Source organism: Prenolepis imparis, unplaced genomic scaffold (genome assembly GCF_030444845.1).
Source record: "Prenolepis imparis isolate NDT839.2.m4 unplaced genomic scaffold, iyPreImpa1.0 SCAF_6, whole genome shotgun sequence".
NCBI classification, from domain to species: Eukaryota; Metazoa; Arthropoda; class Insecta; order Hymenoptera; family Formicidae; genus Prenolepis; species Prenolepis imparis.
Window position 1 is genome coordinate 4,947,188 of NW_028141164.1, and position 72,089 is coordinate 5,019,276.

General features: G+C 36.5%; 5 protein-coding genes and 2 long non-coding RNA genes across 14 annotated transcripts in view; 6 read left to right on the forward strand and 1 right to left on the reverse strand.

Annotated features, from left to right (window-relative positions):
- Nucleotides 1–3,225: 3,225 nt before the first annotated feature.
- On the forward strand, nucleotides 3,226–3,962 carry LOC145937405 (uncharacterized). Its single transcript, XM_083040425.1, has one exon. It carries the CDS (start codon nucleotides 3,261–3,263, stop codon nucleotides 3,960–3,962), a length of 702 nt encoding a protein of 233 aa, XP_082896551.1. The 5' UTR covers nucleotides 3,226–3,260.
- Nucleotides 3,963–4,189: 227 nt separating this feature from the next.
- On the forward strand, nucleotides 4,190–7,141 carry LOC145936978 (uncharacterized). Its single transcript, XM_083039691.1, has one exon. It carries the CDS (start codon nucleotides 4,258–4,260, stop codon nucleotides 7,045–7,047), a length of 2,790 nt encoding a protein of 929 aa, XP_082895817.1. The 5' UTR covers nucleotides 4,190–4,257; the 3' UTR covers nucleotides 7,048–7,141.
- A 790-nt stretch (nucleotides 7,142–7,931) lies between these two features.
- LOC145936980 (uridine diphosphate glucose pyrophosphatase NUDT14) lies at nucleotides 7,932–9,111 on the forward strand. The gene is made up of 3 exons (XM_083039695.1): nucleotides 7,932–8,457; nucleotides 8,653–8,726; nucleotides 8,879–9,111. The coding sequence occupies exons 1-3, from the start codon at nucleotides 8,015–8,017 to the stop codon at nucleotides 9,031–9,033; spliced, it is 672 nt and encodes a 223-aa protein (XP_082895821.1). The 5' UTR covers nucleotides 7,932–8,014; the 3' UTR covers nucleotides 9,034–9,111.
- Atg6 (Beclin-1-like Atg6) lies at nucleotides 8,616–11,546 on the reverse strand. Of its 3 annotated transcripts, XM_083039693.1 has the most exons (6): nucleotides 11,306–11,546; nucleotides 10,643–10,803; nucleotides 10,157–10,569; nucleotides 9,514–10,002; nucleotides 9,305–9,383; nucleotides 8,616–9,067 (listed from the first exon to the last, which is right to left on the reverse strand). In XM_083039693.1, the coding sequence occupies exons 1-6, from the start codon at nucleotides 11,415–11,417 to the stop codon at nucleotides 9,044–9,046; spliced, it is 1,278 nt and encodes a 425-aa protein (XP_082895819.1). In that variant the 5' UTR covers nucleotides 11,418–11,546; the 3' UTR covers nucleotides 8,616–9,043. The 3 variants fall into 3 exon arrangements, with proteins under 3 accessions (XP_082895819.1, XP_082895818.1, XP_082895820.1); XM_083039692.1 differs by having other exon boundaries at nucleotides 8,616–9,383; XM_083039694.1 differs by having other exon boundaries at nucleotides 8,616–9,383; nucleotides 11,302–11,545.
- A 1,466-nt stretch (nucleotides 11,547–13,012) lies between these two features.
- LOC145937658 (uncharacterized) lies at nucleotides 13,013–38,649 on the forward strand. The gene is made up of 6 exons (XR_014425598.1): nucleotides 13,013–13,128; nucleotides 17,110–17,299; nucleotides 18,900–19,016; nucleotides 23,184–23,306; nucleotides 24,110–24,165; nucleotides 38,490–38,649. It is a non-coding gene; the product is annotated as an uncharacterized LOC145937658 (long non-coding RNA).
- Nucleotides 38,650–39,582: 933 nt separating this feature from the next.
- On the forward strand, nucleotides 39,583–42,993 carry LOC145936976 (uncharacterized). The gene is made up of 4 exons (XR_014425458.1): nucleotides 39,583–39,692; nucleotides 42,102–42,188; nucleotides 42,566–42,677; nucleotides 42,781–42,993. It is a non-coding gene; the product is annotated as an uncharacterized LOC145936976 (long non-coding RNA).
- Nucleotides 42,994–70,623: 27,630 nt separating this feature from the next.
- Hth (Meis homeobox homothorax) overlaps nucleotides 70,624–72,089 on the forward strand; it is a 380,805-nt gene continuing 379,339 nt past the window's right edge. For 5 of the 6 annotated variants that reach the window (XM_083040066.1, XM_083040070.1, XM_083040065.1 and 2 more), the window contains exon 1: nucleotides 70,624–72,089. This exon is cut by the window's right edge and continues 428 nt beyond it. The gene's annotated coding sequence lies outside the window, so the exon portion shown is untranslated. The other variant, XM_083040069.1, reaches the window with a different exon arrangement.

Sequence of the window (72,089 nt, forward strand, 5' to 3'; positions counted from 1 at the left end):
ATTTAAATATTCAATAACTGCATTATGCAGTTCGTATTTTAACGAAGAGCGAACGTATATGAAAATGTCTATAATTATTTGATTACTATATATAAAAATTGCAAAAGTAATTCTCTGGGAAAAAGTTCACCCGTCTTGATATATAAGTATCATTATAAAGGGATTCATATTCGAGAAGCAAGGGCGTCGCGATGCAAAAAACTGCAGCGTTAGGTGAATTCGAAACGAGAAACCGTTCTTAGCAGGAAATTATTCAAATTGCCGATGAACCCCGAGACTCCGGTAAAGTATGCTCTACTCTCCGCGTGTATTGTAACGAGTATGTACAAGAGTAGAATCGAGAGAGAAAGAGAGAGAGCGAGGAGCTGCCTATCTACCTACGTACAGGGAGTCGAATAATTGGTGTATAACGTCGTGGGATCGTCTTGTGCACGATGAAGGTTTCTCCATGACGTTTATAAGCAGTGCGTCCACTTAGGAGCGGCAGAAAATAGGTATCGTAATGTATTTAGGTCATAATATACGAGAGAGAGAGAGAGAGAATATCTACATGACGGTGTCTCATCCTGTCGCAAAGTGCATTCCATGCATCTTCTTAAATGCATCCTGCAGTGACGTGCGCAGATAACGGTCATTGATGGAACCGGAAATGAGAGATACCCGCTCCGCGCGGACGCGCTATCGTGAAAAGATTGTAGATTATAGTGATTAATCCTTTTAAGCGGACACGCGACACTTAATTTGATTACGGACTATTCTTCACGTACTGTTGCTATTGTTTAAGCCCGCACTCGTGAGTTTCTCGCGTAAATACATTACAAATTACGATAGCGCGGCGGAGAGTGCTATGAGATTAGTCTGAATACGCGTAATTATTGCGCATTGTTGAATTCTTTGAAAATTTGTTGTTTACACAGTGTGTGCTCATTTGAGATAACACCAGTGCGCAGTAGTTAATTGACATTTGCCATCGCAGGAAACAACGTAATATTCATTCGGCGGTTGAATACGGCAAACGACATCGTACGAGAAAAAGGAGGACTCGAGTACCTACTTTGAGAATAATTTACAAACAGTGCGAGCGCTTAATGAAAAACGATAAGTTTCTTCCCGGCATAAAGAAACCGTGGCGAATTAACGTCCACTCGTTCGATCATTATTTCCGGTCATTCGAATACCCTTGCGATTATTACACCCGAGGCAGTTCAGATTCCCAGGCGCGCTCTCGTAAAGAAACGACCGCGAGCGAGTCTAGAAGGAAAGCGATCCTGACGGTCGAGTCGCACGATTAAAAGACGCTTCTTTGTCGAGGGGAAAAAGGCAGCTGCAGGAAGCGAGAAGATCGTCACTGTTACGAGGCACGAGAGACGAAAGCAACGAGTGACACGTTGAAGACCTCTCTAAGACCGAGAGGGTATTGTGGACCTCCGGTCCTCTCGCGGACGGCAGATCGCGAGGAAAAAGGAAAAGGCGGCGCGGCGAGAGAAAAGGGAGAAAGAGAGAGCGTGTACGTCCATTCGTTTTAATCGCTAATCACCAATTATCCGAAGAAGCGTTCCGCGCCCAAAATCTCCACAAGCATTTTAACGAGCGGCCGTGTCGCCCGGGTCCGGAATTTTACTTCGAGGTCTCGGCAGCCTTCTACCGTGCACGGGCATCCTATGGATATGTGTTCAGGATATATCTCTCATCCTTTTCCGTTGTTCATCCTGTTCGTCCTCATTCATACGCCTATCTCGCTTCGGAATGATCGTGTGAGTGTGAGTGTGAGTGTGAGTGTGCGTGCGTGCGCGCCCGTACCAATTAGTGCATACTTGGGCTCACGGTACTTCAGAGCTCTTCGGGGTGCAGCTCCCGTCGAAATGTACGGGAATAAATGTCCCGTCGAGAAATCTCGTCGATTTGGAGGATTATTCATCGCCTTACGCGAAGATTGATTCTCGAACGAATTAATACACAGAGAGAATTTTCTCTTAGATCTTACCCTGAAAATCATGGTAATCGTAGGGCAATATGGTGTGGAAAGAATTTTATGAAAATTTCTCTGATTAATATTTATCACAATAAAATATAAAACATGTTTGATTAATTTTACTAAACTATACAGTAAAATTAATCAAACATATTTTATATTTTATTATGATAAATATTAATCAGAGAAATTCTCAAAAAATTCTTTCCATAACAAATTGTCCAACGATTACCATGATTTTCAGGGTAAATTCTAAAAGAAAATTCTCTCCGTGTAGTTTAAAAAGAAAAGGCCTTATTTAACGTAAAAAAAAGAGAGAGAGAGAAAGAGATCAAATTATCGCATATTTTTAATTAAATCTTGCAAAATATATAGACTCGACGAGAAATTCGGAGGCTATTTTTTTAGAAAAAAATTCGATTCCTCTAGATAAATAAATAAATTTTTCGCACCATATAAGAAGAGAGTCTGTCTTTTATTCTATTTTCTATAAGCTCAAATCAACAAATCGTCGATTCAAAGCGCTGGGAGCAAGAGAATCGCGCGTTTCGCAGGTACATGCGTGGGCGTTCGTTCGTCAAATTACTCCTTTTAATGAGGAACACACAGAAAGTATGAATTTGCGAGGGTGTCGTGTCTACCTCGCAGGTTTTCGTAACGGTTCTAGCGGCGTCCCTCGGGTTTAAGTATATACCACTGTGGGAGCTAAGTAATAACTGCCAATGGAATTAGAAACGCCGAAGAGTCGCGCAGATAGTGGATGGGATGTACGTGACTGTAAGTTGATAATCTTTTTCTCTCCCGATGACGGTGCATACGCGCATATGCGGAAGTGGAAGAAACTGCGCGCGAGATGGTATTTAAAATCTATCTAGGGAACGCGCGTCAAGGGGGAACATTTTGTATACAGTGTCGATTGAATTAATCTTCCTTCGATCGTTATCTCACACGTTTCTCTCGGCAAAGTCCAATTTGTTCCGCGCATAAAATTGAACGAAACGACTGGTCGGCGTTGGCGAGGCGAATAAAACCCGTACGACTCGAATTAATTGGCGATTACCGCGTTGACGTAAACCGCGATTCAACTGTTATCTTCCATCTGTCAACCAGCCACTATTATTTTCGAACCTCCAAATTTTTGACATAAAAATTCTACATGTAAAATATTTTTCGGACCTCCAAAATTCTCGTTACAAAATTCTTTCAAGTACTTTGAACTACGAAAATATCAATGACTCGGTCGAATCTATCTTAATGACTCAATTCTCCGCGGGAAGTGCCTCACGTCATGTCTTGCTTCGGCAGCTCCAACGAACAGATCCACCTAATCGAGATACTGATCGATAAATTGACATTGACGCCCGTTAAAATCAAAGACATCGGCGAACATCCCATCGTGATTAAGATCGTATTCTTAGATCTTCCCGTGTTCGAGTTTACGCGCGACTCGGATGCGTCGAAGCGCGATCAGGAGACGGTGCGTTTCCTGATTGGCAAAGGCTGTCTGTTCATCAAGCGACCGCGGGATCTTGTTAACGACCTTCGTTCGACGAAAGTGAGAATAGGGGTGTTTCGCGCGGGCGACACTTATCCTACGGCGGAGACCGATTTAATTTTGTCAGGCTGCCTCTGTGACCAAATCGCCATGGTCGGCAACGATCCCGACAATCAGCCGAAGCCATTTATAGTGAAGGGCGGTTTTCATCTTCTCGATCCAGGCGAGAATCCGTCCGGCACGCTGTACATGGAGCTCGTTATCGCGTGTCTCGGACGCGTCTCTAAGACGAATTACGAGTTACTTCCGAAATCTCTCGTTCCCGACCAACGGGTCAAGGAACGGGAGATCTATATGAAACGATTCGTACCGCCCGAGTTTCTCGAGAAGAAAATCCCCGAGGCAGAGATTACGAAACCCGTGAAACCACGGAAAAAAAAGATTAAAAAGGAGAAAAAAGTTAAAAAAGCTAAAAAGAAAAAAGGCAGAAAATAATCTCTATGAATTTCAACAAAATGTTCGATTTCTGATGTGCGATTCTCTGCATTTGTCGAGTAATTATTTTAAATTCGTCGCTATGGCAACCGTCTGACAATTGGAAACGTCATTTCATCGATTCGAGGTTTAACGTGCACGCGGGGAGAGATTTCCGGCCCGAAACGTTCGCAAAATTAATGGCGCGATTCATACAGATACATCATTAACATCGATTCAGAGTCGTATTCCAAATTTATCGTGTCGCCGACAGCGCGCGAGTGTCTAATTAATTCTCGTGCTCGATTCGTACAAAATGGCCTTGAAGAAGAGAAAAACGCCAAAGTTGGAAAGGGAACAATTATATATGCTCGAAATTCTCATTGATTGTTTAAATCTAAGCCCTGAGAAGATTATTAATAATAACGAAAAGCGCGATTTGATGATACGTGTCAACTTTATCGATTTCACGTCCGTCGATATCGTCGCCGAGGAAGGCAAAGGAAGCAGGAACAAAGAAAAACGATTATCTGACGAGTACGTCAACTACGAGGGTAAGACGTGTCTGTTCGTTCGAACGCCGAACAATTTAATACGATCTATAAAATCGACTCCTCTGAGCGTCGAAGTGTATCGAATTCTTCGCGGAGAGGACCGTAACTCGCGAGATGACACTGGCCAGGTTCTTGTCTGCGTGGCAACGGCATTTCTACCGGGATATTTTTGCGATCGCGTAATCGCGGCCAAGAACAAGATTGACGGATTATTGAATCCGTACACGTTGATGCAGGTTTACACCTTGGCCGACGAGCAAGGACATTCTTGCGGATCTATCTCGATGTACTTGAGACTGTCGTGCTTCGGAAGCTCCATTATCAATCATCTTACGCTTCGCGAGAAGTCGTTCGTGTTTCGGGGATTTCCTCTCGGTTGGAAGTTCCGTTGCGCGGGACTCTCCGATCAAAGTATAAACGACGAGAAGAATAGGATGCAACGCGACGATAACACGTTCTTATTATTGAGCAAGATTCTCGATCCCGCGTATTCGGAATTACACGACGAAAAAGATTTATTTACAGATGCGCGTTTCGCGTTGACGAGACCAGCATCGCCGCCTCGCGTATCAATGGACGAACCGGAATTCGAGAAGCTGACGAGCGCCGAGAAACTGAACGACCGCAAGTATCGTGGTTTGATTTACGAAATATATCCGGACGAGCCTACTTGTTCGTGTCTACCGACAAATCAATCGACGCATCCTATGATATGTCGTTCCGGATGCGTTCGCTCTTGTTGTATGGCTTTGAGAAATCCTGATATTCTTAAAAACGTTCCGTCGCTCGTTACGCTTAACGACTGCGACGACAATTTACATTTGGAATCAGACGCGGAACAGAATGTAAATTGTTACGATAATACGAGAATGAGAGGTGGCAAAAACACAGATGATAATTTAAATAACAAAATGTTATGGAGCGAGGAGTGCACAGAGTGGTACAGCAATATCAATTTTAAAAATCGCATGAAGGGCGGAAGCGACTACGGTGCGTCGGCGTACGCAGCTTCCGAAACAAGCGTTATATATGAAAAGAGTAAGGAAGCATGCGACTCACCGGGCAGATCACGTCCAAGAACAGCGGATGGAGCGATGGTGGCAGCGCGTTGCGTTTGTCCGAGGAAGGAGATGTCGTCTTGGAGACCGAGAAGCTCGCAATGTACGAAGAAACCTTGCGTGGGCGCAGATTGCATGATACGCGCCTTTAAGGAGGCGCAAGACTTCGTGGACTCCATTGGCAAGGTACCGGGTCTGATGGGCCTCGGCTTGATGGATCCGTCCGAGAGTCCCTATTTCGGAAGAGACATTGATAAAGATTATTCAGTTCAAGAAACGCCAAGCGAGAAAAAACGAGGGTACCCCCTCGTCCCGACATTGCCGCATTTACAGTGTACCGCCCCTTGCAACACGCAAATCAGTAAACCCGTCGTTGCGTCTATATCTTCCACTCCCGCAACGCTAGCGGTCCCGGGACGCACCGGTGTCGTCCGCGAAGCGATACCATTGTTACCGGACGCGACCCTAGTCCCGATCACCGTCAAGCCGAAGAAGAAGGAGAACAAGAAGGAGGAGAAGTCGGAGAAGCAGAAAGAGAAAGAGCTAGACGTTACGACGACCGCGACGTCGGACGTCGACGTCGGTCCCTGCGGCGAACCAAAATGCAAATCTCGCCGAAAGAAAGTCCGCAACGACCGGGCGACACCACGCGACGAAACCATCGAAGAGTTGCAGAAGTCCGCGACACCGTCGAGCACGATTATCACGAAGGGCGTTAGTAAATACATCGCGAGACGACGAGATCCGAGAGGTAAACCTCTACCTGGTCCAGCTGGAGATCGCGACGTCGCGAGAAGACGTCCAATTAAAATTAGCAAACGCGTGATGCGCTTCATCTACTCGATCGGCGACGTTTATCCCGGAACTAATTACGGCCACCGGAATTGCATCGATCCGCGATTACGAGTGCCGGCCAACATGGGCTGGCTATGGAACACGAGCACGACGGTGGGGTTGAAACCGCGAATCGGCTGGAAACCGGGCGCGATCAGCCGTTACTTGAACGAAATGCTAAAAGAGGCTAAGAAGGGTGCTCCCCAGATGGAGGATAGTCGAGCGAGATTGGTACCCTCGCGCACCGGCTTACGACGCGGCAAGTTATACAAGACTTTGAGCTACGTGTCGCAGAAGGAAGCCAAGGACGAAGTAGAACCGCCGCCCACCTTGCATATCCACCGAAAGGACGGTACGTATTATGTGACTATGTACCCGATCAGGCAGGAGACCGCGGAGCCGCACCTCGAGGAGCCGATGAAGCCGCTGCAGTTCAAGATTGCACGCAACAAGGACGACGCCTCCGTCGCGTCGAGTTCCACGGCGTCGGACATGGAGATTGAATTCTCTCCACCGGCAGCGGTCAACAGATATCGCAGAAAACCCGACGTGATCCACGTGGACACCCAGGTCAGGCAGCAGGAGATCCTGAACGCCTTCAAGTCGACGGTCGACGTGCCTAAGAAGAAGGAAAAGAAGGGTAAAAAAGGAAAGAAGTAACGCGATCCCGTCGTTTTTTCCCTCCCTGCCTCCTCCTTCACCTGTCCCAACCTCGTTATCCTAACACTGGATCGCGAAAGGAAAGCGGCTTTATCAGAGGTTAGTATCTCGCCGAAAAATTTAAGTACAGTGCAAGCCACAAGTGTGGCAGGTTAAAACGTTACATCGAGCCTAATTTTATATACAACGCGTTAAAACTCGATTATACGTACCCCGTACTTTTCGCAGGCCCAATCAACTAATTGCGAAAATAATTTGCCGGGGAAAGATGAAGCGATTACGTCCCTCGTAAATTTGATACCGCGATGTATTAGAGTTGATATTAATAACACAAAATGGCGGAAAGCGAGACATATCGCATTACATACCTGATACGCATGTATATTTCACTCTAGTCTCACACACACACACACACACACATTTTCACAAATCATATTATACGAAGTAAATCTCTCGAAAAGAGTCCATTGTTACTGATTTATTGGCCAAAACATGTTATTCGCAATAACTTTAGGTAATTCTATGCCAATATGCGTGTGTGCGACGCATAAAATTCAGTTAAACGTTTCCAGAAAAATATGGGTTATAGTATACGTTACATAAATATGAAATATATTTTTTTCGTTTTAACTCACCAACTTACCAATGAAATCCATCGCATTGATTGAAGAACACGTCGAAGAGGAACGATGAGCTCCGCGCAGTTTATCGAAACTCGAGTTAATTAAGCCGGGTATCACAAAAATTAACACCAACACAAGCACAAGACGCCGCCGGAATGTGCAATAATCCCCGCTCCACTGATCCGCCAACTTGTCGTTAAATTCGAATTTTTCCTACTTGTGGCGACATCTGCCGTCCGCAATTCACGTCACGTTTCCAATTCGCCTTCCTTATCGACTGGAGTTAATGAATCGGTCTATTCGGTGCTCGGTGTTTATTTCGGTGATATTTTGACAATAAAGGGATGAATGTCACGGCACAGGATGAAAGGAATCGGACTGTGCGTAGACGGATGCTCGATCTGCGTGACGTTCGGGTGGGAAAAGTACCGCACGACTCGCCGTGGTTGAGAAACGTCCGTCTGCAATTCACGCAAGACGGCCAGCGTAAGGACTGGGACGTGATAAAGATCCACGACAGCGTATGCGTAATTATCTTCAATGTCAGTCGAAAAAAGCTCGTGTTTGTCAGGCAATTTCGGCCAGCCGTATATTACGCATTTCTACCGGAGAAGCCAGACGTGATCGATGTCGAACGTTATCCCGCGAAGCTCGGGATGACCTTGGAGCTCTGTGCTGGTATCGTGGACAAGGACATGCCTCTCGTCGAGATCGCCAGGGACGAGTTGAGGGAAGAGTGCGGCTACGAAGCACCCACTACGGCATTTAAGGAAATCACTACTTATTTGTAAGCTATTGCTATAAGTTTAATTACTGCCCTTTATTTTCGTATAAATGAGAAATGTAGTAAATTTTTGATGAAGCAATTTTTGTATCAAATGAATATTTTTTTTCTTATATAATTACAAAATGTCTTAATAAATTAAAGAAATTGTACTCACAGAGTGCACAAATTAAATAAATTTATTCTTATTTTTTATAGATCCAGTGCTTCTGCTAGTGCTAAGCAAACTCTTTTCTATGTAGAAGTCACAGACGATATGCATATACATCCTGGTAAGTTCCTGGTAAATTGTAAATATTCTTTGTTAAATTGATCTTTTATCACACAGTAATTTTAAAAAGAATATTATTTTTTTCAACGATAAACCATATTTCAAATGTACAAGCAAGAATTTTTCAATTTGATTAAATTTTTCATATTAAAGGTGGTGGTGCCGAGTCTGAAGGTGAACTTATAGAAGTAGTAGAATTGAGCATTCCAGAATTAAAGGATTACATGAGATCCAAGGAAATACAGAGTCCCTCCAGTTTTCTCTTTGGTGTGTCGTGGTTTCTATTTAATAAATCTGAATATTGTTGATAGATTAAAATTAAAGATTATTCCACTCTGTTATCTAGAATAAAATAAAGAACTACAAATTAGTCACAAATAAAAAAAGATTGATTGTTTAAATTATTTCTCTAAATTAATTTTAAGTTAAAATCAGTATCGTCCAACCGCGTTTATTTACAAGTAGAGCATTTATACACAAGCAAGTACGGGATAATTGCATAATTAAAGTTAAGCAAAATTTTACAAGGACTGATATTCAATTAATATTCAGTTCGTCTTTTGTAAATTGAGAGCTAACCCATGCAAGACCCCATTTTAAATTTGTTAGTAGGAACTTTAAGGCCTTAGTCCATTGTTCTTCCGAATTGAATTGTATTCTGAAAAAGAAAAAAAAAAAAAAAGAGAATTAAGAAATATATTAAATAGAACATATCTTATGTATTGCAATTTTCTCAAGTATAGATTAAATCGCGTAATATATAATTGTTTGTAGATCCTCAAACATACTTAATGGAATACGAGTTGCCTGTCGCAGAGTCTTCAATTTTGCCACGATCCATTCTGTATGGCAGACAAAATCCACTGTCTCCTTTTTCCACTTGTTCTTTAAATTGTTGCAAACAATCCAGAAACGCCACCATAGCTGCATCAAATTTTGTGTCCCATAAAAATTTGAATCCTCCGCTTCCATATAGTGGAAGCTCTTTGTTTTGATCCAATGCTTCGATGTAACTGTGATTGCCAAACGGGACTAAACGAAAGCGTTTGAAAGTTAAATTCATTTTGCGCGCTAGAGCCACTAGCAAAAGAGTTGTTTGTCCCCATGCAGCGTTTATTTCGCTCCAATCCACTGGCGCGCTCGGCAATCGTCCTAATCGAAACGAATTTATGGTTCCAAAATGGCCTGAATGCCAGATGTGAAATGTGGCGTTGAAAACATTTGTTTTCTTCAACCTTTCCAGTTGCAAAGATGCGTATGCCAGTTGATTATTCAGGCTGTGGAAATATTTCAAGTATAATACAAATATTAATAAACTTATAATAAATATAATACAACAATAAATATATAATAATTATATAATAAATATAAAATATAATAAAATTATTAGTTATATATGAGAAAAAGACAAATGTTTAAGGTTTTATTTACCTGTGTAATTCATCTTCAGCTAACAAGTAATCTCTTTTGTGTTTTGTATATTCTTTCCAATATCTATCCTCCTCATTTTGTAATCTTTCTCTTTCTCTTTCTTGTTCTGCTATGGCATTTTTAGTGGCTATCTCCTCTTTCCTCAATGCCTCTAATTCTCTTATCATTCTCTCTTCCTCAGCCTTTACATCTTGCAACTCTTTTGTGAGATTCTCCATCTCTACATCTTCATGACCTTGATATTGTTGTTCAATTTCTAGTTTTTTCAGGTACTGATTATAATCTGACCATTCTCCTTCTGTCATTCGTAATTGCTGATCCATTAATAATAAAAGGCTATCTGTACACTCATCGCAAAGTGGATGATCTGCTGAACTGCTACTGCTGAGAATGTCAAACAATGTAGCTCGCACCTAAAAAATATTGATCAAACATGTATAAAGTATTAACATATTCATTTACAGTATCTTTTAAATATCTTTGTACCTTTAAATGATGACTTAAGCTTTCTGTTTCACCCGAATCACCAACTAACATAAATCCATTTGTACCATTTCCTGATTCAGATAATCTGAACGGTGGAACCAAGTGTTCTATACTATCACTCTGGGGTTCTAATTCTCCGACAACTTGCTGTTGTATAGGAACTGCAATAAAATAATAATTATGTAACTTTTGCTGCTTGTTTATATTAAATCATTTTATATCTATCGTCATAATATTCATGTATAATTGAAAGATATATAGATTAACTAAAATAATATTTTTATATATAATAACATAGTCTAATTCGCATCATAAATCATTAAGAGCTGACATTGCTCGTTATTATGCTAGCTCGTGTTAAGTGACACTGCGTTGCAACATAATAATTTAGATATATTATCTTTGTAAAAGCCATATTGTTGACATATAGATGCTCAACATTAGATGTATCCACTTAATAGAGTTTGTGCTTGCTACGGAATTAATTAGATAAGTTAAAATTATTCACAATGCTTGTAAAAACGCGAATTAACGCGCGATACGTTAATTGTAAGCGACTAGTGCATATATGGAGAAACATTGTCAAAGCGAGCAACGAACAGGGCAATCGACTCGACGAAGATGTACGTGGAGAATTTACAATAGAAAATAGAAATTACCTACGTGCGAGTTCGGCGAGAGTGTGTTCCCCGAGATGATGGAAACTTGAGTCTAGTTTCAGCGGCTGTAGACATCGTTGACATGCGAAACTCACGTTTGTCTTCATGTCTACCATTGTCGTCCGTTTCCCGAGGAGAGCTATTCACTGTACAACCTGTCCGTACGCGTCGTTATTTACCTATACGGACGTATATATAACGCATTGTGTGATGCTTGGGGTCAGCTGATTGTTGCTTCGCCAAGCGTCCGTCAGAAGCGCTCACCATTTTGCGTTTATGCAAAATGTATTTGTTTTTTATTTTTTGTAATCACCGTAAATAAATATCTTTTGTGTAATCCTACGCGGGAATTATTACATATAAAAAATTTTTTTACAACACAAAAATTCGTCTTATTCATTATCTACTGTTGGTACAATATTGATAATTAATCGATAGTTGCATAACTTATATAATTAAAAAAAATCTTTTGTTTAAATATTATTATTATAGATAAAGTGAGCTAAAATTGATGAGAAAGAGCATTTTTATGAGAATTGCGTAATTTGAAAATGGCGGGAACTCTCGTCCCCTCTCGCGGCTAGTTCGGTGCACCTAATTTCGATATTTCGAGAATCGCAATTGTCCTTTATGATAGATGATACTTCATTACACTTCAAGTGAAGCGTCACGGCGGCTCGCAAGAGACCCACTCGTAATCACTTTGCCCGTTTAGCGATTATTGTTGTCTTAAAGTGGATTATGGGCGGCAAAACTAATCGTGAGTATTTTATGAAGTGCCGAAGCTTCATAATTGCATTAGCACGATCATCCTTATCACCCCATTATCGCGATTCGGCATCGGGGCCCCAGTAACGACGAAATTGATCGAGATCCTCCCCGCCATGTTGCAAGCCATTCCGCTGGTTTTCCTATCGAAGGACAAAGGAGGTGGACGATCGATGCACGATCATCCCCAGGTATGTATTGCACATATCGTCTCTCCAAGGTCTAAATATATGCTCCTGTCATGTCAAGTATCAAGTAAATACAGAAAATACAACTGGAACAGGTAACTCCGGTACTTGTAGGATCAGAGTATATCTCTCTTTAATGTCGTTGTACATGTACAATATTTCGTCTCGCAATCACTCACGAAATGCACCGCCAAGTTGCATTCAGACCGTATTTCTTGGGATTTTTACTGTCTAAAAATATATTTCTCTAATCTTGCCGTTTAAAAATGTACGAGGAATTATTGCAAGTGTGTTATAAAGTGACGGAAAGCACTACTCCTTTTTCAGTGTGCGGTATCAGTGAAATCGATCGAAATTTTTCTCGCCATATTGTAATCCGATACGCCACGTCTTTCTCGCCAAACGACAAGGGAGGTGCACGATCGATGCACGATCATCTCTAGGTATACATATCGTCTCTCCAAGATCTGAACATATGCTCATGTCATGTCAAGTACAGAAAATACAATTTAAACAGGTAATTACTATACTTTAAGCATCGTAGTATATCGCTCATTAATAAATGCCATTTTACAATATTTCGCATCGCAATCAATCATGAAATACGCCGAGACCGATCGTCAAATTGGATTCAAACCGTATTTCTCGGGGAATTTTTACTGTCTAAAAATATATTTCTCTAATCTTGCTATTTAAAAATGTACGAGGAATTACTGCAACTGTCTTATAAAGTGACGAAAGCTGTACCTCTTTTTCAGTATGCGATATCGGTGAAATTGATCGAAATCCTCCCCACCATGTCGTAATTCGATACGCCACGCTTTTCTCGCCAAACGACAAGGGAGATGCACAATCGATGCACGATCTTTAGGTATGCATATCGTCTCTCCAAGGTCTAAATACAATATGCCTATCTCATGTCACAAATATTTTATCTCATAGAAATTAATTCTTTACAACAGAAGCTTGTCATTCGTTATCTATTATCAATAGAATATATATAATATAATTATGTAAAACTTATTATTAATAATTATTATATAATAATTATATAGTTGCATAACTTATATAAAATTAGATTATTGTGTAGTTAAAAAAAATCTTTTGTCTAAATATTATTATTATAGATAAAGCGAGACAGTACACAGAGAGAATTTTATCTTGTTAGAATTTACCCTGAAAATCATAGTAATTGTGAAACAATATGGTATGGAAAGAATTTTATGAGAATTTCTTTGATGACTATTTATCACAATAAAAAATAATAATACCTATCACAATAAAATATAAAGTGTTTGATTAATTTTACTATGTTTAGTAAAATTAATCAAACACTTTATATTTTATTGTGATAGGTATTATTATTTTTTATTGTGATAAATATTAACCAGAGAAATTCTCATAAAATTCTTTCCATAGCATATTGTACCATGATTACCATGATTTTCAGGGTAAATTCTAAGAGAAAATTCTCTCTGTGTACTATCTCGCTTTAACTATAACAATAATATTTAAACAAAAGATTTTTTTTAAGGATAATCTAATTTATATAATAAGTTATGCAACTATATAATTATTATTTTATAATTATTATTATTAGAATAATTATTATTATATTATATTATAATATATTAAAATAAATTATTCTATTATAATAATAAATAATTATTGTAATGATAATAATTATATAGAGTTGCATAACTTAATATATAAAGTAGATTATTGCATAGTTAAAAAAATCTATTGTTTAAATATTATTGTTATAAATAAAACGAGGATAATACAGAGAGAATATTCTCTTAGAATTTATTTTGAAAATTATGGTAATCGTGGGATATGGTATGGAAAGAATTTTATGAGAATTTCTCATATTAATATTTATCACGATAAAAAATAATATCTATCACAATAAAATATAAAATATATTTGATTAATTTTACTATACAGTTTAGTAACATTAATCAAATATATATTTTATATTTTATTGTGATAAATATTATAAATTTTTATCGTGATATAAGTATATTAAGTCAGAGAAATTCTCATAAAATTCTCTCCATACCATCTTGTTCCATGATTACCATGATTTTCAGGGTAAATTCTAAGCAAAAATTCTTTCTGTGTACTATCTCGCTTTATCTATAACAATAATATTTAAACAAAAGATTTTTTTAAAGGATAATCTAATTTATATAATAAGTTATGCAACTATATAATTATTATATTATATTATAATATATTAAAATAAATTATTATATTATAATAATAAATAATTATTGTAATAATAATAATTATATAGAGTTGCATAACTTATCATATAAAGTAGATTAACGTGTAGTTAAAAAAATTTATTGTTTAAATATTATTATAAATAAAGCGAGGATAGTATACAGAGAGAATATTCTCTTAGAATTTATTTTGAAAATCGTGGTAATCGTGGGATATGGTATGGAAAAAATTTTATGAAAATTTCTCTGATTAATATTTATCACAAAAAAAATAATATCTATCACAATAAAATATAAAATATGTTTGATTAATTTTACTATACAGTTTAGTAACATTAATCAAATATATTTTATATTTTATTGTGATAAATATTATTATTTTTTATCGTGATACATATGTCAGAGAAATTTTCATAAAATTTTCTCCATACCATCTTGTTCCATGATTACCATGGTTTTCAGGGCAAATTCTAAGAGAAAATTCTCTCTGTGTACTATTTCACTTTAATTATAATAATAATATTTAAATAAAAGATTTTTTTTAACTACGATAATCTAATTTATATGATAAGTTATGCAACTATATAATTATTATTTTATAATTATTATTATATTTTAATAATTAATAATTATTGTAATAATAATAATTATATATTTGCATAACTTATCATATAAATTAGATTGTGTAGTTAAAAAAAAATCTTTGTTTAAATATTATTATTATTATAGATAAACCGTGATAGTACATAGAGAGAATTTTTTCTTAGAAATTACCTTGAAAATCGTAGTGATCGTGGGGCAATATGGTATGAAAAATATTTTATGAGAATTTCTGATTAATATTTATTACAATAAAAAATAATATCTATCACAATGAAATATAAAATGTTTGATTAATTTTACTATGTTTAGTAAAATTAATCAAACATTTTATATTGATAGATATTATTTTTTATTGTGTGATAAATATTAATCAGAGAAATTTTCATAAAATTCTTTCATAGCATATTGTCCCACGAATACTACAATTTGCAGGGTAAATTCTAATTTTAATTATAATTATAATAATTATAATATTATTATAATAATATTATTATTATAATTAAAGCAAGATAGTGCACAGAGGAATTTTCTCTTAGAATTTACCCTGAAAATTGTAGTATTCGTGGGACAATATGCTATGAAAGAATTTTATGAGAATTTCTCTGATTAATATTTATCACAATAAAAATTAATATTTATCAATATAAAATATGTTTGATTAATTTTACTAAACATGGTAAAATTAATCAAACATTTTATATTTTATTGTGATAGATATTATTTTTTATTGTGATAAATATTAATCAGAAATTCTCATAAATATTTTTCATACCCTATTGCCCTACGATTTTCAATGTAATTTCTAAGAAAAAATTCTCTCTATGTACTATAATATTTAAACAAAAGATTTTTTTTAACTACACGATAATCTACTTTATATGATAAGTTATGCAACTATATAATTATTATTATTAATTATTATTATTTAAATAATTATTAATTATCATAATATAATAATTTATGAAAATATAAAACATATATTATAAATTATTATATTAAAATAATTAAAATTATACATTAATAATTATATATTAATAATTATTTAGTTGCATAACTTATCATATAATAAAGTAGATTATCGTATAGTTAAAAAAAATCTTTTGTTTAAATATATTATTATAGATAAAGCGTGATAGTATATAGAGAGAATTTTTTCTTAGAATTTACTGAGAATATTGTAGTAATATTAGGTTTGTTCTTTTTAGCCGCACTGATGAACTAGTGCAGTAAGTTAGAGAGTAAGTTAGAGACAAAATATATTTGTCTCACTTTAACTTATTCCACCAGTGTGCACTAGTGCACCAGTGCAGCTAAAAAGAACAAACCTATTCGCGCTTCGCGCTTAGTCGAATGCATCTACTTTCGATATTTCGAGAATCGCAATTGCTCTCTGATATGTGTCACACTTCAAGTTGATGCCTCGCGGCGACTCTCAAGAGACTCATTCGTAATCGCTCCGTGCTTTTCGCGATTATTGTTGTCTTAAAGTAGATTTTGGACGCAAAAACTAATCGCGAATGTTTTGTGAAGTGTCGAGTGTGCGTAATGCGTTAAGCACAATCGTTTTTATCATGTTAATATCGCGATTCGGCATCGATACGCGTAACGGTGAAATCGATCGAAATCCTTCTCGCCATTTTGTAATACTCTATGTCGCGCTTTTCTCGCCAAACGACAAAGGAGGTGCACGATCGATGCACGATCATCCCCAGGTATGCATATCGTCTCTTCAAGATCTAAATATATGCTCATTTCATGTTAAGTACAGAAAATACAACTCAAACATATAATTTCGGTACTTCAAGGCTCGTAGTATATCGCTCTTTAATAAATGCTCTACAATATTTCGCATCGCAATCAATCATGAAATACGCCGTGACTGATCGTGAAATTGCATTCAAACCGTATTTCTCGGGGAATTTTTACGGTCTAAAAATATATTTCTCTAATCTTGCTATTTAAAAATGTACGAAAAATTATTGAAAATATCTCATAAAGTAATGAAAGCATTTCTTTTTCAGTGTGCTGCTTTGGTGAAATTGATCGAAATCCTCACCGCCCAGTCGCAATACGATACGCCATGCTTTTCTCGCCAAACGACAAGGGAGATGCACAATCGATGCACGATCATCTTTAGGTATGCATATCGTCTCTCCAAGGTCTGAACATATGCTCATGTCATGTCAAGTACAGAAAATACAATTTAAACAGGTAATTACTGTACTTCAAGCATCGTAGTATATCGCTCTTTAATAAATGCCGCTCTTTAATAAAGAATTAATTTGTTACAACAGAAGCTCGTCACTCGTCATCTATTAACAATAGAATGTATATAATAATAATTATATAATAATTATTATAATTATTAATATCAAATATAAGCATATTTAATATGTATATGTATATATATATATGAATATGAATATATATGAATATGTATATATATGAATATGAATATATATGAATACGTATATATATGAATACGTATATATATGAATACGTATATACAATATGAATACGTATATATATATGAATACGTATATACTATATGCATATATTTATATATGAATATATATATTTATATATAAATGAATACGTATATACAATATGAATACGTATATATATATATATGAATAAGTATATACTATATGCATATATTTATATATGAATATATATATTTATATATAAATATATTTATATATTTATATATAAATATATGCATATAGTATATACGTATTCATATATATATACGTATTCATATTGTATATACGTATTCATATATATACGTATTCATATATATACGTATTCATATATATTCATATTCATATATATACATATTCATATATATACATATTCATATATATTCATATATATATATATATACATATACATATTAAATATGCTTATATTTGATATTAATAATTATAATAATTATTATATAATTATTATTATATACATTCTATTGTTAATAGATGACGAGTGACGAGCTTCTGTTGTAACAAATTAATTCTTATGAGATAAGGATATATTTGACATAAAATTGCGATGCGAAATATTGTAAAACGGCATTTATTAAAGAGCGATATACTACGATGCTTGAAGTACGAATAAGAATATATATAAATATGTATATTATATGAATATGTATATATACGTATATGTAGATATAACATTTTATTAAATAATATCTAATGTGAATAATTGTCTTGATACATTATAAATAATATGTATAGTTAACAGTCAATATTTTCAATTCATATTGCTATCTGAATTAAATAATATTTGATTTTATATACTGTTCAATGGCATTGTATTGATGTAATATGTATATCGAATTTAACAATCTATATTTTTGACATATGCACATTTATAACATTTCACATTAAATAATATAAATACATATGTCAAAAATATAAATTGTTAAATTCAATATACATATACATATTTAATATATATAATATAATATATATAATATAATATAATATTTGCATATTTAACATATGCATTTTTAACATTTCATTAAATAATATCTAATAATATGAATAATTATTTCAGTACATTATAAACAATATATAATATACAACATATTCAACAGTCTATTTTCTATATTTTCGACATAGGCGTTTATAACATTTTATTAAATAATATCTAATCTGAATAATTGTCTTGGTACATTATAAATAATATATGTATATATTTAACAGTCAATATTTTCAATTCATATTGCTATTTGAATTAAATAACATTTGATTTTACGTACTGTTCAATGGCATTGTACATTGTACTGACGAAAGCATTATTTCTTTTTCAGTGTACGGTTTTTGTGAAAGTGAATCGAAATCCTTCCCGCCCTATCTCAATACGATACGCCACGCTTTTCTCGCCAAACGACAAGGAAGATGCACAATCGATGCACGATCATCTCTAGGTATGCATATCGTTTCTTCAAGGTCTAAATACGATATGCTTATTTCATAGGAATTAATTTTTTACAACAGAAACTCGTCACTCGTTATCTATTAACAATAGAATGTATATAATAATAATAATTATTATATAATAATTATTATAATTATTAATAATAATAATATAATTTATTATAATTATTAATAATAATTATTATATAATAATAATTTATATATTTGCATATCTTATCATATAAAGTAGATTATCGTGTAGTTAAAAAAAATCTTTTGTTTAAATATTATTATTATAGATAAAGCGATATAGTACACAGAGAATTTTCGTTTAGAATTTACCCTGAAAATTATGATAATCATGGGACAATATGGTATGGAAAGAAATTTATGAGAATTTCTTTTTTAATATATATTACAATAAAAAATAATAATGATTTTCACAATAAAATATGTTGGATTAATTTTATTATATAGTTTTGGTAACATTAATCAAATATTTTTTATATTTTATTGTGATAGATATTATTAATTTTTATTGTGATAAATATGTCAGAGAAATTTTTATAAAATTTGTTTCATACTATCTTGTAATCCTGTAAATACTACGAGAAAATTCTTTTTGTGTACTATTTCGCTTCACCTATAACAATAATATTTAAACAAAATATTTTTTTAACTACACACGCTAATCTACTTTATATAAGTTATTCAACTATATAATTATTGTTATTAATTATTATAATATATTATAATAAATTATTATATTATAATAATTAATAATTATTTTAATAATAATGATTATACAATTATAATTATATAATTGCATAACTTATCATATAAAGTAGATTATCGTGTAGTTAAAAAAATCTATTGTTTAAATATTATTATAGATATAGCGAGATAATATACCGAGAGAATTTTTTTAGAATTTATTCTGAAATTGTGGTAATCGTAGGATATGGTATGGAAAGAATTTAATGAGAATTTCGCTGATTAATATTTATCAAAATAAAAAATAATATCGATCACAATAAAATATAAGACATATTTGATTAATTTTACTATACAGTTTAATAAAATTAATCAAATATATTTTTGTGATAGATATTATTAATTTTTATTGTAATAAGTATAAGTCAGAGAATTTTTCATAAAATTCGTCCCATACCTCCTTGTTACATGATTACCATGATTTTCAGGGTAAATTCTAAAAGAAAATTCTCTCTTTGTACTATCTCTCTCTCACTTTATATATGTATAATAATATTTAAATATAAAAGATTTTTTTTAACTACACGATATTCTACTTTATATGATAAGTTATTTAACTATATAATTATTATTAATTATTATAATATATTATAATAAATTATTATATTATAATAATTAATAATTATTGTACTAATAATGATTATACAATTATGATAGTGTAGTTAAAAAAAAATCTATTGTTTAAATATTATTGTAGATAAAGCGAGATAGTATTGTGATAAATATAAGTCAGATAAATTTTCATAAAATTATTTTTATGCCATCTTGTTCCATGATTATTATGATTTTCAAGGTAAATTCTAAGAGAAAATTCTCTCTGTGTACTATCTCACTTTAATTATAATAATAATATTTAAACAAAATATTTTCTAACTATATGATAATCTAATTTATATGATAAGTTATTCAACTATATAATAATTATTATTAATTATTAGAATATATTATATTATATTATAATAAATTATATTATAATAATTAATAATTATTGTAATAATAATGATTATACAATTATAATTATATAGTTGCATAACTTATATAAAGTAGATTATCGTGTAGTTAAAAAAATCTATTGTTTAAATATTATTATTATAAATAAAGCGAGATAGAGAGAATTTTTTCTTAGAATTTATTTTGAAAATTATGGTAATCGTAGGATATGATATGGAAAGAATTTTATTAGAATTTCTCTGATTAATATTTATCACATTAAAAAATATTTATTACAATAAAATATATATGTTTTAATACTTTTACAGTTTAACACAATTAATCAAATATATTTTATACTTTATTGTAATAGATATTAATTTTTTTGTGATAAATAATCAGAGAAATTTTCATAAAATTTTTTCCATACTATATTGTCCCACGATTACTACGATTTTCAGGGTAAATTCTAAGAGAAAATTCTCTCTGTGTACTATCTCACTTTAATTATAATAATAATACTTTAACAAAATATTTTCTAACTACATGATAATCTAATTTATATAATAAATTATGCAATTATATAATTATTATTTTATAATTATTATTATTACAGTAATTATTAATTATTATATTATAATAATTAATAATTATTTTATATAGAGTTTAATAATAATTATATAGAGTTGCATAATTTATCATATAAAATAGATTATCGTGTAATAAAAGAAAATCTGTTTTATAAGTATTATTATTATATAGATAAAGCGAGATAGTATACAGACAGAATTTTCTTTTAAAATTTATTCTGAAAATTATGGTAATCGTGGGATATGGTATGGATAGAATTTTATGAGAATTTCTGATTAATATTTATCACAATAAAAAATAATATCTATCACAATAAAATATAAAATATGTTCGATTAATTTTACTATACAGTTTAATAACATCAAATATATCATATATCACAATCAAATATATTTTATAGTTTATTGTGATATTATTAATTTTTATTTTGATAAGTATGTCAGAGAAATTTTTATAAAATTTTTTCTATACAATCTTGTTCCATGTGATTTTCAGGGTAAATTCTAACAGAAAATTTTCTCTGTGTATTATCTCACTTCAATAATAATAATAATATTTAATTAAAAGATTTTTTTTAACAACATAATAATCTAATTTATATGATAAATTATGCTACTACATAATTATTATTATTACAATAATTATTAATTATTATAATATAATAATTATTATAATATGTTATAATATCATAATTAATAATTATTCTAATAATAATTATATATTTGCATAATTTATCATATAAAATAGATTATCGTGTAGTTGAAACAATTTTTTGTTTAAATATTATTATTATAGATAAAGCGAGATGGTACAAAGAGAGTATTTTTTCTTAGAATTTACCTTGAAAATAATGATAATCGTGGGACAATATGGTATGGAAAGAATTTTATGAGAATTTTTCTTTTTAATATTTATTTAAAAATTATATCTTTCACAATAAAATATAAAATATGTTTGATTAATTTTATTATATAGTTTGGTAACATTAATCAAATATATTTTATATTTTATTATGATAGATATTTTTATTTTTCTTGTGGTAAATATTAATCAGAGGAATTCTTATAAAATTCTTTCCATATTATATTGTCTTATGATTACGATATTCGGTAAATTTTAAAAGACAATTTTTCTAATATGTATTGACGAGAAAGATCGTTCTTAGATTTGCGTAGTTCGAAAAATGGCAGGAACTTATCCGCTCTTCGCGCCTAGTCGAATGCATCTACTTTCGATATTTCGAGAATCGCAATTGCTCTTTGATATATATCGCACTTCAAGTTGACGCGTCGTGGTGACTCTTAAGAGACGCATTCGTTATCGCTCCGTATTTTACGCGATTATTGTTGTCTTAAAGTAGATTTCAGACGCAAACACTAATCGCGAATGTTTTGTGGAGTGTCGAGTGTGCGTAATGCGTTAAGCACAATCGTTTTTATCATGTTAATATCGCGATTCGGCATCGATGCGCGTAACGGTGAAATCGATCGAAATCCTTCTCGCCATTTTGTAATACGTTATGTCGCGCTTTTCTCGTCAAACAACAAAGGAGGTGCTCGATCGAAGCACGATCCCTAGGTATGCATATCGTCTCTCCAATATCTAAACATATGCTCATTTCATGTCAAGTACAGAAAATACAACTTAAACATATAATTTCGGTACTTCAAGGATCGTAGTATATCGCTCTTTAATAAATGTCGCTCTACATTATTTCGCGTCGCAATCAGTTACGAAATTCGCCGCGATGGATCGTGAAATTGCATTCAAATCATATTACTCGGGATTTTTACTGTCTAGAAATATATTTTTTTAATATTGCTATTTAAAAATTGTACGAGACATTATTGGAAGTGTCTTTTAAAGCACTATTTTATTTTCAGTGTGCGGTGAAATCGATCGAAATCTTTCCTGCCGCAATATCGCAATCCGTTACATCGTGCTTTTCCGTCGTCAATCAACAAGGAAGGTGCACGATCAACTCACGATCATCCCAAGGTCCCAAGGTATGTACTTTCGTTATTCCGGTGATGATGTAATTCTCGTATTTCTCGGAATTTTTACTGTTTAAAAATGTTTTTTTTTTTAAATTTTGCTATTTAAAAATGTACGAGGAATTATTAGAAGTGTTTCATAAAATGACGAAAGCACTGTTCTTTGTAAGATATATAGCTGATGATTTTATACTTCAATATCACGACTTCAGTATTAGCAACCTATTTTTTTGTATGCTCGAAATCGATCAATATACTCTTTCTATATTTCATTATATTTTTTCACCGAAATGCATCTGAAATGCAATTAAAGCTAATTTATATTTAGATAAATGATCAATGCTAAATTTTGTGTGTGTATATGTAATACATGTCATTATTTTATAATTAACTAATATTGATTTATAAAAAAATTACTAGAAATAATATTTTTTGTTACTGCTACTTTAAGCAATGTAATATATTTTTATAATCTTATATCCAAAACTGTTATATATTTTTATCTGAAAATTGGGAGATAATATTTGTTGTTTCTATTATCAAATCTGAACTAATTAATATTACAATATTACCTATTATCGACAATTTCTTTAATTATCTTTTGTTCTACTTGATATGCAATTTTATTTAAATCTGTAAATTTTTAATAATATTTTATTGATAATAATTTAACAATCAAAGAAAAAATATATTATTATTTGAAGATAATTTATAAATATTTGAATTTTTTATGATTATCAATAAATTCATATATATGTTTAATAAAAGATAAAATATTTTATACAATTACTAATGTATTTTAATATAATTTACAGGAAACTGATAACTGCTGGAGTATCGAGCTGCTTTCGAGCTACACAGAGGGTGCTAAGTGAGTACCAATCAGATGCTGCACTCTGGTGGTGATGGTTTTCCTTGTAGCACTAGTAAATCTCTGCTTTTGATTTATATGTTATCTTTCTCCTCGTTCAATAAGTCTTCCCCATGTAACAAAATCTTTTACATAAAAATATTGTCAAAAAAATTAGTTTATATTAAAATTACACGATTCCAAGATTATGATATATAAGAAACATTTATTGTTAGTTTGATAATGTATTTTTAATCATAAAATTCTATTAATTCCTTATAATTTTTTGTATTTTCTGTTTTTACAGAAAAAAATATATTTGAATATAGTTTTTTCATTAAATTTAAAAGTTTAATTTTAACTTTAAATTTAAAACCGGGGATTTATATAGAAGAATTTAGGAAGAGAGATCTAGAAAGAAATTTTTCGACATTACAGAGATTTACTGGTGCTATTTTTATATACAATTTAAGGAAAATTATGGCCTCAGAAGAGAAACGTCGTTTTTATAAATTCTTTCTTGATCACAAACAATCAAACTATATTTACATGACGAACGCAGTAGTCATGCATAATATTCCATGTAATACCTTATGCTAATGTCTACGAGCACTCGCGTACACTTTAAGCAATATTTCGTCACGTATGCATAAATATCGAATAGAGCTGCCAAGGATCAACAGGTGGCAGCTCGTTTCTGCTTCTTCGCTCGCGCTCTCGCGCTATATAACTTGAGTTTCACGCGCATTCATCACCGGCGCCCATTAGCCGACGCGCAATAACAATCGGCATTTTCCAAATATAACCGCGCGGAGCTTTCTAATAATGGTTACGACCCTCATCGCTTTCTTGTCTACCGGCCATGAATTATTATGCGAAAGCTTTTTACCGGTGCGCTTTCTACCGCCTGAGAAGCGCGACGAATCGCCGACTCACAAGCACGTCGCTCACTCGGAGAATCCGCTTGTTCGATTCTCTTTCTCTCAGAGAGATATGTGTTACCTGAGATTAAATATAAAACCAAAAAGATTTTTAATAAACCGGATACTCGAGATCCCCTAGAGCGGTCGTGATCTCGTCGGAGATTAAACTCGAAATTAAGAGAAAGTATATAGTAATACGCGTAATTTTTTTCAGTAAATTAAATTTGATTAGAAATATTTAATAATTCAGGCTTCTCATTCTTCTACAAATCTCAAGCGTAATCTAAATGTTTGAAATTAAAAAAAAAAACTTTAATCTGAAATCTGATCTGTTATTTTTTGTGCATACAATGCATAAAATATTTTTTACTCAATGCTTTTTAATAACGTAAAAAGTTTAACCGTATGAAATTTTATTTATATCAAGTAAAAATAATATTAATTATAATTCCTTGGCATTTCCCCTCGCACTAATTAATCGTTGCGTGTAAGATTTTATCCCATTACTATTTCTGTGCTGACTATAATACCCGTTAAAGAAACGAATGCAAATTGCATTAGGAAGTTTAATTACTTATCGGGAGCGAATTTCGCACATCAGTGCGAACGAGCAAAGATAAATCCGCAAGAGTACCCTTACATTAACGTGCATATTTGTCATGCATCGTGCACTCGAGTATTCCTGCAACGCCTCGCGGCCTGCAACTTAGTTGTAATGATTGCATTGGAAAGCAACGCGAATACATAAGACGAACAAACTACATCCTGTAGTTTAATAATACACTATATTTCTGCTTAGCAAATAGATGCCCTCGCGATACTCTCTATCTAATCTAATTTACCGTTTCTAAAAATTAGCTAAACAAATTAGTTCCGTTGCTTTGAAATTAGACTATTTAACATTCTCAAGATAATACGAACGAATACCAAAACAGTATATATATTTTAGCTCTATGATATATAATGTTTTACTACTTTTTTTAGAAGTCATAAAATACCGTTGTGCTCGTGCGTTTTGAAAAATTAATATTAATTATTTCAAGAAAGTTTCTTCTCCCCCTCTTTTCCTTTCTCTTTTCTATTACAATAATAATATGAATTATAATAGAACATTTCATGAGATTTGTTCGTAAATCAAGTTAAATTAGATATCATAACTTTTCATCTTTCGTTTCATCGTATTTTTCAAGAATTATTAATCACGTTCTCCTTATCTCTAACGCGCGTCCACTCTCTATGTAAATTATCTTATTATATTCATTATGCGACATTCTCAAAATATTTATAGCAACGTATGCGTGAAAAGTGCAGGAGACATCGATTAAGCATCAAGCGGTCAGAGTCGCGAGGTATCGCTCTCCGGATCGCGGTATTGTCGCGGGACACGAAATCGCGTAGGGAACTCTGCGGCGGCCGAGGCGAGAAGCGCCAGGAGAGTGCGTGCGCTACACGTGCAACTTTGATATAACTCGAGTAGATGAGGAGATCCGGCCGGCGGAGCGGCGACGTGAAGGGTAAACGTGAGGAAGGGTGGGCGTCGACCGTTCGAAACGGAGGAGTGCCGTAGGGGCCACGAAAGTCCGTTGAGTTCGAACCTGGTTGAGTGAAGCGCGGGCGTCACGACGACATCAGCTGGCGTCCTGGCCTGGCCTCCGCCAATCCGTCCCTCAGCGGCCATGTTGGCCGTATACCTGGGGCGGAGCGCAGAGTTCCCGTTCCCTCCGTCCTCGTCACGCATTTCACGTTCGAGTTCCTCTCTTGCCTTTTCCTCCTCCACCGTCGCTTCCCTCTCTGACCTCCTCTGGCCTCGCGCGAGACTTCGTCTACTTCTTCTTCTTCTTCTTCTTCTTCTTCCTCGTCGTCCTCCTTCGCCGCCGTCGCGTTATCGCGTGATCCTCTCGCTCTCCGCTTCTAACTGCCCACGATGCGCCAGATCGCAGGTTGCGCCCGAACTGCACCTGCGAACTATGACATAACGGACCGCTTTTGATAGCGATACCAACAGAAATAAGTTAAAGTCGAATATTCTCAACATAATTTTCATATCGCAATTTTGTTTAATTTTCCAGATCTGAATCAAAGATTTCTGTCTCACATTATATTAATATTAAAAAGAATACGAAAGGAAAGCATCCGTAAATATGTGTCTAATAATCAGAAAAATTATAATAATCAAATTGAAATACGTATAATGCAATATGTATATGTAATAGATATACATATATAAAATCGTAATTATATTTGTATATTTAGAGAAATATATAATATCTCTTTGTGTTTCGAAGTGGATAATTTCCTATCGTATTCCATATAATAATTGCAAGATGCACTTTCGGGCGGGAACAAACTTCTTTTTCTTCGTTCCGCATCCTCTCTCTCTTTTTTCGTTGTATAAGTCGTCTGATTTACGGCGCGCTTACCTCGCCGACGACTGGGTTCCGTGCATAGGAAAACAACGACGAGCATGCGCGTGCACTCGGCGTTCGTTTCGTTTTACGATTACGCGAATCGCGTGTAATTGCCGGGTCCGACCTGGCCGGCGGCCTTCAACTTCGCTTCTTCGCGGTGCGTCAACTGTCCCATAGATCTTCGCGACGGTGAAAGAGAGCCGAAGTAATTGCACACGGGCTCGATCGCCGCAGCTGCGCCAAGTGCAATTATAACACTGGCGTGGAGTTATACCCGACCTCCAGTCGGCGTCGATTGCACTTCTGGCGATTCATCGGGGAGCCCATTATTCTGCCTCTTACGAATCAATTAGCGCGATACCAGGCGTATCACTCGCGATACCGTGAGGACAAGCCTCTTTTCGGAGATTGCCCGTTCGGTCCGTCCAAGTGATTGGGATTAATACGGCGAGATTATGTGCGAGAGATCTTTCGAAAATTAATTCCTCGCGACTTATACGGGTCATTAAGCAGAATCAATTTTTCGAGCCTGGCGATTACTTATATGACCTCTTCTCACGCGATCGACATAAATCGCGGTCACGGATGATGTCGAAATTATACATTAAAGACTTTCGTCGTCAGTTTTTTTTAGCATGCACACTTTCTGTGGAAGCGCATATGTATGTATGCGCGCGCGATGATACGTCAAATTAATTGTTTATCATTCATTCTCGGGAGAGAATGATTTATCACGTTTTGCCTCTCAGTAACCGAAGCAGATAAGAGGTAAATATTAAACGTGTCGAAATTATACGAGATAAAGTAATATCCTTGCGTTCTGATAATGATAATCGACTCGTGCATGTAGCGAGAAAAATATTTTTCAAGTCAAATGTTTTATCATATCGAATTTTATAGGAGAACGCGCTTGCCTTATTTTTAAAGAAACATTTTTGTGATATAATTACGGATGTGGAAAAAATTGAATAATTTTTGGCTCGAAAAAGAGATTTCGATTTTCGATTTCAACAAATATAAATGAAGCATTTTAAGATTCTTTCGTTTTTATGAAATTCCTGATGATACGATCTGGTATCCCGTTCTTCTGTTACAAACAATGGTTGATTTGTGCTTTCCTATGAGAAACAGCAGCGAGATATTACGTTTGCGTACGATTACCATGCGGGCCAGATCCTCGAACGCGATATCGTGCACGTTGTTAATATAATAAAACTACGCGGTTGCGATTTTTCCGGCAGCGATTTTACTTTGTCAGAGCAACAGATGATGATCGTATCTTTTGCGTACAGCCGCGCTATACGCACCTTCGGCTATGAAACGCGGCTCGAACTGCAATAATTTTCTTGAATAGAAGCCCGCGCGTTTAATACAGAAGCCCTCCGGGCACTGCAGTTTCTTGTTCCCCACGCTATCTTTACTGCGCGTGAAACTCCGTTCGTTATGCCGCTCAATAGGATCTTGTTACCGTTTATATAAAAATTATTACTTGTATCGCGTCGTTGCGAAAGTGAGTTGAAGCTGAGACTTGCGATTTCAGCGCGATTACATGTAATGCCGAGATCGAGAATCGATATTTTTCCGTAGCAAAGGAATTGCTGGTATGCCTTCTTATTATAGTATCCCATTTTCTTTCATTAGGTTTTTAATGGGACTTGAATTTAAATTGATAAATATATTTATGTGTATTGCTTATTGAATTTAAATCAAGAAAATAACATAAATGTGAAACTCAATCATACAATTAAATGTAAAATCGAATGAAAATATTGGTTTATAATTTTACAAAAAATTGAAATTTATAACTTTTACAAAAAATTGAAAAAATCCATTTAACATTGCACAACGATTACTGTGCATTCTAATATCTTTACAATCGCTATTCTTACGGTCATCATGCATGTTCCGCACGAATTAAATCTATTTGCTTCTTTCGAGATTGCTGGTGAATCAGTAGTTAATTCATTGCGCGAGAAAACATCGAGAGAGCCGCTAGGAATAATTAATACGTAGCATATATCATTCGCGATCGCGTTATTAGTCGGCGATCGGGCACGAGCGAGTCGACTGGTTTATTTTAGCAAAGGGTTTACATCTCAGATGATCGAATCCGTTGGCACGCTCGGCCGAGCTCGATTCGGCCAAACACCGGCGACTCGATGTTTATACCGCGAGTATTTATGGGCTACAATCCGCCCACGGAGAGTTCGTTTTCGGAATTCGGTGCATCCCCGCAGCGAATAGATCGACTCGGAAACCTCCTCCGGTTGACCCCCTCTGATACATTCGGAATACTTAATACTAAGATCCTAGTTGAGGTCGAAAGTCCAAGAATGTTTCGAAAACCATCGGGATTAATTTAGAAAGAAATAAAGGCATTTACATATCCAGTTTCTAATATTCTTGTGAAAGATTCGGGCTGCATATAAAACGATAACGAATATTTCATTAAGCATTTTAATTTTAATATAAAGTCAATTGCACTCATTGAAGATCCGAGTTTTTTTAAGTAAATGAACAAAGCTATATAGATAAACAAGACAAATATTTCCATTGCGCTAAATGCAGCCGCCAATGCGCGATTTCCACATGCCGATCGAAATAAATATCGTGCAAGAGAAATTTTCATGAATCATGAGATTTTGAACGCGTTTCGATGCCATAAGTCACCGAGCGTAAAAGCACCGGGTTTGACAGAATAGCAGAAAAGGGATGAGTGGGGAAGGGGTAGAGGGAAAAGTCGTTTTCGATCGAAATACCAATTTGCCTGATGGGGAAAAGAGATGAGTTATGTAGAAGCTAATAGTCCGAAGATGGATGCGTTATGGTCTCTATTTCAAGCTATTTGACAGGCATGTGTATGCAATATGCATATATATATATATATGTGTGTGTGTGTGTGTGTACATATATCTGTGTTAGTTATAAAGTTATATTTCGGACAGGGGGTGAAAGCGAGAATGTGTAACAGTCGCGTCCGCGGCCCGGAAAACCTTCGCTTCCGAAAAAAAAAAAAATGTTTATTTTTACATCGCGGTCTAGGACGGTCGAACAAAATTTCTAACGGCAGAGAAAACAAATCACTCCAAATTCGATCTGTATATTTTGTCGGGTTACACAAATATGCCGATACGTCCGTCGAAAGCGAATCGTTGAATTATAGAATCCTCGTGAATATAAATGAATTCCAATGCGATATATTGCTTTCAAATCATAATGCCAGGATCTCATCATTCATTAATATAATTATAAAACATTTGAAAAGGATGTAGCATAAAAAAATATATAATCGATATAATATATAATCATCAGTTTAACATTTCTAATTATACAAAATATGACATATTTATAGATTTATTATTTAGAAATAATATTATCGTTGTAAACATTCGATAGAAAAAATCGCCAGTATTCTATTCGAAGCGTGTTTCGTAAAAATATAGAAGCTAGCAACACACACATCGTGTCTTATACATTTTTCTAGTGTCAAGATACGATGGCGATTGCCAGCAAGTCGCCGCTCTCGCTCGTCCTAGACGCATTTTTGTATATATATTCCACCGGCAAAGGGTGCTCGTCTTCAACAGCGCCGAGGTGCATTCATAAGTGCATATACACGTACAAGTGCCGGTGCGTTTATCGCGCTGCAATGTGCGTCGGGTCGGCCGTGCGCGGCGGGGTTCTCCGCGTCCCGGACGTGTATATATTTATGGGCGAAAAAATATTTTATCATAATAATACACACGGAGATACAGCGTGCCGGTAGGCCCTTCTTTCTCTTCTCTTTCTCTCGCGAAGGTACCGGTGCAAATGAGCACACGAGGGACCGTGTACTAACATAAAGAAGGCTCTGTTTCCCTCTTCTCTCCCTCGCATCCCTCTCTCTCTTCTCGTCGTCACGAGACGATAGCTTAGCGCGATTAGCAGAAAATTATTAGGATATCGATTGAGATCCTCGCGCGCGCGCGACTCTTCCGAGGGGATTCATATCTCCCGTCTTTCCTTTTATAACGACGATGGTCATGCCACTGTGTACGGTGTCGGTTACAACGTGAAATCGAGCTCACGCTAACGAGGCATAAAGGAGAACGGTATTTGCGTCTCCCTTTTTTCAGCGCGATTATCACGCGACACGAGCGAAATGAAGAAATTTGAGAGAGGAAGAAGGAAAAATTATACGACTTAACGATCGCGAAAGACCGAAAGAGAGATATTCGATAAATATTTCAAATGTAACTTGATGAAGGAAAAAAAAAAGAAAGAAAATGGGCAAAAATTTTTCAGTGCAATTAATCTCGAAATTATTGCGAAAATCGCGATTTTATCACTTCGCTCGGCTTCTTCTCGACCACGCTCGTTCTTGATCGCGAAACCACGACGATTGGGATGAGATGGAATTTCCGCGTTACTGCATAAACGTACAGCGCACACCATTTAGCGCATTAGTCGAAGCGGGCGAGCAAAATATTCTCGGTTAAGGTCGGTAAGTGCTTCGTGGTATCGTCTCCGGTTACGCGGCAGAGTCCTCTTCGCCGAAGTTACGACACCCTCACGCGCGCAGTTACAGCTGCGACTCCTAATTGCGATAGCGTTGCCTGCATGCTCGCGCACGTCGGTGGAATTTGCATAAATGGAAAATATCCGCGCGTCTACGAATCGAACGTTCTCGCGAATCCTGCATATGTATGACGCGCGTTAAAAAGCATGCCATTACTCGTTTCTAGCCGCGCGATAGCGTTCCTCTTTTTTCTTGATCCTCGATATATCGCCTTCGTCAGATTGCTCGATCACAATATGTATACGTATAAGAATCGTTTCAAGATTAATTATTTTCGAGGAGAGTATAAAAGACTTTTTAATCATTATTGACAAAAAGATTATTCGTATATTTCGTAAACGTAAAGACATCGACGAATGACTATGAAATATATGCACATTTATATAATTCCAGGAGGTGTTACATAAACAAATGCTTCTTGATATTTAATGTCTGTCCCGCGTGTTAGAAATGTACATAAAAAAGGAATTTTTTTTTTCAATAGTATTATACGTTTAGAATTTTCTTTATTTCTTTATAATTATACCATATACAGATTAGCAATAAAATAGAGTGTTTTGATTTTATAAAATGAATCATTAGAATTGTTTACAATGATAAAACAGCAATTGGTGAGATCGTAATTCACTTTAACGCAGATTTAAACGCATAAAGAAGAAAAAGATGCGGTCATCAGGTGTATCTCGTTTGCAAGGTTACAAACGCGCCCTGACAAAAATCTAATATCGTGCTGGCTTTTTATTGCGTTCGGCAGCTGGTGTATTTTATGTCTTCGAGGTGTCTTTATCGTCGCTAATTCCGTCGAACATATCTCGCTAACGAAATTTAAGATTGGCCATCGAATGAGAATACGATAAATGTAAATGAAATGCGGAAGAGAAAACGCACTCGGGAGAGTCGTACTCGTATTCGCTTAATTTACTATCTATACTTCTATTTACTTATGATCTAAGGAAGTCCGTGAAGCCTTTTTGGCGCAATATCGTGAATGAAGATGTATCGTTCTATCGTTTGAGATCCGATGACACGGCTATCTCGGTAGAGCGCGACTATCATTAATCATCGTTCGATCGGCAAATTTACGTTGCTTCGATGACGCTATTGGTTTTTGCCTATACTATTGTGCTGTCTACGCCAATGCATCGGTTAGAGAGAAGACGAGCTCAGCAGGGTTTCCGGACATTTTTCCTCGGAGGAAAGACACGCGAGAGATAGATTTCCCATGTTTTTATCAATTACTAAAACTCTCTACGGAATGTCGGGGAATTAAGAATATGTAAAGGTCATTCAATTTGTTATCGTAATGTGAAGCGTGGTATTTATTACCAGTTCGTAATATGTGAAATTAATGCGTGGATAGTTTCGTTAATGTAAGTAAAAGAATAATCGGTTATATCGTAAACAAAAATTGTTTGCGAGTTTCTGTTTGTATAATTGAATAACGACAAATCCGATGAAGAGATAATCTTAGAATTTTTAATTTACAAAGATTTACGTGTGTGCTTTTCTCCAACCAACGGCACAAATTTTATATCTATTCCATATCGAAGGAGAGTCAGTGATCACTTTTAACGGTCTCCTTTAGGTCAAGTTAAAATCGGGATAATAGTCGGGAAAAAGAAACTCGGCGGAATCGGTTCCGCATTCTATACGGAATAGCGGCGGTTCATCTCGAAGAATTCATGAAAACGCACCGCGATTGACAGCATTGAGCAGGTAACCCCAACAGCAGGTGAAACGCATCTCGTCTCTTACATTTGACGGCTGCGGGTTACCTCCAGACACTTAAACAAAAATCCCTGGCTGCTATATCCCCTCCTTCCCGTCGGTTAGGTTCACTCTTCCTTTCTTTTACCAACTCTGGCTATCTCGCGCCGATTTAAAAAGCGTGGCGAAGGATGGCCCACCGCATTTTGCTCGGTATTATTTAACTCCGCGGGTGATCCCCTTTGGTTTTACCTTCGTTTCTCTGACCTTTTCATCTTCCCATTCTCCCTGCACTTTCCCGCATTTTTTTGTTTCTCTTTTACTTCCTTTTAGACCGTTGCATTGTATTCTTTTATTTTTATGAAGTTGAGCACGACTTTATCCATGAAATGATCCTATGATTCTTGGCTATTTTGACCTTCGTCTGTTTTTACCGCCAAAAAAAATTAAACATTTTCGTACATTTATGCACAAAGAGAATTTTCTCTTAGAATTTACCCTGAAATAAATTCTAAAAGAAAATTCTTTTTGTGCATAAATGTACGAAAATGTTTAATTTTTTTTGGCGGTAAAAACAGATCGAAGGTCAAATAGCCAAGAATCGTCCCAAGATTATACCATGGTTTTCAGGGTAAATTTTAAGAGAAAATTCTCTCCGTGCAAATTTTTGGTGATTAATAATAGATTTTTGTGTGTTTTATATTTTCGAAAAAACAGATAATTACATTTTTAAAATAATATTTTATTTACATTTTTTTTAATTTTACCTCGATATAATTGAATCAAGAATTGATTATTAAGAAAGCAGTTTATTTCCCCCAAAATTATGACACCATCCACCGCCACATTTTAAATATAATTTTAATTTCTACAAGTTTCAAATGAAACAAAAATGAGCGCATTACTATGTGCTTTCTGGGAAAATCTCTTTCGTCCAACGCTGCAATTTATGCCCGTTACAGCCACGAGGTCAATTCACAAAAGTATGCAGCGAGGGGGGCAAATTGCGCGTTTACAAAAGGGCGCGCAGCGGTGGGTGCGGTTAAAACGTTTAGTGCGGTTAACGATGTGCTCCATAATCCAATTTATAATCTGAATTGCAACCCGCCTAATCCCATTATAAAGTCGCATTTTCATGCGTGCGGTGTGCGTCCTGCAGGGGGTATACCGGGTTCGGTCAGTATGGCAGAAACATTTCGCCGTTGTGTAAGCCCTGGTAAGCTCGGTCCAACTCATGTTTATAGACTCACTAAACATCGTTTCGATACTTTTCCGGACGTCTCCACCGGCCGTCAACACGTATGTTTCGATTATGCGATACGCTCGTCCACCGTTTCCTCTCGAGAAACTTGCTCTGCAACACGTTATTCGTAATTCAACCGCTAATCTCAGTCAACGGAATTGATGGAGATTCAGAAGATAAATGTTATATAAATAATATTTCCTACCTTTTTTCAGTTATTAAATTTTACAAAACAGATATTGACTTCATATTGCTGCAAATCGCGTGCATTTTACTTCTTGAGATTCCTTTGAAATGTCAATCTTTTGTAAAATAATTTCCTAAAAAATATTATGTTAGTTTTAATCTAATTTTAAATATAATTTTACATATTTTTAAACTTATTGTTTTAAATTCGCTTCTCTCTTTTTCTCTTTTCTCTCTTTCTTTTTAGATGAAAGTATTATATTTTTTAAGTTAATATATATAAACATTAAGAATTTAATATATATAATATTGGGTGCAGCAGTGATAAAATATTGCATTGCAATTTCAAGATGCTGTATCAGATTTCCATTTTCGAATTTTGAAGAATATGTTATCTTACTTCATTCGTGCGCGTGCACGTACATCATATCTGTTGTCCATAGCACTACAATCAATTTCTAATATTTACATCCGTATATATAGGATCGATTTCAATAGAATGTAAATGCGCTTGAGACAGCGTTACGACACGTTTAATGTTGAAGCTCTCGTTCGCTCATGCGAAGAGTCAATACCGTTACATTTGATGCGCCGAGAGAGGAAATTCATTTCCGGGCTATACATCACTATTTTGGGAACCCCATTGCTTAAAAGGGTCGACAGGAGAGCGCTTTTGCCATTACTCATTCTCGGTTCTGTTTAAAAATATCGTATGCGTGAAATATGGATCGAATTGAAAGTCTTCCGTGGCGAAGGATGCGGAAGACGGGACGAAGGAATCTCTAGGACGTGTTTAAAAAAAAATAGATATAAAAAAGTAGCGGAGTAAAAACCAACCCCTCGTGCACACACGAGTCGCGCCCGGGCCGAGAGGGAGAGTACTCACGACCTGTAGACATGTGACCCGGGAATATTTGGAGACAATTAATCAAAGGATGGCTTATACGAGAGAAGTGTTGTTCTTTCGTGAGAAATACGATGCGGAACCGTTTCCGTCTGTCACGTCGCGCCGACCGGAAATTTTAATTTCGGCTATTCTCTCGGTTAAGCAACGTGTTTAAATGTACGTTAATTCATCGAGAGGCGCAGTTGCGAAACAAAAAAATTCAATCAGAGTAGGATAAAAATTTTCCTTGACATTGTTAATTAATATTCATTACGTAGATACATATGGTTTATATATGCACAGATCATCTATATAAGAATGTGGGGAAAAAATCACTCGCTGCAAAAATCGACTGCATCTATAAATGAATTTAATTCGTAATGAATCTCTTGGCGAAATAACATTTTTATTTAGCAGCTGACAATAATATACTGAATAGAATCATAATCCGAGAAATGAAAAACCGACGGTTAACCGAACAAGCGCATAGCAATCCACTATCTTTCTTGCAGCGTCCATGTCGGAAGTAAATTTTACCTACGAACTCTCTCTTTTTCTCTCTCTCTCTCTCTCTCTCTCTCTCTCTCTCTCTCTCTCTCTCTCTCTCTCGCGGTGCGAGGACAAACAACGAAATCAACGATCGCGCCTCGTACGTTTCCCTTGGCTGTTCAAACAGACCGGGATTGCCGGATTGCGCGCGCCACCCCGTGTCATGAATAATCGGGATTCTCTCCATGGTCCCTTCTGCTCTCTTTTTTTTCTCCCCGTCCCCCGCCCCATGCCGGTCGGCGAGGCGACCGACTTTAATCCCGCATGAATATGTAGAGGATCCGAATCGACCTGGACCCGGCCTTTTCGGCAGTATATATCCTTGGTTCTCTCAGATGGGGCGATAATCATCGCCGGACAGTCTCCATACCGACGATTTGTAATTATCATAAATTCAGCGAGAGTACGCGCCATCTCGTTTAATGATGCAAGGAATTACTGTAGATAGATACTTCTCCCGTTCATATAGAAATCTAGTATCGCTTGGCGTATCGATACGGCGACGTCGAACACAACCTATGACTATATTGTGTGTGTAAAGCTGGCGTCTCATTTCGTGGCAACTCATAAATAATTAAGAGTTCTAGCTTTATTTTTAATAGTTCTAGAGTTCTTAATAGTTTGAACAAATAGTTTGATCATTAAAACAACGAAAATATCTTAGTACAAACTGAGCCGCCAACTTCACGCAGCGTTTCACCTTGTCCTATGAGTCCTATGGCATTTTCCTTATCAATAACAAAAATTATCAGGATTAAAAAATTTATAGTTTTACATAACTTCTAAAAACCTTCTTTTTTTTAAAAGCAAAAAAAAATTAATTAAGCTGAAATAAAGACAACCGGATCTCTATATAAATATCGAGGTGAGACCAGTTGATTTTCGAGAACTATACTTATTCTAAAGCTATATCTTTTCGAACGAATTTTCTTCGAGTTTTAATTAATGAAGTTGCCGATGTTTGTAGAAAAGCGAATCAGCTTCGGTATATAATTATAATTATCGAAACGCCTACTATATATAGTTTAGTAAAATTAATTAAACATATTTTATATTTTACTAGAACAACACAAGCGCGCGGCCTATTCTTTAATTTTATATTAAAAAGAATGATATTTAAAAAGAATAATATAATGTTTGTTTGAACTTGATTAATATTTTTTGACAGAAATCAGCTGATTAAAGCGTTAATTTGCTAATTAAATTTTAAAATATATTATAAAAATTAAATTCCTTCACGCTCGTGTGAGCACGGCTCGGAAACTCGAAACGCGCGTCCGAAACTCGATACGCAGATAAAAACTGAGGCAAAAACTATATTCTTCGACGATCTTCAATTGTTTCGGTGTCGCATCACTAAATAAGGTATAAACATAATCGTGTACATACCAGCTGAAATCGGATTTCTTATCGCGTATACCTACGTTATTCATGTCTCCATTTACTCACACAAACTTTTTCTTTCATACATTTTAGTCATCTATACTTGCGATTGCACTCGTCGGTGTAGTTTCGAACATTCTTTGCGAAAGACAGTTCATTCAAAACGCGTTTTGACAACGATTTCTGAATTATCATATTATTTTAATTGTTATAACATATTTTTATTTTAAAATTTAATTGGCAAATTACCGCTTTAATCAGCTGTTTTCTGTCAAAAATAAAGCGTTAATATGCTAATTAAATTTTAAAATAATATGTTATAAAAATTAAAATAGTAATATGTTGTAAATAATATGTTATAATATCTTATTCTCGATTAATATTTTTTGACAGAAATCAGCTGATAACTGTGAGCAATAAATATAAAATTTTAAAAAAATTTGCAGAATTATATGAAGTAATGAATTATTCATTTAATATTTGCATTTGTACTTTGTTTCAGAAAATCCAAGGAGAAACATTCCGTCTTGCCGATTTCGCCGATTATGGATATACGCAGCCGCGAGTGTCGAATTTAGCGACGAACGAACGTCTCGCTCTACCCATTGGATTACGCGGTCGGGCATCCGCGATTATTTAAAATCGGCGTTCGTCGCTTCGCGAGTTCGAGTGTTTGTCGTGAGACGTTTCTCCAAACACGTATTTCGCGTAATTTATGATAAATATTGCGGGTATCTGCCGTGTGTGACGAGCCGCGAGTGTCGAATCTAGCAACGAACGAACGTCTCGATCTACCCATTGGATTACGCGGTCGAGCATCCGCGATTATTTAAAATCGTCGTTCGTTGCTTCGCGATTTCGAGTGTTTGTCGTGAGACGTTTCTCCAAACACGTATTTCGCGTAATTTATGATAAATATCGCGGGTATGTGCCGCGAGTGTCGAATTTAGCGACGAACGAACGTCTCGCTCTATCCATTGGATTACCCGGTCGGGCATCCGCGATTATTTAAAATCGGCGTTCGTCGCTTCGCGAGTTCCAGTGTTTGTCGTGAGACGTTTCTCCAAACACGTATTTCGCGTAATTTATGATAAATATCGCGGGTATGTGCCGCGAGTGTCGAATTTAGCGACGAACGAACGTCTCGCTCTACCCATTGGATTACGCGGTCGGGCATCCGCGATTATTTAAAATCGGCGTTCGTCGCTTCGCGAGTTCCAGTGTTTGTCGTGAGACGTTTCTCCAAACACGTATTTTGCGTAATTTATGATAAATATCGCGGGTATCTGCCGCGTGTGACGAGCCGCGAGTGTCGAATCTAGCAACGAACGAACGTCCGATCTACCCATTGGATTACGCGGTCGAGCATCCGCGATTATTTAAAATCTTCGTTCGTTGCTTCGCGATTTCGAGTGTTTGTCGTGAGACGTTTCTCCAAATACGTATTTCGCGCAATATTTATGATAAATATCGCGGGTATGTGCCGCGAGTGTCGAATTTAGCGACGAACGAACGTCTCGTTCTACCCATTGGATTACGCGGTCGGGCATCCGCGATTATTTAAAATCGGCGTTCGTCGCTTCGCGAGTTCCAGTGTTTGTCGTGAGACGTTTCTCCAAACACGTATTTCGCGTAATTTGTGATAAGTGTTGAGGATATCTTCCAACATCGCGGGATGGATGGCGAGACGGCGATGCACCGACTGGTGAGTCTATTAATTATTTATTTTATTCATTTAATATTTATATATCTTACCAAATATTGCAAAAGTTAAATAGGAATATAGGCCTCTTCGTAATTAAATATCGACATATCTTAAATGTCTTTTAAAATCGCGCGAATATATAACGGGTATAACGGGAATATCGAGTTAAACAACGGACAATTATCTATCTATTATTTCCTTCTCTTTCATTACACAGTCGAAAAATTTCTGTTAAATTTAACAGATATCACCTGTCCCAAACGGTCCACAGAAATTTTTGTGTTAATTTAATACGGATATGTTAAATGATGACACGAATACTGTGTTAATATTTTAACACAAAATAAATGCAAACTCCAACTAATTTGAAATAAATTTTATGTAAAATTAACATAATTTGAATGTAAAAATTAACTAAAAAAAATGGTTAATTTTACCCGTGTGGAAAATAAAAATCATCAGTATCCTACAACTGTCTAGTTATATTAGCTAATAATCAGATAGAATTGTAATGCTTGTGGTTAATTATTAATATATTGATATTATATTTTTTTACTTTACCTTTGCAATCGCTGAAAAATCTCGGTACCTTTGAAGATTCGATCCTGGAATCTTCACATTATGATCTGTGCGCGTTATTCACTGCGCCAAATTCGAATTGATACATTCAGTAAATTTGTTACTTATATAAAAAGTTTAAATGGTATACAAAATGATTTTTATTTTTAATTAAAGTTTTTTGCTAGACAAGTATGAGGTGATAATTAGATAAGTTTTAAATAACGCCATCTATAACTCAGAATAACTAGATAATATATAGGTAGAAATTGGATATGTATTATGAGAAACATGATTTTTTTTTACTTAAAACTGACTAGTATTTAGCTAGTAGCTATCTAATAACTACATAATTTTTGTAGTTGAATACGATATCATGGTTAACTCCAAATAACTATGTAATCACTGACTAAGCATTTAAAGTATGACATACATCGAAAAATCTGGCAAGTGATAATAATATTACTAGCTAGATATTCAATATAGTTTAGAATAGCTAGCCACAAGCATTTGCCTCAGTTTCATGAGACAATTTTCCACACGGGTACATTTTATCATCCCCACTTATATTATAAAGTAAAATTAACATTTTTTTTCTGTAAATTTTAACAAATAAATCTTGTTACTAATAATACGGAACATATTTATTGTGTAATATTAAAAATAGATGCACAGTGTGTTATTTTTACATTTTTTTTCAGTTGTTCTGATAATTTAACAATTGAGTTTAATTAACAGAACAGCAATATGTTAAATTAACACATGAATGTGTTAAATATTTAACACAAAATTTTAACGGGCATTTTTTTTAACAAGAAAACACAAATTTTTCAACTGTGTAGATTACGCGGGTACGCATCTCGTGATTATTTATAATCGGTGTCCATCGCCTCATTCGTGCGAGTTTTTGTCGCGAAATACTGTTCTTTAACACGCAGAAGTGCATACATTAAATAAGAGACCTGTCATCCACCATCCTGCAGGATTGTTAACGACATTAAATAATAATAAACTTACACGCGAGAATGCATCGCTGCAGGATTGTTAACATTTTTTTTACTCAAGTATCATTTTTCTCGAGTCAATATTAAACGCACAACTGTTTAATTTCACTATGGTATAATTGACGTATTTGTAGGCGTATTATTTGAATAATTCAGCCGCATTTGTAGCAAATGTTTCCTCGCACATCGTGCTTCATTTAACCACGACGCTATAATTTCGTGAGGAAGGTTATACATTGATTTCAGTACTCGAGTACAGAACGTTTCGGTTTGGATATGTCCAAGGACCACATATTCGTGATAGTTTACGTATCAAAGTTACGCATCATTGGTCGCGATACAGAGAAACAAATCCTCGACAGTCTCATCAAAATCTTGTGCATTTATACTCATGTCGTAAAAAAAAAAAAAAAAAAAACAGACTTTATAATTCAAAGTTTCTTCCTTAGAGTAATAGCAATTCTAATAGTAATTATTTATAGATAATATAAACTCGATTAATATTTTTTCACAGAAATCAACTGATTAAAGCGTTAATTTGCTAATTAAATTTTAAAATAATATGATAAAAAATTAAAATAGTAATATGTTGTAAATAATATGTTATAATATCTTATTCTTGATTAATATTTTTTGACAGAAATCAGCTGATAACTGTAAAAAATATTATAACATTATTTTAATTTTTATAACACATTTTAAAAATTAATTAGCAAATTAACGCTTTAATCAGCTGATTTCTGTCAAAAAATATTAATAAAGGGAAAATTTGCTAATTAAATTTTAAAATAATAAATTGTTATAAAAATTAAAATAGTAATATTTTATTTTATTTTATTTGTTACAGTCGAGTGTCGAACGGACCAAGGACCAAGGACCAAGAGAGGAGGAGGAGGCCCGGGGCGGCATCGGGCAATCACGGGACAACTATAAGGTATGCAAAATAAATATATAATTTCTTTTAAGAAATAATTTTTGTTATATTTGTTTAAATATCTCTCTATATATGCTAATTAAATTTTAAAATAATATGATAAAAAATTAAAATAGTAATATGTTGTAAATAATATCTTATTCTTAATTAATATTTTTTGACAGAAATCAGCTGATAACTATAAAAAATATTATAACATATTATTAAAATTTTTATAACATATTATTTTAAAAATTAATTAGCAAATTAACACTTTAATCAGCTGATTTCTGTCAAAAAATATTAATAAAGCGAAAATTTGCTAATTAAGTTTTAAAATAATAAATATGTTATAAAAATTAAAATAGTAATATTTTATTTTATTTTATTTGTTACAGGTAGCAGTGCTGACCGCAGATTCTCGAGTGTCGAACGGACCAAGGACCAAGAGAGGAGGAGGAGGAGGAGGAGGCCCGGGACGGCATCGGGCAATCGCGGAGCAACTATAAGGTATACAAAATAAATATATAATTTCTTTTAAGAAATACATAATTTTTGTTATAATTGTTTAAGTATCTCTCTATATATGTATGTATTTTATTTGTTATTACAGGTAAGCATAAGCCGCGCGCGAATTGATTGCGAGATTTTCGGGTTTCGAACGGATTCGTGCGATTTTTTTTTTCCGTCGTTTTTTCTCATTGCAAGTGCAATGCGCGAAATACGCGTGTGTCTCACGCGTCGCGTCGGGAGTGCCGTGTAAAGTTTCGCGAGTGTCGTGAGTGCCATGAGAGGAGGAGGAGGCCCAGGGAGGCATCGGGCGACAACCGGGGGAATCAACAGGTATGCAAAACAAAAACATTTTTTGCTAAACTGTTTTAAACATTGTTAATGAGATAAACATTGTTCATGAGATATGCGACCGTTTTTAGATTTTCAATACACACACACGCGCGCGCGCGCACACGCACTTATACATAATTATGTATATACATGTATATATATAATTTTAATATTTTTTCAGATCAACGTGTGTTTGCTGTGTACTACAACTTCGCTGGTGCACGTATCGGTGAGTGAAAAATTTTTTATTTTATAATATTTCTATAGCGGCACATGACTATTAACATCTGCGAGGATAGGAATTTATGGACTCGCGTGGCTAATAGAGAGCTTTTCCTCGCGTAATATCACGCCAGACGATGTAACGTCGAATGAATAAATATCGGTCAAACATTTTCTTGCACGGATAAACTCGGGTCTTCGTTGTTATCTCGGAGCGGAACGAAAGAGGTGTCAGAAAACGGTCGGGAACATCCGAGCGAGACGTCATAGAAGGGTTGTATATTACCAGCACGAAGTTCAAACAGGTTTTTTCCAATAATAATAATAATAATAGGTATACCCGTCTTACATTAGCGAGATAATAATTAACTTGAAACTTCATTATATTAAAATGTGAATTTTTTTTTCTTTGAAATAAGGCAGTTCGTAAATAATCCAGAAGCTCGATCTTCGGTAGGATCTTTTTGTCGGCTGGCCGGCAAACATGTGTTTACGATATTCTGAAAGTTTTTTTTTTTTTTTCTAAAGGTAATGCCACTTAAAATCTCTGTTTTATATATTCTAATAGCTTGTTATTTATGATCGTATTACAAAAATCTGTGCTATTGGTAGCACTCCGGTGTCCATGTTGTATATTTCTGCTACATCAATAATATCGATATTCAATGTTTTTTTGAACAGTATTAGATGTGTGTACGCGAATCCAGGCCATCAAATGTATTGACGGCCTCGATTGCGCGAGGACACTCTCGTTCGACACGCGTACACGAAGTGGTATGTGGGATCAATACCGGTGGAATATCTGTCAATTAATCTTAAAAAAGTCGATTGAAAATTCGCTGCTGTATCATCGCTTCGGATCTTTTCAATTTCCGACTTGAGCCGAGCCCGCCTTATTAGATTCATTGATTTATTCGATCGACTGGCACAGAGAAATGAAAAAGCGGAATGATTGAAGGAGTGAGGAAAACAGAAATATTCGTTTCAACTGTCATTCTACCGTTTTAATTATGCGCTTCGTGCCTGCCACTCTACCAGTCCGCGGCTGGAACCTCTTTCTAAGCATTGTCTGGTATGGCAGCAGAAACGACCTCGAAAAAAGATAGCTGACGAATGTACAGCAGTCATTAGTTGCGGATGACAATTTAGTTTAGTGAAAATTGGCGAAAAGAAAATATAGATCGGGAAGAAAAATATGATATTTATGATCTTAGTGATGGAAGCCTTAAAGGTTTTTGACTTTTAGGATACTGTCTTTTAAACTTTACGACTTTTGAAGCTGTGAGCGTACCAAACCGAAGATGCGAGGTTATTGGCACGACACAACGACCCGGTAGAACTTAGGATAAAAGAGGAAAATAGTGAAGCAGAAAGAGAGTAGAGAGAGGGGGGAGAATGAAAAGAAAGAGAGAAGGGAGAAATGGACGGCATGCGCAGCAATTAAGTTTTATTATACTAGCTAGCGGTAAAACGACCCGAGATACTTTAGGTACCTTTTATTGAACTGTAGGTTTTACAATGTTTGTATACACACGATTTGTTACAAAGTCATTACAGAACCATAAATTATCACGTTTCTTGGCTATTCCAATAGTTATGTTTCAAGGACAGGGCCAAAATAAAATTTTTCACCATCTTATTTAGCAATTGTCAACACAGAATAGTTAATGTCTTTTTTCAGCGTTAAGGTTGAATTAAGAAATTTCAATGATTTATTAACCTTTATATAATTATGGTTATGACTGGGACAATATACACAAATAAATAATGCATAGTGTAGATTATTCTGATATATTAATATGTTTACTACATCATAAATTTTGAAAAAAAATTCCTAATGATTGTCATATATAGAGAAGAAGTCTTTTTAAAACATATGACAAAGACTTCTTCTCTAATTAACATTACTAAAATAAATTATTGACATAATTACTAATACAAATTTTAACAATTGCAATCACAATATGCAAATATTTATAAAATGCCGATTTTAATACTAAAAGCAAAAGAGACACAATGTATTTTATAAAACTATAATCAATTAATTAATCAATTTTAAAGCAACAAAAAAGTCTGAAAAAATTATTAAAAGCTGAAAAAAATTACTAAAACTTTTAGATCTTCATATTTTCGTTTGCTCCTCTTTTCCTTGGCACTTCATAGAATTCCAGAGAAGCCGAAAAAATGCGCAGATTTCATTTCTGGCGAACGCGGGAGACAGATCGAGAGAGATGGGGAGAAAAGGGAAAAAAAAGGATAAGCACGAGAGAAGGAATGGAAACGAAATTTAGGGAGGACGAGGCCGAACAGGACGAGGAGATGAGGGAGAAAGAGGGGAAACGACAGGGAGGGGAGGGATTACGGGAGGATAGCCGTATAGGCATGGAAACACGGTACGCCATGGGCATGGGATCGCACGCATGCGTCTCGTCCGGCCCAGCGGGTGGCAGTGTGTTCCTTTTTTTTCCCTTCGTCTTTCTCTTTTTTTCTTTCTATCTCTCTCTCTCTCTATTTCTCTTGCCGTCCCTCTCACTGTTCTGACCGATCTTTCCTTTCTCGCTGCCCTCTGTCGCTCTTCAGCCTTCGGTTCGATGCCAGTCAGGAAACTTCTCGTTTTACCTACGTTCCCCTCCCTCCCATTTCCCTCCGCCGCTTTCTTCCTTCGCCACATTTCAGCCCCGAATTTCGGCGTCTCCTTTAAATAATTGTCCGTTACGAGATGAGCTTAAGGGGTACGCGTCCGAGAAACCGATAGAGCCGAGAGATCGAGAGATGCATCTCCACCGCGGTGGATCCACCTTCTTCCACGAATATATCGATCGCTTCAACATCGACCATGGTTATCACCCATGTTGAAATTATATTAATGAATGACGTATCGAATTAATTAATTCTATTCAGTTATATACTTGAAAAATTCGAAATGTTTTAATTATTTAAAAAATATTGCTTTCAAAATTTAAGCTCTAATAATGTGTACAGAGAGATGTAATTTCAAATTTATTTTAAATTTATTTTAAAATTTAATATGAGATCTTTAATATCATAATAATTAATATTAAAAATTTAAGATGTGAAAAATAATATATAGTGTTGTGTATTTCTCATGTAATTTTTTTTGTAAAAAAAAAGAGCGAGTTAAGATATATTAAAAAGTTTTGAAAATGTTTTTGATAGTGATGTTATAATATAAGAGACATATAAGAGAATATCCTGTACATTGTACATGTTATTATCGCAAATGATAACGTTAGCAATTCACGTTGAAATTGGCATATCAATTCTAAAGCAGCGTTTTCTCCTGGAGTGTGTATTTCTCTCTAATTAGGTTCGATCGCGCGATCGTCTCACGACTCGGAATTATTATCTCGATCTTATCGCATGCGAGACACGTCGCGAGTCAAGTCGATGCGCCATTTACGCTCGTTGATCGAGCGGGTAAATTACATCTTCCACGATGCATGGATTCTCTATAGCTCGTTGGTCACGCTGTAAGAAGTATATACAAATTACGTGAGTGTCCAAGATACAAAATGATATACGGAAGTCATTTAGAGAGAATTATCGAGATATCTAAAGAACTGAACAAGTTATGCAATGAATTAAATAATTCCTTGCTATTAGCGCTACAATGTCAACTCTTTACTAATATTTTTTTAAAATGTGTGTATCATACACTACATATATCTTTAGATAGGCTTATCAGTTATTCCTACTATGCTGTTAATAAAGAGCACAGGTTCGATTTTCGAAGAAAAACACTTCTTGAGATTACTTGAGTAGATATAAAGTATAATACACGTATCGCGTCGGAGCGTCAAAGATATTCGTATTTATCATCATTTCGATATCGAATTTCTCCCGATTATTCAAAACTGTTTCGAGCGATGAATCCAGCCGAAGCGGATCGTGGATTGACGACGCGATATATACAGAATACAGGGTGCTACATTAAGCGCCGAAGACGCGCGGGGAACGAATCGGGAGATCGTAGAAGAATGGCGAGAGAGAGAGAGAGAGAGTAGATTTGTGGTCCCGCGTAAGGTTGACAAAAGGACGAAAGCGCGACTAGAGGTAGAAGTGCCGCACCGGAGAGAGAGATGAGGACAAACATAATTCAGAATTATCCCGCGTGGCGGTCCCGTCTCTCACATATTTCACTCTCGAAAGGGGTTTTTGTCCATCGGGGGTGGAGAAGGTCGAGGTAGCCCTGCATCGCGCACGCCACGCCGCGTATTCCTTTTCCACGCGCTTCTCAAATACACTAGGCAAGCAACTATGCTTGTTTACTGAACGCGAATAGGATGATAACATTTATGTACAGATATATTCGTATATGAATTCGTATGAGTAGACGTGAAATGGTAAATGCAAGATTCGTAAATTCAAGCAGGTGCCACCGTCATCGATTCCCTTTTATCCTCGCCGCGATAGAAAAGAATGAGATTTTCAATCGAACTTTCATGCCAGATGGATATCGCTTAACATCGCTTGATTTCGTTGGACAGCATTAATATTATTTGTCTCTCGCTCAATTCGATTTTACTGTATTATAATATATCTATTAAAATTGCAATCAACAGAGCCCTTTCTAAATAAAAGGCATGTTAAGTCGATTTTCGAAAGTCTCGAAGTATTATTGCATCTTTTCCGCGATGCTGATTAACTATCTCGATATCGTTGATTAACTATCGCGTTACCGTTATATTTGTAGCATCGAGAGGTTGTCATTGCGAGGGTTAGCAGTTTGACAGTTAGTCTAAAATAAAATTAAATAAAATAATATATTTTAAATATATTATATAATACTTTAAACTTGATTAATATTTTTGACAGTTATCAGCTGATATCGAGGATAAAGTATGATAACATATTATTTACAATATGTTACTATTTTAATTTTTATAACATTATTTTAAAATTTTAGCAAATTAACGCTTTAATCAGCTGATTTCTATCAAAAAATATTAATCGAGTTCAAACTTTATATTATTTTTTAAAAAGTATTCTTTTTAATATAAAATTAAAGAATGGTACGCGCTTGTGTTCTATTATACAAATTGCTGCTATCATTTTGGCTATAAGTTCATATTTTAAGTAATTTATTTAAAATAAGAATTAATTTATCTGTATTATTTATTTTATCTATACTGTCAAATCGATTGCATATAAACTAGAAATGTGAAAAATAAATGTGAATAAATTTAAGCTAATATCGGATTTCGAAATACCATGAATAATTCGCACGTGCTAATATTCCGCGACGATATAGTTATATAGATTTTGTATTCGGCTACATATATATTTTTGTTGTGCAAGAATCTTTTTAATGTTTCTTTGCCACACCTGTATCATATTTTACGAATAAATAAATTCCATTTTCTTGTTCGCGATACGGCGCGGTAGGCGTAACCTGCATCCAAAATGCGACAGACCGCACCAATGTTTGCGAGCATATACGTGGAGGGTGCATTACGCAACTATATTTCCACAGCGAGACTCTTGATGATATTTTCTCAATTGCATGATAAGACTTCGACATTTTGCGCCACGCCCACGCAACTCCCCTCGTAATAGCCTCATTCTTGGAAACGCGGTTAATATAAATCGTCAATCATACATACGTATGACATCATATACCATTACATTCTTCTTAATCTCATTATGCTTAAAGTGAGCAAATTTTGTCAATAATTATAATTTTTAAGAAACTCTTTGTGCGATTAATTTTATTCATACTTAAATTAGCTCGATTCTCTTGCTTCTTCCACATTGTGCTTGAATTTTATTATAGGGAATATTGTATCTTTTTATTTATTGATCCGCAAAGTTTATCCTAAAATTCTTACACAATTTTCTCGCAAGATCGAAAAACTTTTTCTTCTATTAATATAGATATGACTCGCAATGCCTTTTCCATTACATACACACACACACACATCTCCGTCTTTCGGTTTAATTATACTTTTCCAAAGATCCGTATCCCGCGAGTTGACAATAAAATTAGAGTCGTGATATCGCCGTGCTCGGGTCGAAGTACAACTGAAACATCTCGTGAACACTTTCCGCATTGCTGCACCAAGGCCGGCGCGTTCAAATACGACGGCCGGCGTGAACCGCGCGACAGCTTTACCGCTTGCTGTAAAACAAACCCTAATCTCCCGACGTTGCTACCGGTGGCACTATCTTGCTCCGTTTGTTTGCGCTTGCCAGGGGAGAACGCCTTTCGACGACGTCTGTACAGCGAGAACCATTAATGATCCCTATTGCTCACCGACTTTATTATCGCGTCAAAGCGTTGCGTGGAGAGAAAACGCGATGTGCAAGCTGCAACATTAATACGGACTATTAATGATTCCCCACTTACTGTTTTATTACAGTTACTTATCTTGAATCTCTTCTAATTGAGACGTGTTCTATTTTTGTGAAATCCAATACTTGTACAAAATTTTCCTAATTCTTGTACGCATTTTTAAGAAACGCGTTTGCGCATCTTTAAATGTTTTACTTGACACGAGTAATTTTTTTTGTCTGTTTGTATATTTTGTTCCATTTTAATTTTTTTAATTATTTTTTCAGCTAATTATATTTTGATATATTTTGTCGTATTAAATAAAATTAGATCTTTTCCGCCTGCTTATCCTTAATGTTTTCGAACATCGCAAATACTCGATGCGTAATCACGCGTAACTTGACGGCGACAGCCGCGAATGGAGGAATCGGATCGAAACTGGTTTGTGAAACGCCTGACTTAGTGCCTGATCATGCGGAAGTCTGTATATTAATTAGAGGATAATTTAGGATAATGCGTCGAAAGATGTATGCTGCTGGTTTTTTTATAGCGCGTGTTTTGCGGTAATTTTTGATAGCAAATCTGTAGTGCGGAAATTATGGGAATAGTAATAGGCTTTGACATGTTACTTTATGATACCCTACAGGATCGTGTGATCGAAAATATTAATATACGATTTAAATAATGTTCGATAATATGCTCATAATATCGCGAAATCGTATATATAACAGTTAAAGAATTTATGATTAATTATGATTAATTTTTTTTAACATTACACATTTTTTATTTAATTTTATTTATTTTAATTTAAAAAATGAGAGAACTATTAATACTAATACTAACTTCTGTTTATTTTTAAAGATAGCATTGTCTTTTCTTTCTCTTTGTTTTTTTCTCACTTTTTTTCATTATTAATATTTTTTATTTTCGCCAAATTTGCAATACGATCAAATATCAATAATCAAGTTAAATTGCAAGAAAAATTTAGTTTTAAAAAACTTTTTTATCGATATAAAATTGATAAATAATATTAACATAGAATTGTTGAGCTGAAAAACTTTAGCGATATCAAATCGCGATCGTTTCGCGTTCACGTAATCTTTTTAGAAATGTGTGTGTGTATGTGTGCACATTTATTCGTATAAAAGACTCGAAGAAAAGGAAAGAACAGAAGTAAATGGAAAGGCAGTTGCACGACCGAAGGGAGACAGCCACGTCTCGCGTTCAGACTCGTACTTAACGACCTTTTGCGCGTCTCGGTGAAGAATGTGCGGCTTCTCGACTGTAGGAACATCGGGCGATACGTAGGAATGGCAATCCGCCGGTTTATGTAAATGGGCATACGCGAGTCCTGGTATCAACCGTGTACTTTGGACTTTCTATAGTGAGGAGATCCTACCGTCTCGTTCGGGTTCTACATTGCACCGGCTACCGAGATGCTTATGCAGATAAGTGGACGGCGATGGTCCACTAATCCTGCCGTGAATCTCGAAATTAAGGAACAAGAATTCGTGGATAGGCACAATTAACTGATAGAGGACTATATACTATATATGTAACACAACACTGTAGATGCAATACGTAAAATGTGTTGCATATAAAAAAGAAAATTAAGAAAATAATAGAAATAAATGGAAAGAAATATAAATAGTCAATTTTATATAGAAATTATATTGGTCTTAACATACGAGATATTATTCGGAGGCACAATATGTAGTAACAAATATTACACATTTTAATAGTAACATTATGCATATTATTTCTAAAGTGTATTTCAATTATATAATTATAAAATTATATAATTTCGATTTTAATACTGAAACAGAGATTACATTTGTACACTCTCTCTCCCTTTCTCTCTGCATCGGTGTCAGTCCACGCGCTCGTCGACCGAGTCGTTAAGTGATTCGGCTAATTGCGTCGTACCCGTGACTCGGTCCCTCGCCTTTAATCACCCTAATCGCCGTCCGCTAATTATTCGCGGCGCGATTAAAGAGGCTAACGTGGGGTCGACCGGAATATCGGTTTGCTCTCGCGGTTTCCCGCCAGGACGTAGATTTCTTTATTTCCGTCGTATTTATTTCTTTTTTTTTTTTTTTTTTTTTTGTTTACATATACACGAAGAAAGGATGGATCGAAGCCTTTCACACGCGGTTTTCCGATTCTACTCGACTAATACAAATGTGTGCGGGATTAAAATCACCGGCGTTATTTATATCGCTATTTCTTACCGCCCCTTTATCGATCCACGACGCGAGCTCATTAGGTACATTATGAAATGCTACTCATGTTTATAAAATAGTATGATGATAACGATAGGATTTGCCTGGCATTTTTTTTTAAGATGAAAGCCAAAATTCGCATCGTACTTTTCTACCTATCACCTTATAATAAACTTAAAGTTTCAGACAAATATATGTATATAACAAACTTTAAATTTCAAAATTTTTATAAATTATATAAAAAAATTATATATTATATAATGTTTATTCTACACCGCTTCAAATCGTATACGCAATTACACATTTTCGATATTATTTGTACGCAGAATTCCACATATGATTCGGTTAATCTAATGATGAGAATAAAGAAAATATTATTTTTTCCGATGCTTACTCTTTTAGAACCAAGGGGGAGGATGGGCACGGTTATAATAACGCAATTAATGTCGCTGTGTGACGCTCACGAATGACGGCGGGACGATTCCTTTGATATCCGAAGTCGAGCACGTAGAAAAGAGTAGCTCGAAACAATAACGAGCGTTCTTGTTTCATACGCGTATGCGGCGCGACGCCATAAATTGCGGCACGAGGCGTGCCTTATTTTTAATCGGGATTTAATTTGACTGTACCGATCCTTTGTGCGTGTTTGCCGACGCCACGAGGTAGAGGCGGCTCGCGCTCGTTACTTGTTTTGAGTACCAAGCAAGTCAGCTGATCCGCTTGTGCTCGAAATCGCAATAAATATAGGATGTCTTTAATCAACTGCACGCTCTTAACTGATTGTGAGGCAGACAATAAATGAGTTGAAGGTGTTGAGCTTTAGAAATAATTGTTTTACACTTAATGACGTTTATAAAGGAGATGATTAAAGATAATTGTTCACTTCTGTTTTGTTTTAGTGCGATCTCGCACGAATTATCATTTGTACTTTACTTAAAAAAAGAAAGCACTGTTTTTAAAGGAAATACGACAAACGTTGACGTGCTTGCGATCGATATGTGTATATTATTAGAGACATTATACGTACGTCGTACAAACGAAACAATATTAATTTTTTTCTTTTTATTTTATTTTATTTTTTTTAATTTTATCTCAACCGGTTTTTATTTTATTTTTTTATTTTATCCCAACCGGTTTCGCGCGCGTGAATTACAATGCGCATCTGAAACAAGATTCGGGATAACATTTATGCGTTGACAATTCTTTATCGATATGTTCAATTTATAAATTGACAATCTTCCGCTATATACGAGAATCTTTAATTTATTACTGTACGACCGTATCATAATTCGTACGGAATTCAACGACGTCGGGCCTTCCTGATCGTGAGGCTCGGGCAGACGCTAACAAACAAAGGATTACATTACTCATCCGTCACTCGAAACCTGTACAAACGAAATCGGGCGCCCGTTAAGCTTCTTCTCTAAACGCGCATCGATCGGTCGTATAATTAAACGGCGCGCGCCGTTGATCGTTCTCCACGATAGAAGGAACGAAAATCCTTGAATACTCGAACGGGGTCGGCTCGATCCTCTGACAAGCGGTTAAATCATTGGTCGCGCGACCCGGCGCGGATATATATCTGCAAAACAAAAATCTTGACGGGCGAGTGTCAACAGAACGATAGCCTTCGTCGTAGGCGCGAACGCGGGAGGCGATTAGCATTTCTCATTTGCATATTGACGGGATTTCTAAAAGTTATGAATATTTTACGACGCGCCATCGCGAGCGTTTTCGTGCGTTCGAAAATCACCGCCGGCGGTGGAACGCAAAATTGCCGTCATTATCGCCGCCGTTATACGCCGATCCATTAATTGTTACGCGTCAACATCTGGGGTGAACGTTACTGTCGGCCGATTGCTTTATTGGATTCGCCTATCAGCGTATGTGCGTTGCGTACGAAGAAAAAAAAATACACTTATCTAATAGCATATTCACGGCAATGCCGACGACCAATCACGAGTCGTTTCCGGGCGGATATCATCGGCTGTCGTCGCCGCCGCCCTTGTCATACGCGTATATTGATATACGCACGCGGCGAACGATAAGGTCGAATCCTCTGGCAGAAAGGACATACGCATCTACGCGTGTACTGATAAGAAAATTGGAAATATCGGCGGAGCCTGAACATTTAAAAACTGTACCGCGAGATGGCGGCAATATACACTTTACGTGAACGGAAGTGAATTCCAAAGTTCCGGTTTTTATTTTCCTTCTTGAAAAATTAATCATTTATAAGGAATAACATCTCTTGTATAAACGGAAAAAATTTTCATGTTTCTTATATTAAAATTAAATGTATATAATATTGGCTACATTATACGATTATATATAGATTATATTTCTCTCTCTTGAGTTTTTATTTAAATTGATAACATTAGTGTTGATAGGACAACAAATTCTATTAATAAAAAAAATTTTTGGACCGTTAGTCTACATTTTATTTGTCTAAATGCATTTAAGGGGGAAACCTGGTTTAGGAGGCTGAAAAATACATAATTTTTAGAAATTTTTTTCTCAGCTAAAATAAAACCAATTAATTCCAAATTTTAGGCACAGTTTATTATACATTTAAATTATGTAAAATAATTTTTTTATTAAAAAATATTAAAGTTTTATTTAAAAAATAAAGCTATATTGATAGCGCCGCCCATTTTTCGCTGTGTACAACCTAGCGATAGTAATTTTTGTCTGAAACAAAAAAACCAATTCATTTCTTTAATGTTATATTATTACCTTCTATTTATAAACTAATAAACTGTGCCTAAAATTTGAAATTAATTGGTTTTATTTTAGCTGAGAAAAAAAATTCTAAAAATTATGTATTTTTCAGCCTCCTAAACCAGGTTCCCCCCTTAAGCGATTTAAGTTTCTTGTGCTCAACAATTTCGATAGGAATAAGAAATAATGGAATGTATCAATAATCTGTCAATAGAATGATGATAGGAAAGATTTTCTCTCTCGAATGGAATTCAAATTATCCGAAATTGAATTGCGCGCGATTAAAAGGCGACTCACATGCACGTTGCATAAGTTACGGGTGCAGAGGCGCGTGACTGCTACCGATCAACGTTCCGATTACCGGTAGTCTCGGAGAATTTCATTATCACGACCGTAAAATGGTCATTATTTAGAAAAGTTCGGGAGCGGCCGCGTTGGCGAATGAAGTCGTTGGAAATGGCGATATTTATGCGGCGCTACCTAGAGGTATGCGAGCGAGAAAAACGATAATAATTGACGGCGGGCTTTCCCGGTGGGCCAAATACGTCGTGCGAAAGACCGATGGCGATTTATCGGACTGGAAAGATTGGTGACGGCGGAGGCGGCGGCGGCGCGTTCCCTGCCGATGTTTTCGTCGTGTTATTAAAACCGCGCGTGAATTATGCGCGCGGCATTAACGAGCGCCCGGAGCAACGCGATCGGATCGAAATCCCGGCCAACTCGGATCGGAACAATCGAAATGATCGAGTACTCGAGTCGTTCCGATGTGAAATATATCGGGCAACCTGACCACCGTACAGTCCAAAGCATAGAGTCTTTCAATTCGACGTTAACTGAAACCAAAACGATATCGATGAAGCAAAAATGCTGATGAAGTACAGATGATTGCAATTCGATTATTTTTCTCGTTTTTCTTACAAAAAATTAATATAAATTAAGGCTAATAGATTTTCTTTTAACAACAAAATGTTGAGATATTTTTTGTAATATGAATTGACTGTATATATCAAAAACTATGAGAGCTAGAAGAAAGTGTTAAAAGTATTTTAATATTGAAAAACTATTGAAAAACTTTTATAATATGTATAAGAAAAACTTATTATACATGAAAATATATTTCCCTCAAGGATACTTTTTATCATTTTAAATATTTTTCGCTGTACGTAACCTCTTTATGCTGTTTTATGTGAAACATAATCGATATTACGCGATATATGTGCTTCCGAACCGAGAATACGGTTTCAAAACAACCGATCTTTCTTTTACGCTCTCATAGCTGAGTTGGCATCGAGATTCAAACTGAAAAGAAGAGCTTTTCATAAAAATATCGTTGGCTATCAGACCTCTGTGAAAAAAAGAAAGAAGAAAGGATTGCGTTAGGTGCTATCATCAAGCAATTCTGCGCTTTAAACGCGCGGAGCGGATAGTCGAAAAGTCCTCGACCTTTGACTTTTTGCATCAAATTAAATCTAGTGACTTCTTATCCAATTTGATGCGTGAATTGGCGGATGTAACATTAATGCGACGTAATGAGCGCTTTGTATCAAACATAATGGCCGTGTAATAAATTTAGGGATTTTACGCTGAATATTGCCAAAGTCACATGTGCATATATCTTTCTTTTTTTTGCTCAAGTTCTTTGAGAATGGCAACGATACGCTCGTTTCGATGAATAGAGACAATCTAATTGATAATTAGGCTATCCTTTATGTTCCATATCGAAATATATTTATGTGCAAAAAATATGTCACGGTAAAGGCTTAAAAAAAAAGTCCATTATATAGTACCGCGTCCGTACACAGTACCGGTCATATACTTGGAAGAATGACAAACGCTAATGCGTGTCCAAGCGATAATATTCGGAGAGCTAGTCGAGTTACCGTTTCAGCATATAGAGAACTCTTTTCTATCGTCGGAAAATGAGCCTAGCTATATATACAGGCTCGATTAGAATCACATTTATAACAATTTACGCCGGAGAATATCAAGATGAATAATTCGCATCCTACGACACCTGTCAAAGTCATTCTGGGTAATCATTAAAAAGCCGGCTGCGTGGATTACCACGCGATACAATCGTGCACGATTGACGAGCAAGGGAATTTATTTCTGTCGCATCGCTGTGTCGGTCTTGCGCGTTTACGAAATTGCGTTCGAATCGGAGGGAAGTAAGGAGGCGGCGAGCGCGTCGAATCGAATAGCGCGTGTATAGCGATCGAAACTCGTTTCTCTAAAAATAATTTCTGACACAATGTGTCGGCGTTTGTCGACGGGCGTCGCGCAGCGAGCGACGATCGTCGTCGCGGCGCGGCACGGATCGCCCTTCATCCAGGAATTCCTGCTCAGGTAGTCACAGACAGAGGAGATAGGTACAGAAAGAAAGAGAGAGAGAAAGAGCGCGCGGAGTTGTTGCAGGCTGCACACACAATCTCCTTTTTCTCGTAGGGCGGAGCACTGTCCATCTACCTGGCCGCGACCGAGGGTACAAACGTAAGGCATTCTAATAATAACCTATGGGAACCGCGTTCAAAAGCGTGTCGGCGCGCGATGGGAAGAGAGAAATAGATAGGGATAGGTAGGTAGATGGAGAGAAAGAGAGACGGCACAAAGTCGTAGCAGCATAGGGGAGGTGAAGAGAAGGGAAAACGTTAAGAGGAAGGTAGGAGAGAGAGGAATTAGAGGGGCTTAGCTTCCCGGAGCCTATTATGAGCGCAGCGGGTGTGGGTGGACACCCCGATTGCGGCGCAGACGAATCGACGGAAAGGCCAAGGAGAAAGAGAACGAGAGATGGAAAGAGGAAGATAGAGAGACAGAGAAAAGCCCGAACGGATTCGAGCATTTTTCTCCCGATTTCGAGCGCGCGACTCGCCGTCGCTGAAAGCCGCCTGTCGATATTTAATGCGATAATGTCCCGTCGCGTGTGACCGAACGTCCCTCTGCCGATTCCGACGGACTGCTCCGACTTGACTGACTGATGTCCGACGTGTCGTCACCCGACTGCATGGCCGATCATCTCCTCCTTTCTCTTGAAGAACCCTCGAGAGGTTCCCGTGGGCGCGATGCCGAATTTTTTTCCCCGTCATTGACAGCGGATCCTTTAACACGACTGAGGTTAAACCGGCGATGAATATCGCGGTGATGCGAAAATCCAAATCACGCTGACTCTATTATTACAGCTTTTCAGCAAACATATAAGCGTTATAATAGGCGTGTTTTTTTTTCTCTTTGTATTTTACGGCGCGTTTTTTATATAAAATATCCAAATTTTTATACAAATTTTTATTTAATCAACATTTAATTTTTCAAAAAAAAAGAAAATTAAATCTCACATTGTTATTAAATTATAATCTTATAATTGATTTATTCGAGCCTTTGAAGTGACGGAATTGATCGACTTCGAGGCTGCGGCGAAGAGCTCGGGGTGGGATCGGCGCGTCGCGAGGACGACGACGATAGTTCGTCTTCTCCGAGAGCCCGCCGCCAAGTCGTTTTTACTCGTTCAAGTGGTCCACGACCGGAAAGGGCCGCACGGGACGTGTGAGGTTTTAAAGAATGGTTTCCCGTGGCGCATCACTCTTCCGCGCCGGTTAAGGCCTCTCCTCTCGTCGTTTTATCGGCTGTGTTTACACCGGCTCCGGATGAATCTTTTTCGAGGAGAACTTTGCCGGCGTGTCGGTGTCCGCCGGAGAAGAACGATCGTCTTACCGCGGACAGATAACTCACCTGTCCGATCGCGTCAAAACAAAGTATCGCGTCACGGATACGTCACGGAGACCTTGCAAAAAACGTAATTTTCGAGAGCGATCGCTTCACGCGTGGCGTTGGCAAATTACCGTTGCACCATTGAGCGCATCAGACTTTTTTTTCAAGCCGACGCTCTATGTATCTTAATCGCGTCGAGTTTAATCCTCTAAGGACATACATTTTCTCAAAAAGAAAAAATAATTTTTTTCTAATAGCAACTTTAAAAGTCCGATATAACGAGCTTGCATTCCGATCAAAATAACCGCGGAGGAAGACGCTATACAAGTCTTATTTATTAATACACCATTCGCTAACTAGAACGATACGGAAGATAATAAGTACTTCATTACAAAGTGTTACGCACACGTGGAGTGATATTGCTAAATTATAGCTTTGCGTTTCAACCGCGACGATAATCCGCCAGGCGATGCACGAGAAGCTATAATTTGCATATTTAGAGTAAAAATATATACGGGCTGGACAACGGATTAATCAACACCACAGAGACGTTACGGGAATTTTCAGTGAATTACGGACAATAGATTTGTCATCATTTACGTATGTCGAAAGGTGCTACGCGTTGTCATCTGTAGACGAAACACTCGGAGTCGTTCTGGCTAGTTGCCGTATAACCGCGATACTTGTACCGTCATAATTCACCCTCGCATAATTACGGGGTATTCCTTCTCTCTCTCTCTCTCTCTCTCTCTCTCTCTCTTTCTCTTCCTCTCTTCCGTTTTCCATCTCTCTTTCTCCTTCGGCTTCTTTCCCTCGCCTTCATCCTTATAAATCGTGGCTATGCAGCCATTTACCCGCAAGCAGGTATAGGGCGCGTGTCACCTGTTCCGAGACATATCGTAAATAACAGAAATAACATCTTAAGTCCGATACACGATACAGGCTTTCATTGCAAATCCCTCGATCGCGCGATGACGATCGACGTCTGATATATTTTTTTTTTTTGCATCTCGAGCAAAGATCAACGTCCCGGATGTGCGGTCGCTGATAATGAGAAGGATATGTTTGGTAAATGATTTGTGCACTTTGCGATATACGCATTGTATTTATATATTTGATGGCATTTATTTCACGAATCGTTCATTTATTTGATAAAACGATTGTCTAAAAATTAAAAAAATAAGTTAAATCCTCTATTATGCCTTTATAATGGAAAGACAATCTTATATTAATAAAAAATTAAGGTGGCAACTTCACAACAATTGAACATTTAACGTCTCTCGTGATCACAATCGGTGCCTTTTGCGCGAGCAAAATTATTATTACTCGCGTAATAATAGCGTACAATATCTCAATTACGATTCCTTATCGCGCAACCTATTTCTTCCAGTATTGTTTCAAGATAGAGAGAAAGAGAGAGAAAAACACGTCTCGAATCGCGAGTAATTAACCTCGCCGCACTCGTTCGCGACTCGATTTCGTGACGTCAGGCCGGATAATCAATAACGCCATAACGAGACGGCGAGCGTAAGATTGAAACGTTTCGCCGTCACGACTGCACGTATACTCGAGAAAGAAAAAGAGAGAGAGGGAGAGGGAGAACAGGTCGGACGCTCTCTCGACAAACGACTCTGTCAGATCGATGGATCAGTAAATGCCGCGTCGGATTGTTTAGCAGAGGACCGCGCTTGCTCTCGATAACCGGCCACGCACTCCAGTCAGGATGAGTCCGCGTCTTTCTCAGAGAGATCCTCAAGACGAAGAAAGGAAAAGAAAGAAAGAGGAGAGAGGGAGGCGCTAAGTGGCGGACGAATACAGGTCAAACTATTTCAAATAGAAACAGTACTTTTTGCAGAGGATCGGTCGCGTTCTCTACAGATCGAGTTTCACGATCGCGATATCGTCCTTTACGTTCCTAATGGTCCCTCCGAAGATGTCGAATCGAATTTTAAGTTTTTACGTTGAGAGCTTATATTCTCTCTTAAAAAAAGAAATTATATGTTGGCGCAGCTCTATAAACAGCAAGCAGGATGAAATTAATATTTTGCTAACAAGAGAAAACAAGCTGTCAGATAAGTTAAAAGAATAAATTAACGACGCTTCATATTAATATACAGGTACGGGAGATAACGGGGTGATATAAAGTCTTTTTGATGCATATAACTTGATATCCGAATCGATTGAGCCGAAGTGATAACGCGTCTCGCGCGACACGCAACAATTTTGCACGACAAGCGCTTACGGATCACGCGTCATGCGTCGCGCGCGAACTCGAAAAGAGTGAGATCGCGTTTGTTACTCCCCGTCATCTTGTAACACGTAGAAATTCTATGCATTTGCAAGTGACGACGGGGCTGAGCCGGGGATTCCCGACGTGTCATCGCCTGGCAACATTATATATAGGGGGAGAGGGGTACACGCGTGCGTGTGCGTATGTTTACATGCATGTAGGCCGGCAAAGTTCGATTTTTCGTTGTTGAAAGCTTCCCTATTTTCCTCAAGAATTCCATTCGCGGCAGATGCGGAATTTTCATGCCAGCGTACGTCGATTGGAAATTTTTTTTTCATTTAGTTTTTCTTTCAATACTTTTGCAAATGTCATTTACACCCTCTTCAAACATGATTATCTCTTCTTTTTTAATGCAAACATAAAATTCTCTCAAAGTATAACACATCATTTTTTTACGTCAAGTCCTAGATCAAAGGACACTGATCGAGGTAGACGAACGCAGGATGTTTAACAGTCCATAAAGCCATATTTCCGAGATGTATAAATATGAGAGATAAATATTTTCGAGATATAAATACTCGTTCAACAAATATTTACGTGCGTTGATGACCGTATCATAAAGTTAGACAATTTGGCTTTTTCAAGAAATATATATGACTTTTGTCTTATACAAAGTTAACTTTACAAAATACTTAATCAACCTGCGTGAACGGAGATATTGCAGCCCCCATGTGAAGAGACATCATTGTTACCAGAAACAAAGAGAATGAATCGAAACGAAGGAAAAGAAACTCTCTTTTTTCCTTCTCTCCGTTCTCTCTTTTCTCCTTTCAGTATTTCTTTTCACTATATTATATTCTTTTTATAATGTTCTCTTACCCTAATCATTTTGACAACGATTCAAGGAAGGTAATGAGCGATGCAATTCGCGTACTGAGTGCTCCTTAGTCACATCGAAATTCGAATCTACGCGCAAACAGTAACTCATATTCGCGGAACGATCATTCGTCATTCTCTGTTGTAAATCAAAACGCGCCGCCCGCACGTATTCTCGCGCGTTAACGAATCTTCCCGCCGTTCGATTTCGTCTCGCTATTTTCAGGACGCGATCGTAGTTCGGAGGGAAGGACGAGGATGAGATCCTGTCAGTATAAGCGACACCGGCGATTGTAGCGCGATAATTTATAGCCACGGTTAATCTCGCAACGCATAAAACTTTGTATTAACATAAATGAAAAATTTTCATTTGTAAAAAAAAATTGTACAACTTGCTTCTAGTCACATAGAATTTCGAGTCACTCATCTTGCATACAACTGCCAGGCCATAAAGCTCTTACGTCGAATTAACTCTGGGCTTGCCGATACCAACGTCTTTGACATGAATGCGGCCGGTGCAGTAGGCTTTCCGGTGACCGGTCGCTAGGCACGATGCATCATCTCGGGTCGACTCTCCCTTTCCCATCTTGCTCACCGTTGCTTTGCTCACCGTCGCGTCGATCTCTCGCCTCGGCCCGCCCGGGTCGCCTCGATGCAGCGAGAGAAGGAGGAAAGATTCTTTCTGATACCTCCGGCGACCCCAACTCTCCAGCATCCCGCGCGCAACCGGCCTGCCAGTCATCTGTAAGGGTTTAGTCACACTGGAATTTGTCGGAGGATATTCTGTAGTCCTCTCGTCCTTTTATTCGATCGAAATATGTCCCGGTTGTTGTCGTCATCGTTGTTTACTTCATTCTGGTGTGCAACAAAACGAAATTGAGATTTAGTTTTTCTTATGGAAAAACGTTTTATTTTTCGTCAGAAGGACAAACCTGTTACGAAAATTTAATTCAATGAAATGACCTTCAAAATTGTCTCTAAGGAAACGTGTGAAAAAGACCACGTACAAAAGGACTTTGTTCAGTTAGCATACAATTTATCAACTTTTGAAAATTAGTTCCGCATAGAACCGGAAGTAATTTGTTTTTTTTAACAATTGTTTTCTTTAACTATACTTTTATTTAGATATTATTTTTTGAAAAGAACGTAATAGTCTCTATTATTTAGTATTTGTAAAAATTCCTTTTTGTGGACGATTTCTCTTTCTGTCGACGTTTCCTGCCGACACGCGCGATTCTTTTAATTCTCGCGTTTTCTGGATTAAATTAATCGGCTCGTCGATTTTTATGATCGTGATTCTGGATGCATATCGCTATTAGGATACGGTTTTTAATTAAACGTGCGTTTTCAGAATAAGCGAGATATTTTTTTTTTACCCACGCCGCCTTTGTTTTATTATCTTTGATCGAGCGCGCGCGATCGAGCATCTCATTGCAAAGCGCTACAATAAAAATGCATGCGTAACACATCATTATGACACAGCAAAAAATATAAAAGCTACCAATATCTGGAAATTTTCTAGCACGTGCAATAATAAAAGATTGTACGAAATTTTTCTCTTTGCCGAATCTTTTCGACGAGAAAATACATTTCATTAATTTATTATAATGAAATTTATTAAAAGAAACATGTACGTCATGTATGTACATACAAGCGCATCAATGTGATGTGTAGATAACTTTTTATAGCAAAAATTATATAATTTTTTTCAATTGAATCGAATGAAGCAAACATTATGTATAGTAGATATATATATTATTATGTAGTTTCTCAATTCTAGCTTGAATCAGCATAATCATTGCTTTGATTGATTATTTTAAATTTCAGTTTAACTATTTTTAGTCAAAATTTAATGTCTTAAAAAATAATAGTTTACGCATATAATGTCTATAATACATATATACATAAATATCATATTTTTTTAAGCAGCTTATTTCAATTCCTTTTCATGCTTATCATGCTTACTTTCGCACCCGACACACGATTACAAGCACGACGGCGCAATGAGAATTTCAGTTTCATAAGCGGGGTTTAATGACGAGATCAGATTTCCACCTTCATTTCGGATGGTAATTTATGCCGCGCGCAGAACTCGCACGTCGCTAAGACGCCCACGTAACTTCGTTGCCTGTCTATCACTATTATCGCTAACACGACGAGAGCGAACGGTTCTCGCGCGGCTCTCTCGTTCAGATTCGCTCGATCCCCTCATAAAAGGTATCGTTCCCAGGCACCGATATCTACATTGGATTTCTACCGTTTCCACCGGCCGATTATCGTCCCTATCAGACATATCTGACTATCTAACTTTACATACTAACAATTACATAATCGGAGAAGCGACTCTTGTATTTAATGAATCTAGGTAAAAAATTGATTAAGTCGAAATATTTCCAACTCTTTTCAAAATATGTCGAGAGAAAATATAATGTAATTATAAATATGCGTGGTAAAAAAATATCATATCCAAATATCTTTATTTTTTCTTCAAATTTTCAACAATGTTTTTAGTTCCTGAAAAAAACAAGTATCTCTAGAAATGATTTCGCTTCGATCGCGACGCGCATATATCGCCGGCGCGATTATTTCATTTTCGGAATAGAAGAGGAGAATTTTCCCCGATCGCATCGCACGATGCGATCTTGCAATGGGGAAGGAAGGACCTTGCTGCTCGGCCCGGCGCGATAGGTGCGCGCGCCATAGCTCGCAAGGGCGGACTACCGGTTTAATGGGGCGCGGATGTGCGTTTGTAGGGGTGTCGCATTCACCGGGGTGATCGATCACGGGTTATCCACCCTTAGTCTGTTATAATGCGCCGCGCACTGTGTACACGCGTAGGTACCTAGCCGCCTTCCTTGCCTTGCGATGCCCGACTCGGCGATCTTCCTGTTAGTCTTCGAGCGAGCTCGACGGTAAATCGTATATTTCGAGATTAATACAATCGAAGTAATTCAATAATCTAGCGGCATATATTCAATATCGTTATCTAACTGTTGTCCTAGCTAAATCTAGAAGCTGAAAATTGATATTTAATAACATACACAATTTAATTATCGAATTGATTGATTATTTGAGATCAAAATTTCTTTATTATTTTCATGCAAAGAAAGCAGCCTTAGTTGAGCGCGCCGCAATATAAATTTTTGCTTTCCCCAAGAAGATAGCCGTCTTATTCGTATAATTTGCGTCATCTCCGCGAGCGATCGACGATGAAACTTTGCACGAATCGCGCGCCATGACGAATAAGACACTCTCATTCTTTATCGCGGATAGTTCAAAGCGAATCGTTGTGGTTTAACAGATTCCTCTTTCTCACGACCGGTTATTCCAAATCGTACGAGTGGCGAACGCTCGAGAGAACACGCGGATGCACGCAGGATCGTCGAAGGAATTCATTGCGCGCTCCTTTAAGGACTATAAACAAGCAAAAGAGGAGTGTCGCTTATACGACGCGGTTCCACGAAAAAACATCCATACAATTGAGAATGCGAACTCGGGGAATTTGTAATTCGAGAGCCTTAATCGGATCAGTGTTGCCTTTCACGGAACCAATAATAACAGCGCATCGGAGATTTTTCGCGATGAAAAATAACGAATCATTTTATGTTGATATTTTGTATTCTATTAATGATATTTTCTACATCTATATAATCGTAACTATTCTAAACACATCGCTTGCGTAAACGAAAAATATATGTCATTGATTACTCGAGATATTTGTATATAAAATAATTGTTATATTAATTACTATTTTACTTTTCCTCGTTTTTTAAGAAAATTAAGGCCGGATTTTGTTTTTTATGTGTTTTGTTCCTTTGACTCTGCACTCTGCAAAAATTTTTTATCAAGTCTAATAGCTGTAAGACTTGTAACGTTATATGTTTGTAACATTTGACGTTGCTCGACTTGAATGCATATTTTTATGTTTTGTGGCATACTATAATTAGAATCATATGTGGTTTCATAAACGCAGAATTGACGGAAACAACACGTTATTATTTTCGCTGAAATGTCCACAGTGAAATTGCGAGCTGCTCTGTAGAGTCTATTGTTCGTAAGAATACTCGCGCACCGTAAATTATACAGTATATATAATTAACTCAGCTATGCCAGGAGGAATACTTAATTCTTTATCGAAGAAAGGGGGAAAGCGTTAAACGGATTACGTATGTAAAATCTTTGGAATTTGAATCTAGCTTAATTCGAGATTCATTTAAATCCGGATAATTTTAGAATCTGAATTGTTTTTCTGTTATCGGAATCGATGACACCTATCGATGATAGTCCGTAAAATATTTCTACATAATGATAAAAAAGTCAATAGTCATCTTAAACAATATTTAGTAAAGTTTTGAAATTATAATTATATATGATATTTTTAAGACGTGGGATTATTTACTGCATTTTATAACGTTTTATATAACGACAAGTCTAAATTTGTAATTCAATTGTATATTCCTCGATTTGAGATAAAATTCGGCTTTAATCTTTTAAAAGATTTTTTAATCCCTTCTCTTTTGTCCTTCGTGTTGAAAAAATATTCCAAAAAATTTTTTTTTCCGAAATATTTACTTGCGCTAAAAGATTTCATTTTGTAAAATTGTCATAAACTAGAATGAAAGTTCTTATTGTGAAATTTGTTATTGTTGTGTTCTAACTAAAAGCTCGTAAATATATCAATTATCGTATACATACAATGCTAGCTTGTATTAACAAGTACATTTCTAAAAATTCTACAAAAGCATCTAGACTAGTTGAATGGAAAGAAATCTATTATCACTCTCGCTCTCTTATACATATATGTCTCGCGCTCTTCTTTGAAACTTCTTTGAAAGATTTAGACCGTAGTTAGATGGAAAGAAATCTATTGTCGGTCTCACTCTCGTTCTTATGTCTCGCTCTCACTTTCATCTGAACAAATCAGAGGCAAGATTTATGGAGACAATTCCTAGAAAGCAAACATAGTCCATATGCTTCGATAAGATAAGTAATTTCGAACAAAGATCTTGTAATAGAAAAATATTAGAATTAAAATTTTGTTAGATTTTACTATTGTAAAAACTTTGCTTCTCGTATATACATTGAGTGCAAAGTGCATAAAATTTTAACCAACGTATTCTAAATGAAATTCGCAAGTAAAAATTCTCCACAAGACTTTCCACGAAATATGATCTGCGCGTATATCGCACGTGTATACATGTTTCGTTTTTCTTGTTTCGGTCGGGTTAATCATGTATAAACTTCGACATTGATACGTCTCCTCCCTCTTCTCTCTTTTCTAAAGAAAAAGCAGTCGAGACGTTTCGGAGAATTTGTACAAACTATTGTATCAACTTTTTCGATATATTAATGCACGAAGTAGATTTTTCTTCACAAAAACTTCTATAATTTCATTTTCGTAAAAACTCTTATAATTTGCGTAATTCTGTTCCGAGAATACGACTAGTATTTTGCTAAAGTTTATAACCAAATTGCAATCGTGTCGAGTTTACCGATACATAGACAATATTAAAAAAATTAATTAGAGACAATTAATGCTTACTTCTCTTTCAACAAAAATAAAGAAAAGCAAATATATATAATTTCATCTTATTTAATAAAATTAATAAAAGATCGTCGATAAGATTCTATAAAAAGAGAATCTATAAGAATGAAATATAAATGATACAGAGTTATATAATATATATAATATGAATAATATATAAATAAAGAAAACAAATAATATATAAAATATTAGTAAAATACAAAATAAGAGAGTAGAGAAATAAAAATAAAAAATAGTATATACTAAAGTTATAGTTTTTTAAATTATAACTTTTTAATTTAATTGTTGATTGATTATAATATTGTTGCATGCATCACATATTCTTTTATCTTATCTCATTCTTTTACTTTCCGCGCTTTATATCTTATAAATCTTAAAGTGTAGTTGTGAAGCACGTGGTTGCAAACCCAAAAGAATAGCGAGGGTGGCAGCTTTCCCGGCTCCGTCAACGTTTATCGAATTTTTCGTGGAGCCACTTAGATAATTCGCAGGCAGGCAGGAGGTTTATGTAAGAATCAATCATTCTTTGGCGTCACGAGGAATTTAATAGCTCGTGACTGATTGCGCGATCGAGAGACAGAAAGAGAAAGAGAACAAAAAGAATTTTTTTTATTGTATTGAGAGATACGTTTACGTAGTTCATTGTTTCATTTCATTGACAAAATTTATGGCGAAGTAACAAATCCCGGAAATATGCTCCCTGCATTGTGCAGGTAAGCACGTTTTTAACGACTTCCTGCAAACTTAGAAATTAGACGAATAATGGCATGTTCAATAGAACAAGTATGAGAGAGCACATTTCATGGTGACCATGCCGTTTCTTCCTTAGTTCGGTTCGGACGAATACGGCTCGACGTGACCGCACGTTGATGCTTTAGGATCGATTTGCTCGTTGGATGTTTACATTGCAAACACTCCGATAAGAATGGTTCTGGTCTTGTAAGACGGTCTAATGCTATGCCTGAATGCTATTTTGAACGAAATCTGCTAAACAATTTTTTTGCAATTTTTGCGCTTGAAATTATAATTGTGCTTTACAAACTATTTTTGTATTTTTAATTCCTAATCCAAGAATATATCAGTATATCTCAGTGTATATTTTAATTATGAAATTAAAAGTGAAACTTTTTTATATTTCAACTTGGATCACTATTCACATGTAATTCGTTCTCTTCGGTCGTTTGCAAAAGTTGCTATGTGGCTGAGCAAAGAAAGCTTGGAGTCTTACTGTGAGAATAGAAAGTTAACCTTTAAACTCTCGACAAAATCTTCTGTAAGAATTTCTCATAATTTACGCACGATAAATTTTATTCACTGGTATGTATAATTTTAGTCATACGGTCTTACAATTTATTTCATGTGTTTATATTTTTTTGTTTTTTTTCTGCATTTATAAATATTAATCTAACAATTAATTACTGTATCTATACTTAAAGAGTACACAATATTATGAATTTATATGAAAAAAGAAACAAGTCGTTTACGGGGGACGGACACGTTCTTGTCTTGGCGTTACCATGTAAGAGGAAGATGCGTCCCCCCAAAACATAAATTCGGAGATCCGGGATTCATTATCCGCCTCGTTGACGGCGTCCAGTTCGACGCCGTCACATCGATCGATGGCTGGTGAACGCGGATGTGTCAATTTGCGATATTATGCGGAACGCGGCGCGTAAACGCGCGCACGACGACGATGGTGTAGACGCGTGAGGACGAGCCCGGGGTGAAAAGGGGGGTGGGAGGGGGCGACGGCGACGACGGGGTAGCAAGGGAAGGAGGAGAGAAGTGCGGGATGAGAGAGTCATAAAATCGAGCGAAGTGAACGCCAGGAGGGAGACACTGAGTGATGTCGGTGACAGGCCGACCGCCCTCCTCCTCGTTCTCCTGCACAACCGCCTCCTGTCGCTATTACTCACCGAACGCCGAATACCATTCAAAGTTCGAAACCGCACGTTCGCGACCCAATTCCTACGCAGAGTCAGCTGTTCGGTTCATTCAAAGCTCGATCGTTGGCGCCGTTGGGCGCCCGGCGTAAAACGCCGACGAAATTATGGAAAAAAAGGAGAAAATTCATCGCCCGCATTGACGTCGTTGATTGTTTTGTTTGGCCGGTAATCATTCGGCGAATTTGCATCTCGGATCTCGGACGAATTCGTAATAAGTCATTAAAACGTCAATTCAATATTTTTGGTTTGACATATATTGTAGAAATATTAAACATTGTTATAATTGGTAGATTTTAATAACTATTGTCACACATCTCTCTTGCAAGAATAATTTCAAAAATTACAGATAAAAATCGCAATTATTAGTATGTGTAAGTGTTTGTGTTTTTTATTACATACATAGGTGTATATGTATGAATATTCTACTGTATCTAAAGCAACAAAATAGAGGACAATTTTATATTTTTAAAATTTTAAATAAATATTAAAGGTTCTTGTTCTGTATGAGCGGATTATAAATTCCGTGGCAATTTCTATTTTGGATTTATCGTGCTTATTATATCATATACACGTGTCTTACGTATTTAAAGTGTGATGAAAAAAAATTGAAACGTTCGTTATTTTTATATCAATGTAGCTTCCTCTTCTTGCGGTTAACCGAGAAATTCTTATCCTGTTACCCGCCAATATTGTCCGACGGCAAACAGCGAACTGAAAGAATCGTTTCATTAAATAGGATTACTAAGCAATAATTTGCGACGTCGCGTCGGTCAGTATCTAATTCGGCTAAAACAAATATTCGTTCTTCATACGTATGCATGCGTGATACCTATAATTTAGAAAGGAACGGTGATTTATTGATACAGAATTAATTCTAATTCCGCAATTCTTGGATCGTTTGCAAATTTGTTGAAACGGTTGCGTTTGTGCAAAAACAGCATGCGACGGATCCTCTATCTCTCTTCTCTCTGCCAAAAAGTATTTCGTCGCGCTGACTGTCAGTATTGTCCTGCGTTCGTGACCGCTCGAGCATCTTCGGTTCGATCCGCCCAGCAGGGGCAGAAGGGGAGAGTTAGTCCCGAAAGCACATTGTCAAAATGCGAACTAGTTTATTCTGCGAAACAACATCGATCACCGACGGTACGGATCTTGACGTGCGACACAACAGTCAATCGTATTAATATCCACGTCGAGTTAACAAAAATCCAAAATTATCTCTGCGCAATTCAATATTCTCTCTTACTCTATATACATTATTTAATAATAATATGTTAGCAGTTGTATACGCAATTTTATACTATGGAATATTAATCAGACTTTGTCTAGAGTCTAGAGCACGCGAGATAGAATTACAGAAAAGTAACACGCTGCATTTATGTAAAATCTCTTCGGGAAGTATCGTTTTTCCAGCGGCAAAATTCTGAAACAAATCTAGGATCGTGCATTTTTTTCCTGCTTTAGTTTTTTAGAACAACAGTCTCTCGAGAGGGAAATATGCAAGGGAAACGCCTGGAATCGGAGCTACGGAGTTGGCCGCGGGTTCTCCCTGGTATTTCGCGCTGTATTTCGTGCGAACGATGTTTCTCGTCGCGTACCTAGACCACGACCCTCGTCGTCGTCGTCGTCGTCGTCGTCGTTATCCGTCGGCGGTCGCGTTTGTAGTGGTGTAGCGATGGCGGAGGATTCTGTAGTTCGCAATCTCGCCGTCGCGGCGCTGGACCACGCGGTTCTCTCTTTCTCTTTCTCTCACCCCGATCCCAATGGGCGGTCTCGAAGACGCATTGGCCGCGTTCCGTAGGCGTGGCGCCGAGTCTCCCACTCTACGGCGTAGCGCGGCGCTGATTGACAGTTGGCGAACGACTGCGGAAGGCGCAGGATCTAAAACCGCGCTAGGCGCTACTCTCCACGCTCGCTCGCTCCGCTCTTCTCTAACCCGTGCGATCTACACAACCCGGTTGCTTTTTCGTGGGGGAAACCTGAAACACGCATATCCCCGTGCTTGCTGCCTTCGACACCGCGCGCCCGCCGTAGCTACGTGTAACACACTATACGAACCTACCACCTTCTGTCCGCCGGAGTTACGAGTGCCACACGCAGTAGTAGTCACGGTCAGGGAGGAGGGTCGCCGACGTCTCGCGGACATCACTCGCTCGCGCGGTCTCCTCTCTCGACTCGCGGTATCGTATCCGTACGCGTCTCTTTATGGTGAATATCGGGATGCATCCGTCGTCGTGTTCGCAGTAATAAAAGCGTCGAATCGTCGTCGTGTCTTCGCGTCGCGTCCGTCTTCTCGTATCCGTAAATATTCTTCGTCGTAACGTCGAGCACGCGCGCGCGATATTGCTCCGATAGTCAACGAGCGCGATCCGGTTGTTACGAGATTGTTGTGCGCGACTTCAGGCGGCAACTTGGAGAAGAAGAGATACGTATCGCGGGACAGCGCGCATCTCGTGTCGTGGCAACGCTGCTGCCACATTGTGCGCGTCACGCGCGCTCTCTCTCTCTCTCTCTCTCTCTCTCTCTCTCACTCACTCACTCACTCACTCACTCATTCCTCTCGTAAACACGGAGCATCCGCGAGGTGCGAGCGTACGCATCGGTTGACTGTGCCGCGACGGTGAAATATAGTGTTAGCGTCGTGACGCCCGCCGTCGTCGTCGTCGTCTTCGTCGTCGGGCGTCATTGTGGATTTCGCCTCGTGTTTGTAACGAGTAAACGAAGGATGTAACGTGTTCTGTCAGTGACGTCAGTGATCATTTTCTGTTGGTTGTGCTGCAAACAGTGAATGTAGAAAGAATAAAAAAAGAAACAGGACGTCTCTGGACGCGTTTTATTGTGTCGGATGTGAGGAGAACGAAGGTCCGCTACCTGCGACTAGACATCCCGGTGCCATCTCGATGTGGCACGCTCGGCCGACAGGTCCCGCGATCACCTCGCGCGCGAATCCCGCGCTCTAGGTGTTATCCTCCACTACGTTATTATTTTACCGCTTATCCTTGCTCCGAGATCGACCGAGAACGTTAAAGAAGGAATATATCGCTCCAGACGCGAAGCACGTGCCCGCGGGCAAGCGTGATATGCGGGATTGACGGGAGGCGATCCGACACCCGAGGTGGTGTCATCATCAGCGACGACGATGTGGAAACACGTGTACCCGGCCGTAGCCGTAGTAGTAGCCGTCGTAGCCGTCGTAGAAGTCTTGTCGATACCCGAGGTTGCCGAACTGTGCTGACGCTTGTTCGCAGTCGTCTAAATTCAGCGTCGGCTACACGTCCCTCTTGCGAGCGACGCTCTTGAGCTCTTCGAAACGCGAGAGGAAGAAC

What these genes read in the sequence shown, in the direction of transcription:
- LOC145937405 (XM_083040425.1), top strand. Translation starts at nt 3,261, where the DNA reads ATGTCTTGCTTCGGCAGCTCCAACGAACAGATCCACCTAATCGAGATA.
- LOC145936978 (XM_083039691.1), top strand. Translation starts at nt 4,258, where the DNA reads ATGGCCTTGAAGAAGAGAAAAACGCCAAAGTTGGAAAGGGAACAATTA.
- LOC145936980 (XM_083039695.1), top strand. Translation starts at nt 8,015, where the DNA reads ATGAATGTCACGGCACAGGATGAAAGGAATCGGACTGTGCGTAGACGG. An exon ending in AAGGAAATCACTACTTATTT is followed by an intron (nt 8,458 to 8,652) that starts GTAAGCTATTGC and finishes TATTTTTTATAG; the next exon opens with ATCCAGTGCTTCTGCTAGTG. An exon ending in CGATATGCATATACATCCTG is followed by an intron (nt 8,727 to 8,878) that starts GTAAGTTCCTGG and finishes TTCATATTAAAG; the next exon opens with GTGGTGGTGCCGAGTCTGAA.
- Atg6 (XM_083039692.1), bottom strand. Translation starts at nt 11,417, where the DNA reads ATGGTAGACATGAAGACAAACGTGAGTTTCGCATGTCAACGATGTCTA. An exon ending in GCTTAAGTCATCATTTAAAG is followed by an intron (nt 10,570 to 10,642) that starts GTACAAAGATAT and finishes AATATTTTTTAG; the next exon opens with GTGCGAGCTACATTGTTTGA. An exon ending in GCTGAAGATGAATTACACAG is followed by an intron (nt 10,003 to 10,156) that starts GTAAATAAAACC and finishes ATATTTCCACAG; the next exon opens with CCTGAATAATCAACTGGCAT.